The sequence below is a fragment of the Patella vulgata genome, chromosome 6 (assembly GCF_932274485.2).
Source record: "Patella vulgata chromosome 6, xgPatVulg1.2, whole genome shotgun sequence".
In the NCBI taxonomy this organism is placed as follows: domain Eukaryota; kingdom Metazoa; phylum Mollusca; class Gastropoda; family Patellidae; genus Patella; species Patella vulgata.
This window is the reverse complement of record NC_065884.2, coordinates 72,212,281-72,284,369: the sequence shown is the minus strand read 5'-3', so window position 1 is coordinate 72,284,369 and position 72,089 is coordinate 72,212,281. Positions and strand designations below refer to the sequence as shown.

The following is a 72,089-nucleotide window of genomic DNA, read 5'->3' as shown; positions in this document are numbered from 1 at the left end:
ATACACGGGTCCTCGGTTTTTCGTCCCATCCGAACGACTAGACAGGCACTCCGTCCTGCTCCACAGACAAGGAGAAACCACGCCGGAAAATCCCGATGAACTTTCTCGGCCAAAGCAGCGATCGAACGCGCAACCCCTAGGCTAGCGAGCCGGCGTCTTACCCACTTAGTCACCGTGGCTCTGGCAAGAGACAAACATATTTACTGATAGCTGTTTACCCGATTTTGGCCTATTATTACCCTGTGGAACAACTTATAGGGGTTTCGTGGTCCGAAATTAGCATCGATCTGAAACCGGAAGTCGGAAGTAGTAATGAATATCACTCCCCGTTTTGAGCTGGATTTTCAGCATCGAGGCAGTCGAAATGTGGCCGCCAACCCCAAAAAGGCATACAAACACAGACGACAGTCACAAATAAATATTTTTTAAAAAGATATTGAATACAAAATTTGTAATTCTTTTGTATATAAGTTTCTCAGGTAGAACGCGCTTGCCTATTTCAACTGATTAATAATCGGAATGACAAATTAATGTAAATATAACTGAAATGAAATGAAATGGGGGTTTAATGGCCTACTGTTCAGATCCGCCTGTGCTAATGAAGATGGGCACACCCCATACAGTGTGATATTAGGGAAATTATATCGAATTCCAACTGCCAAGGGATTTTTTACGACAATGTGTACACGGGACCTCGGTTTTTCGTCCGATCCGAACGACAAGGCAGCTGTCCTTATCAGGCATAGCTGATAAGGAGAAACCACACCTCTTATCGTTTCGGTTCTAAACAGGACCTATGAAATTTCAATGATGTATTATTTGTTTAACAGTGTATAAATATTGGTTGAATAATTTAATGTACAGTTGGTATATTCTGTTGTTATGCTTTTTTAAGATGTCGAGAGCAGCTATAACTTTACTTTGATTCGGTCATCATCAGGACTATTGACATCTGGCACTGTTGGTGTATCACTGTCTGGTGTTGAAGGACGTGTCTGTTCTGAATCTTGGGATGACAATGATGCTACTGTTTTCTGTCGAACTCAGGGATACTTAAATGGATTATCGTATTCAACGCCTCCAATACAAGGTGACCAACGACCGTATCTGATTGGTGGAATGAACTGTTCTGGGATAGAGCTATCACTGTCGCTTTGCTCCTTTAAATCCCGCCTTTCTCTTGGTGACTGTACGTCACACAAACAGGCAGCAGTTATATGTTATAGCGGGTCTTTAGGTAATATATTCTTTCTTTATTAAATACATCCTGTGAGAGAGGGGAGCGGGGGCAGCATTTTGGGACTCCATAGTGAAGTACTTTTACTTTTGGTATTTTAAGCAGTGGGAACAAATAGGAAAGCCCTTAAGCAATTACGTAAAAACCGGAGATAAACGTCAACCCACTTGACACAACGACAGACCTTGTGATCTAGACTGCACGTGTTAGCCACTCGGACACGCCCACTCCAGACATTCTACAATAGAACATTAAATCACCACAACAATTCATTTATTACTTTTCTTGAAGTGCATACATCAATCTGATAAAAATACACATCTATATTTCGTTTCGTTGGTTTACACTTTTGATGGCCTCTACTCAATGAAGATCTGACCAATTGTACTTTGAGGTCACGTCAGGGGCCATATGAGCGGATTTTGACCCTATGACATCAGACATTGATTAACCAATCAGCGTTGACGTTACCCACAGTTCCATGCAGAGAACGCCAAGAACTCGCCGTAACTGACTGTTTAATTAGCTAATTCCTCACATCAACTAGAATGCTGTTATATAACAACTCTTCCAGATCCTAGTGCTGTGAAGACAAGTAAAACGAAATTTTGAACTATAAAAAATCAGATTGTGCACACATTTGAATTTCAAAACTATGTAATTAGAATTGATTTGCTTTTTTAGATATTAATTACGAGTTTGAATCCGAATATCGATATAATAATAACAAAGCTGTGACGGGTTTAGTTCAAGTGAATGTCAATGGTACCACTGCTGATATTTGTTATAAAACATGGGGTCGAAAAGAAGCTGAAGTATTTTGTCGGTAATGTAACCCATATTTCATTAGTTGTGAGCTGAAGTATTTTGTCGGTAATGTATGCCATATTTCATTAGTTCTGTGAGTTAAAAATGCATTATGCAAGAGCTAAATCTGCCTATCGCAGGTCTTTCTTTATGGCTTGAAATGTTATCTAAATTATCAATTAGACATTTATTATTCATCTCTCGATGCCATCTTATGTGTCGGATTTTTACTGGATTTGAATCCCATCTGCTGATCAACGCTCATTGATGATTGAATCCAAAAACGGATAATTAAGAGACTATGTTTTTTTTATCGTACCTACTTTAGTAATGATGAACGAGGCTAGGATTAAAATTCGATCACTAATATCTCGGTTCAGACTGTAGCAATTTGACTGAAATTTTCAGCATATTCCCTCTACATTATCTAGTTTTTAACTATTAAAGTGAGAACTGCCAGCTCTTTATCTATACTTCTATAATGCTTCTTTAAAGGGACACGCTATAATACACTCGAAATAACATTACAGAACAATAATATGATGTTTTTCGAAGGCCCTGGAACAGCCGTCGTGTATCGGGGAGGGGGGGGGGGGAATGGCTGAATGGTTAGCGTGCGCGCGCTGTATCATAAAGTCTGTCATTGAGTCGACTGGCGTGGTTTCGAATCCCCGGTTGTAAGTGGCAAGGAGTAGGGTCGCCTGTCCAACCTCGTAGGTTTTCTCTGGGTCCTCCGGTTTCCTCCCACTGCTAAAGACCCCTACGCGGAAGCGAATTATGTAAATAAAATTAAACCATATGTTAGTCCCGAAATGACCTAGTTTGTGTCGAGTGGACGTTAAACCCCATTTCTCTCTCTATCTCCGTCGTGTATCACCGAGGCTGTAATTGTGTGATTACCATATAACGTGCTTTAAAAACAATGATACACATTTATTCTTTATCAATTACATTCTCTAAATGTCAAAACCAAATTTATACCGATTCGAAACAAGCGTAAAATGTTGACGAATCATTTGAAAAGCGTGAAAGTATCTTGGTTGTCTGAGATCCGAAATTATTTCATAACACAAAATGTTTTACAGCTCATTTGATTTCTAACTTCTATCCATGTATTTCTTTTAAATAAGGACAATGCATAATCCAATTTCTTTATTTGTTCTTGTAAATGTATTCTATTTCATCATATTTATATTATTTAGACGAAAAACGTCTTCTTCATTGATGTTTTACACGTTTAGCATGAACATCGAACAAATATAGATAGAATTCTTAAATTTCGGCCTAGCAACCATCATTATGAAGTCGTTTGGTGTCGCAACTGCGTACTTAATTGGTGATTGAACACCTGGCCAGGGACTGTACGGTGTCTTATTTTAGCAATAACATGAATAGAATTTTGAAATTACATGATTGGAAGTTATTAGCCGATATATATTATCTAATATATATCGCCATATTATTGGAATATTACATGCTTTACGTGGCTATTGTCTATAAACAATTAATAATGTTGGTCAATTTCAGAAGCCGGAGCAAAATGCATAGATGTAATTAGGTTCGTGTGGTAATTTAGTGAGTTTAATTCTATTTGGTATGATTTGTAATATTAAAACTCTTTTATTAATGTTGACTATTTATCTTTACACATTTCTTTCATTAAACTGTGAAAATAGGCAAAAAGGTTTTGATGGTGGTGATGTGAACGCTCCATATTTTAGAAGCGGTACTATATGGATTAGTCAGTTAACATGTACAGGTACAGAGGATAACTTAAAACGGTGTGCCTACGGTAGCTTTGCTGTAAACACAGAGGAGAGTAGATCGTGTCAGAAGGACAATCAGGCTGTAAAAACTATTTGTTACAATACATGTAAGTTTACGTTATTAAAGTCCCGACAAGAACAGCTGTCCAGTCGTTCGGATGGGACAAAAGATCGAGGTTCCGTGTATAGATCCCTTGTAAGTTTACGTTATTAAAATCCCTAGCCTGGAGGCCTGGTTTTCGATCCCTACATTGGCCGAGAAAGTTAATCGGGATTTTCCGAAGTGGCTTCCCCTTGTCAGTTGTGCATGGAGGGAGGCCCTGACAAGAATAGCTGCCTAGTCGATCAAATGGTACGAAAAATCGAGGTCCCGTGTATACACTGGCATACACGTAAAAGATCCCTTGGCAGTTGGAATTCGATATAAGAGTAAGTTATTTTCAGACGTGGCTTCCCCTTGTCTGTGGTGCAAGACGGAGGGCCTGGCAAGGACAGCTGTCTAGTCATTCGGACGGGACAAAAGATCGAGGACCCGTGTATACATTGACATGCACGTAAAAGATCCCTTGGCAGATGGAATTCGATATAAGAGTAGGACATAGTGCCGGTGCCCGGGCAAAATGTCCTTCATAGCACACTGAATGGCGTATGCACGTCTTCATGAGCCCAGTCGCAGCAGAACAGTAGGACGTTAAACCGATTGAATTTCCCCATAAAATATCAAATTTCTCCCGGCGTCATCCACGTTAACCTGTACTCAGATTGACTTTTTTAACAATTAATTAAAGACAAAAAAAATTAAAATACCAACGCTAGATAATATCTCGGCTCGGGTTCCATTGGATTTCCCTCATAGCACACTGTATGGTGTATGCCCGTCTTCATTAGTTCTGCCAGACGTTAAAACCCATTTTATTTCATTTTCTAAATATTGGTTATTAAACGTATTTATACTGTAATAGCTCTCAATATTGTTTAAAATACAATTGTAATAGCTCACAATGTTGATTAAAACACATTTGTAATTGTTCGCAGTATTGTTTGAAACAAGTAAATACGCTAATAGCTCTTATTTAATAATAATAATAATGTGAAGATTTATATAGCGCTATTCCACACCGACTGTATGCTCGTAGCGCATGCAAAGAGTTCAGTTTTCCACAATTCTAGCACATTTCTAAACATAGCGTTGGAACAGATAAGTCTTCAATTTACTTGTATTAAGAATATCAGACGACTATCTTAGCTATCCGGGTGCAGTAGAGGTTTATAATAATATAACATGTTTATATTTGTTGCTTGTAGTAAGAATATCAGATAGCTATCTTAGCTATCAGGGTCCAGTAGAGGTTTATAATAATATAACGAAGAAATGGGTGCTAGTCTGTGATGAGGTGTTCGGTATTACAGAAGCTACTGTGATCTGTAAGGAGATGGGATACCAATATGGTAGACCAGTTATTGGATCACGATACGGGGATTTGAACTACCAGATTGGTATAGTGAGTCTATATTGTGGTACAGTCAACGATTCCTTGAGTGATTGTAATCAAATTATCGGTACCGGTTGTCCATCACGAACTTATGCTTCAGTTCAGTGCTCTTATACAGAACCATCGTCAGGTATTACATAGTTCTTATTGTATCTCAACATATATACGATGTTGAATAACTTTCAGCAATTGCCACATTATCTCAATATTATGTTATATCTTTTGAATATCTTTCCAATCCGATTAAAACACAGATCCTATTTCGTTTCGTTTTTTATGGTTCAAAATATCTTTTCATTTGTCTTTACTACACTAGGAACTGGAAGCGTTGTTATATAACCCGCGTTCTGGATGATGGGGGGGGGGGTGGCCAATGAAACGGTCTGTTACGGCGAGTTTTTGGCGTGAGGTGCACGGAACTGTGGGAAACCCACTAGAAACATCAACGCTTATTAGTTAATTAAATATCCGACGTCATAGGTTCAAAAACAACTCGTATGACCCCTGACGCGACATTTCACAACAACCGGTCAGATCTTCATATCTTCATGTAGTAGAGGCCATCAAAAGTATAAAACACAAAACGAAATATAGATCTGTATTGAATCAGATTGGATCGAATCAGGATCACCCTGACTGTGTACCAAAGTCTAATTCACTGCCATCGAAAATATAAAAATAACGAAACGAAATATAGATCTGTGTTTTAATCAAACTGATAGATTTCAGAAATTGTCAAATAGACTCGTGTTTGTGTCACAAATCATCTAAGTAAAGTAAATATTGGTTTCCGTACAATCCCAATTTTCTAGTCGCCTTTCCTAACCAGTCGCCATGATAAGGGGATGGGGGATTTTGAGCATTACAAAAGTGTCCTTGTGGCCGGAAATACTGCTCACAATCACACTTGTTTTAGGATCAAATGAAATTAAAAGCGAATAAATAAGCTCTATTACGTTATTATTGTTATTATTAATAATACCCGCCTCTAGGAGCATAAATTTCAGCATGCAATATTCTGGTAACATTAACCTAGAAAAAAAAGAAAAGCAACACTAAATTCGCACGTTCTCGCTTTAAGTTTCAGATTTTGGGCGCTCTTGGATTAAGCTAAATTTTCAAAATTTAAATATTTATAAAATAAAAGAAAATCTAGAATTGACTCGGTTGCTTCCGTTTTACATTTCAGATTTTGTAGTATCTATCTATAAAGATACGACTGAATTCAGCGGATCTCTGGAGGTGAAATTAAATGGGGTGAATGGCGGGGTTTGTGCTGCAGGGTTTGGAAAGACGGAGGCCAGGGTAGCATGTGTGGAGCTTGGTTATGGTGGAGGTGTGCTATATAGGCCTTATAACGTACGATCGGATGTGACGTCGTATCCAGTGGTGTTGTCCGACGTGAAATGTATCGGAAATGAAAGTAGTTTAAATCAGTGTGTATATCATCAAGGACGTTCTATTAACAATACGTCATGTGGTATATACTCAAAACGTGTTGGTCTCCTCTGTTATAAGTCAGGTATGATGTGTCTATATTGTACTTTAAACTGTTCATACAATGTTAATGTTTAACAGATGTATCAAACACTCACCACATATCAGTTGACGATACATACACCTCAATTAAAGGACAATATTGGTGTCGGCCATTATCACATATATGAAATAAAGGACAATATTGGTGTCGGCCATTATCACATATATGATATAAAGGACAATATTGGTGTCGGTCATTATCACATATGGGATTGTGTTAAAGGACAATATTGGTGCCGGCCAGTATTACATATGTGATAGAACTGGTTTAACACGTTCCAAATATAATTTTAACACAGATCATTGCTACGATAGATGCGTAAAGAAGATTTGAAAAAAAAATGAAAGTCCGTCGCTCCTTCAGTCAGTTTATATATAAGGATAACTCGTGTTTTCTGTTTTTTTTACGTCACTTCCCTTTTCTTCAAATCTTCGTTACGCATCTACCGTAGCAATGCTCAATATGTTGAAATTATATTTGGAATGTTTTTAACCAGTTCTGTCACATATGTGAAAATAACTGACACTAATATTATCCTTTAAAAATATTGAAAAAAGAGTGCAACATCCCACTTGGCACCTGGTTTAATAAAGACCGGAATACAGCTTGTCCAACACATTGTGCCCCGACACTGGTGTTTCTACCCTCGTCGAAATCCAACTGCCAAATTGTGTTACGTGCACGCCAACGTGTACTATGGATCTCGATTTTTTGTCCCATCCGAATGACTATAACGTTGTTTTTTGCACCACTTACAGCATAATCGAACCCATTCTCATTACAACACAGATCCTATTTCGTTTCATTTTTTATAGTTCAAAATTTCGTTTTACTTCTCTGTACTACACTAAGATCTGGAAGAGTTGTTATGTAACCCGCGTTCTGGATGATGTGAGGGATTAGCCAATGAGGTTTTGGCAGGGAGTAACCCACTAGAAACATCAACGCTGATTGGTTAATCAAATATCTGACGTCATAGGCCAAACGTTGCTCGTATGCCCTATGACGCGACCTTCCACTACAACCGGTCAGATCGCCATGTAGTAGAGGCCATCTGTATTTTAATCAGATTGGATCGAACCAGGGATCGCCAGGACAGTGTACCACAGTCTAATTCACTGCGTTGCCATGGTTATTTTTAATGTTATTTGTTTAATATTTTGTATTTTTGTTTATTAAAATAGGAGTAACATATCGTTTGTATGGAGAAGATACAACCGGTATAGGTAGATTTGAAATGAATTATGATGGTAACTGGTCTGATACCTGTGTTTATCACAATACACGTTCTTCCAATAAAGTTGCCGGTATGATGTGTCGTGAAGTTGGATACCAAGATGGTATTTTGCTTGGAAGTCAGATACTTAGGTAAACTTTAAATAGAGTGATTCTCCCTTTAATACTACTAGTCACTAACACTTTGAATATGAAATAATACTAGTCACTAACCTATTAAAGATGCAACACTACAAGTCATTAACCCTTTAAATACTACTGGTCATTAATCCTTTAAAGATGAAATAATACTAGTCATAAGCCCTTTAAATACTACTGGTCATTAATCTTTTAAAGATGAAATACTACTAGTCATTAACCCTTTAAAGATGAAATAATACTAGTCATTAGCCCTTTAAAGATAAAATAATACTAGTCATTAACCCTTTAAAGATGAAATAACACTAGTCATTAACCCTTTAAATACTACTAGTCATTAACCCTTTAAAGATGAAATAATACTAGCCATTAACCCTTTAAAGATGAACTACTACTAGTCATTAACCCTTCTAATATGAAATAATACTAGTCATTAATTAATCCGTTTAAGATGAATAATACTAGTCATTACCCCCCACCCCCCCACCCCCACTAATAAAAATTATTCCTTTTCATTTATGTTTTGTAGTATCGATGGTAATGACAATCTTCCATTTTGGTATAAATACATCATTTGTTATGGATACGAAACAACCTTTACAGAATGTTTCTCTGCTGGTTTTAATGTTACAAGATTTACAGGATGCACAACACCAACCAATGTTCAGTGTTTTAATCAAAGCTTGGGTGAGTCGGATATTCAGCTATTTATTTGTAAATTATTTATTTTGAAATCAACCGTAAATGGCTAGACTCCTTAAATCTGTGTTAAAAAGGGTCATTATGGGAGATTAGATAATACACAGATAACGTAAATAGAATATGCTGAAAATTTCAATCCAATTGCTCCACTCTGACCCGAGATATTAGCGTTTGATTTGTGCAAAAGAGTTTTAGCGTTGTTTTGGGGGTGTGGATGGCCGAATGGTCTGTCATTGAATCAACTGCCGTGGTTTCGAATACCCGGTTGTACGTGACAAGGAGTAGGGTCGCCTGTCAAACCTCGTGGGTTTTCTCCAGGTTCTCCGGTTTCCGCCCACTGGTAAAGACCCCTACACGCAAGTGATTTAGTGAAATAAAATTGAACCATGTGTTAGACCCGAAATGACCTAGTTTGTGTCGTGTGGACGTTTAACCCCACCCATCTCTCTCTCTCTCTCTCTCTCTCTCTCTCTCGTGTCATTGTTACAAATAAACGTATTTTTACACCCGGGCCCTGATTCACGAAATCTTAACTAAAGATAAAATCCAAATTTTAGAAGATACTTCAATTTTGATTGGCTAAGCACTAAAATCAATCTAATATTATCCAATCAAATTACTAAAATTTGGATTTTATCTTAGTTAAGTTTTCGTGAATAAGGGCCCTGATTTTTTGTTTAAAGTGAAAAGAAAATGTGTTGGATGTTTTAAAACATCTTCTTGTATTTACTTTTTAATTTGAATTAAACAATGTACGTACAGACACCCAATAAACCCAATATTGACGGAGTTTAAGCATATTCAGCTGCTTATCTCACATAGAGACATTTTTAATCCCATTTCATTTTATTTTATTTCAGCAATAACACAGGTTCGCCTTGCTGATCATAATTTACAAAACTTTGGAAGAGTGGAGGTTTTCCTTCAAGGACCCAACGAATGGGGCACGGTGTGCGATCAATACTTCGATGATAGAGAAGCGAATGTAGTGTGTCGTCAACTGGGATATTATTCGGGAACTGCTGTTAGACATGGTGGTCTTGGTGTGGGACAAGGGCCAATCTGGCTGTCATCAATGACCTGTCAGGGTAGTGAGAATAATGTAACAGAATGTGTTGATGTGGAGTATTCTTATACTGGTTGTACACATGCTAATGATGCTGGTGTTGTATGTTCTACTTCACCTACGACCACACCCACTACCACACTTACAACTACGCCAACTACTACACCTACAACCACACCAACTACCACACCCACCACCACACTTACAACTACGCCAACTACTACACCTACAACCACACCAACTACCACACCTACTACCACACCAACTACTACACCTACAACCACGTCAACTACCACACTTACGACCACATCAACTACCACACCTACGACCACACCAACTACCACACCTACGACCACACCTACAACCACACCAACTACCACACCTACGACCACACCTGCGACCACACCTACTACTACACCTACGACCACATCAATTACCACACCAACCACCACACATACGACCACACCTACGACCACACCTTCGACCACATCAACTACCACACCTAAGACCACGCCAACGACCACACCTACGACTACACTAACGACTAAACCCACTACCACACCTACGACCACACCTACTACCAAACCCACAAACACACCTACTACCACACCCACTACCACAACTACGACCACGCCAACTACTACACCTACGACCACACCAACTACCACACCTACTACTACGCCTGTGACCACACCTACTAGCACACCTACGACCACACCCTCTACCACACCTACAACCACACCTACTACCACACCCACTACCACACCTACAACCGCGCCAACTACTACACCAACATCGACACCCACATCAACGACAACACCAAAACCCATGACTACACCCACGACTACACTCACGGCTACACCAAGTACTACTATAATATCCACACCTGCGACTACAACCACGCCCATTACAATTCCATTATCCACGTCAACACCCACCACGAACCCCACAACATCACCCACAGTCGTAACATCAACTGATCAAAGGGAAACAACTCCACTTATAGAAGGGAAAAATGACAAACAGGATGGTTTAACACAGCAAGAAGTTACAATAACAGTTGGAAGTATATTAGGAACTATAATAATAATTGTATCAGTTATAGCCATTGTTCTATATAAAATGAGAACTTCAGGAAGTGTGGATCTTCTATCCAATGATACTGAGTATATTCCATTCGGTTCATCGAACATAGCAGCGACGTCTGATGAAACTAATTTATCGTTTACCAATGCTACATACACTACAATGGAATAAAAAACTAAAAACAAGCGTTATTATAATAGGGTATAAACATAGTTTATTGAGTGTAAAAACAAGCCCATCAAACAACTCTGGATTTATATTTTAATTTAAATAATTCCGAATCTAGAGATACGGGGGCTAAACATCTTACTAATATATATACTCATGTCCAAAAGAAAGTATACACTGTGCATTTCGTCCTTCTTAAACAAAGTCGTTTTTCCGTTGTATGCGGGTATTTGGGTACAATGTCCATTTGTTTTTCCATTTATTTGCTTAGAAATATTGAGTTTGGACGCACAAGACATGTTCAATGTAGTTTTATCACATTTTGTTGATTCAAACAAAACTTAGTCCTATTTTTAGTGTGTATACTTTCTTTTGGACATGAGTATACATCAAGTTGGTTCGTGCAATAATAAATTGAAGAGATTTAACTATTTATTTGTGTATAATAATTTGTATGGTCATGTAATTCATGTACATTAAATCTGTATTTATTTATTATATAAGCTTATGTTGTGAAGTATTTAATTTGTGTTAATAAACCAGTAATTGTTATTCCATAAATAGTGTTAGTGTGTTACTGTTCAATTACTAAATGCTCAACCAATGTCTTTATTTGTTTGTTAATAAATCAGTAATTGTTATTCCATAAATAGTGTGTTATTGATTGAGCAATATAACTATGAGGTAATGAAGATCAGGATGGGCCTATAGCTTTAAAAACCAGGATTTTATTCTATTACTCGAAGTGGAAGTGGGCGTTAAGAAGAATCACGTGTCTTAACCTCATTTACATCTCAAGTCAAGTCGTTCTCGCCATATCTCCTTGTAATTGTTCTCAATTTTGTTCTGAAAAGAAAGAAAGTCATGCTTCATATCATAGTTTATTTTAAGGACAAATTACCCACTGAAAGTTAATATCAATGTATCTTTACAGGACATAGGTTGGTTCGTCTAGAGGTATTAGCATAAGAGGTGTATTCGGCAAGTTTAGAACTATATTATTATAGAAAAATGACTGGGGATTGTCAGACAATTTATACGCCAAAGATAGTGTATTCTATTCCAGCCTCGAAGTGTGTTAGAAATCAACACCACGGGGGAGTTTTTTTAAACACTTCAATGGAAGTGTCTTTGGAAGTAGTTCTAAAGTGAACACTTCGTTTGAAATGTTCCTAGTAGTGTGTCAGAAAGGAACACTTCAGAGGAAGTACACACTTCAGTTGCGTACGGGTTGGAAGTGTCTTTCAAAGTGGTTACAAAGTGAACACTTCCTATAAGTGTGTCCGATATGAACAGTTCAGAGGAAGTACACATTTCAGTTGCGTAGGGGCTTTATCCTGAATTTTAACAATATTCAACATTTAATGATGTACACAATGAACGAATTTTTAGTTGCTAGGTATATGATGATATATAGGTGATACGATAATTGTGAGTTTCAATGGGGTTCTTGTGTAATACACAATGTGTATATTGCAAGGATACGGTCTTCGTGTGCCCAGTCGATCCAGAACAATAGGTCGTTAAACCCCATTTTATTTAACTTCATTATTTCAAGGAAACATCCACATACGTATTATTTTAAAAATATTCTTGAACTAATCAAACTTTGTGTTTTGGAATAATATCTTCGGTCTACAGGTCAAACAATCAAACAATGCTTTCGACTAAATATCGTCAATGTAGAAATCAAGCAATGTCGAACATCATTCCTCAATCGCAGATAATTATGGACACACAGACAAGGTTCACTTGATGATTGCATTTGGGGTTTTACTGGAAATCATTGCAAATCTAGTCTGAACAGGCCTGTCAATGACCATGGTAGACTTTTTCCAAATCAAGTTGGTAACTTGAGGGTGGTTTTACATAGGCTAAGCCTGTTCCCCAATCCCATTCAGACAACCTTAATACTAAATAAAAAATTGTTTATCAACAATAAAAGATAGTAACTCAAGAAAATCTAACAAGAAATCTTTCAACTTCGTTGGGAATTTTCTCTGAAGAAGTTATTTGAAGTTGAGATCCATCCTGTTCCTATTCCATAAATATGACGCTTATTAAACTTTTGGGAAAAACAAGACAGTATTCAGCTACAAATGACCCCCCAAAAATATTTGATCATAAAAAACTCACTTTCTAATTTTCTTTTAATATTTGCTAACAACTTCCGTGCTGGAACAATCTTCAAAATACCGACAAAATCCCCGGCTTCGAGACTAAGTAAATCATCCTTAGTTGTAACACCCAGCACAGTAAGCTTTGAGTACATCTGAGATTTTGACACTGTTTTCATTCCATCCGGCATCATTTCCATCACGAAGGTAACTATTCTATTCATTTCTAAAAAACAAAGATGAAAACGTCAAGCCAATTATCATAATAATAGAGGAATGGCACAAGCGGAAAAACTTATATAACTATTTAGCGGACGAGGGATTCATAATTTTCCGAAATTGATCAGGGTAAAATTACTATCAGAAACATTATTACCAGGGAGCCACGGAGGCTAGGTGGTTAAGACGCTGGCTCGCTAGCTTGGATGTCGGGTGTTCGATCCCTGCATTGGCCAAGGAAGTTCATCCTGATTTTCTGAATGAGACGGAAAACCGAGGTCCCGTGTATACATTGGAATGCACGTAAAAGATCCCTTGGCAGTTGGAATTCGATATAAGAGTAGGCGATAGTGCCGCTGCCCGAGCAAAATTTCCCTCATAGCACACTGTATGGCGTGTGCCCGTCTTCATTAGACCAGTATAGGAGCAGAACAGTAGGACGTTAAACCCCATTTTATTTCATTTCGTTTCATTTCATTATTACCAGGTTAGATGGTTAAAGGTCGTAGAGGTCTATTTTTTATTTTGGAAACTTAAATTCAACGCAAGCGGATTTAAAAGCATATATCAATGTGATATGAGCGTGTAAAAAGTGAATAAATTTTTTCGGCCTGGAACAGAAGTCGTGTGAGTCTGCTTAGTGCATTGATTTAATATATAGAAAGCGGATTATATTTTGCCATTGTATCCAATTTGTCATGATACAATGTGAAACTAGGCTAAGAACTGTATCAAAAAAAATGTATGTGATGAAATTTATGCTCGAAGAGTATGTAGATACCCAAAAATGCTCGAATACCAAAATGTGTGCGATCAAAAAAAAAAAAAATTGCTATTTTACCCTGTTTGTCATGATACATTTAAATATTGAAAGTTTTAAAATATAAATTAAATCCTTGCCTGTTTTAAACCGTTCTGTCGTTTGTTCACTTTCCTCTTCTTCGGAATCCTCCTCTGAAATTATTTAAACAACTTCCAATTCAACACGTTTCAAATCCAACATATGAGAAGACTCAATCAACGAGAGAGAGAGAGAGAGAGAGAGAGAGAGAGCTGTTTATATCTAGTCGAGATACCACTAGGCCCACCCCACCTTCGACCATTGTCTTACTGTGAGCGAAATGTCTATTAAAATATATTTCATTGACTGTCCATGAATCAAGGTAAGTATTGTTAACAAATGTCAGACTAAACATTCATTCAAATAATGGGATTTAGTACTCAACATTATAAAAACTTAATCGAACAATTTGTGTTCAGATTACAATGGAATTATAGTGAAGATAATAATGACAATACTGACAAAGGGATTACCTTCTAGACGTTCAGCCAAAGAATAATATTGGGCATCTTTCAAGCACTGTACAAAATCCGGGAAAGCCCCTTTGCAATCACACATTAAAATATCCAGTAACTTCCTTGTTTTGTCTATCGGTAACTTCTCTAACTCTATCTTCTGTTTATCTTCTGGTAAAAGTAGGCCTTTACCGTCCAAACAATCCACAAGTGATTTTGGGTCATTAATTCCACTTATAAGCTCCACCTTTGCGTGTCTCATTCGACGCAGATCCCTGTCAGTCATAGGACCTCGTTCAGTCTTAGGACCTCGTTCAGTCTTAGTCTCTTTTCTTTTTCTTTTAGCTTGTTTGGTCCTTTTGAAATTTCAAAATAAATGAATTGTAAAACAAAACTGATTCCCTTGAATATTGGTATTTACAGAAGTGGGTTTAGAAGAGGGTAATTGTTAATTTTCGGTTTATGCCAACCAGCACGAATCTCGAGACAATAGCTCAATGAATTGATGATACTTAACAGTACATAGGACGATTTCTGGTACTTTCAATCGTCACATCATAGACATATGTGTACAATAGGATGTGATCAATACAAATAACTAAACCAAGCGAATTGTTAGTGTTACAAACCTTATGATACAGCGCGCACGGGAAATTTTGTCAGATACTTACGGATCGTTTACTGCAGCTTTAGTTTGATACCTTGTTGTTGGTTCTCTCTGGCTTTGTGGTTTTAATGATACTGCATAAATAATTAAAAAAAAAGATCGGTAGAAACCTTTTTTTTAAAAAAAATAAACTATAATATTATTATCTGAAAACTGAAATGAACTTCCTGAATAGTGGAATATTTCTAATTATTTTGTTAAATTTAAGAACCCAAGTATAAGAATAAATAAGTTTTCAACATGAAATATCAATTATGTAATAAATACTGTCTAGCATTTAATTATAATTTAATTTCTAATATTTATTAGCCGCTGTGTGGGCCGGAAAAGTTCCTCCGGATTATCTGACGTGCTTTCTCCTTGTCAGTGGAGTTTCCAATTTACACCTTGACGTGGACTTAATAGAACGCTTGATAGATGGAATTCAATAGCTGTCCGGGGCATATTATCCCTCATAGCCCATTGCATACCGTATGTCCGTCTCCATAACCCGGGTTGGAGTAGACAAGTAGGACATTTTACCTGGACAACACTGGTACGGCGTGCTATTATTTCGAATTCCAGTTTTCGAGTGATATTTTAGTATATATGTTTCGAACAACTATACATTGTCCATTGCCAGACCCTCCGTCTTGACAAGGGGGATCCAAGCCGGAAAAGAAATCTATATGAACTCTCCAGGACAACACCGGGATCGAATTCTGGACCGCGGCACACCACCATTCAGTATAACATCCAAATAATAGTAAAGTTATGAACTGCATAAAATCATAAATTCTTATAAGTTATGGCTGGAATAATTCTGTCAACTGGACAAGACAAGTGATGCATCGTTGTTAGAGACGCAATGTCATTTCACCCTTTTCAGTCTAACATTATTACCTCTAAAATTGACACAAAAAAATTCGGCAAATTTTGATACATACCTTCTAACTTGTTGGCCAAACCTACATAACCGAGCTCTTTCAAACATCCCAAAAAATTACTAAAATTTTCAGAGTTACATGATTTAAGTATTTTGATTAATTCAGTTACCCCGTCTGGAGGTGATTTATTTGCTTTCTTCAATATGTCGTTGGTCTCGTAATCTTTCAGATAAAATTTTTGGTTTAATCTTCGTACCACAGTCTCGATTTGATCTGAAAGCATGGCTCGAAGGAGTTCACTATTTTCAGTTAAGACTCTTTGATAAGGTGGTATCAGATCTAAGATAAAAAGAGAAGGAATGTAGTACAGCCTGGGTTCTCGTAGTAAAAAACAACAATAATAAATTATAACAAAGTCCATGTCATTGTTATTAGCATTACCCTTATCAACCTTGATCTCTTTCATAATTACCTTACCTTCAAGGTAATTAGAATGGTGTCTTTGGTTGGTCAACATTAACCAAGTATTGTTGTGTACATGTATATATTTTCTTGTTATATACCCTTCAAAAATAGGGGATATTGAATTGTAAATACCTATGCAGGTTGTGATATGATAAATAGTCATGGACACTTGACATGCTTTGAGAGTATGTTCACATATGAAGACCTTATCGCCCCAACATGTGTTCATGTGTAGGCAATTGGCCTATTATTAACATAGACTGGTTACCTCTAATAAAACAGCAGTCCATTTCCGCAGTTTTGTATTGTTTCTGAATATCCGCTACGTTTTTTGAAGAATATATTTCATATGTTATCATTGCTTGACAATGACTAGAGAATCCTAGTGGAAACCTCACTCGATGTAGGCCATCGAAAGTATAAAAAACGAAACGAAATATAGATCTATATTTTAATTAAATTGTAGAAATGTGACCCCTGTATATTCCAGTTCAATACAAAATGTCATTGAAACAATCGGTGTAATTTAGCGCTTATTCAACTGGTTCCACGTTTTGTTACCGCATAACTGTAGTCATCTTCTAGTTTGACATCATCAAAGGGGTAATATACAATTAGCTGCAGTGGCGGACTGGGTCCAATTCTTAAAATGAATAAATTAAATTTTCAAAAAATATGTTAGTGGAAACAAAAAGATGTAATTAGATTTTCATGCTAATAATTTTTTTTCTAATATTTATATATTTTTTGATAATGTATATTTTAAATATATTGTCTAATGTCTAAGTGGGTCCAATTCCTCGGGGGCCCACAGGCCATTGGTTAAGATGACAACCTGGCCAGCCTGCCACTGATTATCTGTACCATGTTATTATTCAGTGAGTGAATGTATAGCCTTATGGATCGTAAGCACATTAATATATAAATTTAGTTGATTGTACATGTGTATGTGTGCTAATAATATTTGTAATAATATAGTTCACACCGCTGACAGTGTTGTGTTACGTGGTGTAACATATTAGATTGTAGACTTGTTGGTTATCGTAAAGCGTTGGACCATAAGATATGTCACTGAGTCAAGAAGCGTGGTTTCGATTTCCGCGTGTGCCTGACAAGAAGTAGTGTCGTTTGTTCAACCCTACACGTTAGTGAATTATTGACATAAAATTGAACCTAGCTTGTTTCGAAAGGACTCTGCCCCCACCCACTCTCTTGCCCTCTCTCTCCCTCTTTCTCATTTATATTCATATGATTTAAGACACGTTGATGTAGGCCAATTTCTACATATTCATCAATTACGAGGAAATCACAATACTTATGGTTTCGATTTCCTTGTTAATTTTAGTTTCAATTTCGGATTAAACATCTCTCTCTCTCTCTCTCTCTCTCTCTCACCCACCCACACACACACACACACACACACAGAGAGATTAAACTTATTGTTTGATTTACCTGGATTCATCATTTTAGCCACTGTATTGCCTCGTCTGTAAGGGAAGAAACATAAATATTATTTGATTTAAAATGATATAAATTCAGAGTTTACAAGACGGATTTATGCACTAGTCAAAAATGGTAAAATAGACATTGTTTTATCAACTTGAAACAATCATACGATAGTATGTTGTAATAGATTTATCAACTTGAAACAGTCATAGCTGTATGCTAGATTTACTGGATTATTGATCTACGTCCCGTCAGGTAAATTAACTACTCGTATGCTAATAAATAATATCAAAGAATAGAAAAATACGACGACTCGTTGAAAATATGTGAAACTGATTAAAAACAAAATTCTCACTTTATTGGAAGGAATATTTGAATAATAAGATCAAATGTGTACATACGTGTATTGTAAACCAAAATGACATCTACCTTCAAGCTGAGCTCGTCCTAGTATAGTCATGTAGTTTCATGCAGTGTGTAGCTATTCAATTACAAGTTATTTAGTACAAATACTTCCTTAGGACTTTATATTGCACATCGAGTTGCGTATAGTATAGTTATGTGCCTTAATGTAGTGTATAGCTATTCAATTACATGTAATCTAGTAGAAATACTTCCTTGTGATTAGTATTTTATATTGACTTATTTGTACACAAAGAAAGAAGTTGCACCAAGCTGTGGTTGTTCTAATCCAATGGTTCTTAACCTTTTTTTGCCAACGGCACACCTTCGAACACATGAAAAAAACAGTGGCACACCTGGCTAAATATATATGAAAAATATTTGAATTTTGCAAAATAAAAACATGGTAATGGTAAGTCAGACGGAATACAACCGTAGACAGAGACTAGTCATGAATGACTAAAACTAAATAAAGACAAACCCAGCTTATCAGTAGACACCAGTGAATACTCAATTGGGATTACGTGTTTTTTTTCACATTTTCTTAGTGTTCCGTTCAAATTTTCGCGACACACCAGGAAGATCTCATGGCACACAGGTGTGCCACGGCACACTGGTTGAGAATCACTGTTCTAATCTATATCTTTATAAATGACTGATTCTTCTACAGTAATTACATATATTATAACTTTATAATGTTTGGTTAATTAGAACACTACTTGACGTCCAGTTATGTATACGACACATGTATGTATTTTATGTTAAAGGGGCAGAACGGAAACTGGGTAGTCACGTGATTAGTATTGAGTTCTCGTGATAACACTGTGATTGATTTCATGATATAATTTATCAGGAATTTACCAATCCCTGCAATACCACCGTAAATAACATTATATTCAAAGCCATTTTTTATGCATCCACAATGTTACAGTTTATAGCAATATTGATAAAGTCATGGAACATGGAAATTTTATGAAGATGTTTTGACAAAGGTTCCACAGTATCGCCTACTGGTAAAGCTGTCGTGTTTTGGTATCTCAAGCAACATTGCAAACGTGATATTTTAGAATGGCATTCCGCAAGGAAGTGTTCTTGGACCAACATTATTATTTATATACATCAATGATCTACCGGACAACATACAGGCAGTATGTTACATGTTGGCCGATGTTCAAATTCTTCAAAGACAAATATGAAACAAAGGATATGGAAATTCTACAGCAGGAATTAGAACATTCGTCGTAATGAATTCCACCATGGCACATAGTATCATACCATGGATTATTATGACAGACTGGTGACAAAAGTTCTCAGCTGACAACATGCCCTTTCTCAAAACTCCTGTTGTGTTTCTTAGTGCTTAGCGTCCTCTTCCACCGAAGGTGATGTCGCAGACAAGTTGTCTAATTTTCATTTTCTTACCGCACGCACAGGAGTCTTACTTGTGGGAGGAAACCAGAGTACCCGGAGTACCCACGAGGTTGAGAAGACGCCCCTATCTCCCAGTCACGTACACTCACACCAGGGATCGAAACCACAAGCGCAAGCCAGAGGTAACTTGCCAGCTAGAGGTCGAAGCGCGGCACTCTAGACCACTAGGCCATCCCAACCCTCTCTCAGGAGTCCTGGAAACACCCCAATTTATATCAGTAAAAGTTAGACGAAATTAACAGATACAAAGTGGTAATGGGGTTTAAATTATTTTTAATGTACTTTAGAATGGCTATTAGCCATTACCATTACATAAACAAAGAAGGATTCATGTCCACACGAGTTTTGATTAAATCTCGGACATTTCATATTGTTTACAATGTTTTAACATATGCACGCTACAAACAACACAGGGCATAGTTTTCTCAACTTTTACACTTTAGGCATGTTAAGGTTATTTGTTAAAATATGTATTGAGGCATGTTGTTTGATTAGTGGTGTGTATTTATGCATGTCGGTGTGTTGCTAAGGGCAACATATAATTTTAATAGGATACGTGCAGAAACATAACAACTTCAAACAGACAAATACATTGAAATCGGTAAACACGCGGAAATTATAAAAGTAGAAACCATACGAATGAGTCCAATAGCATTCACATTTATTTAATGACACTTTTCAGTTAATTTGTAATTCAAAAATAACTAACGAAAAAACTGTACCATAATCAAGTGTTTTAAGGGGTGGGGGATACTATAATGTCAAATCTGTCAGTGATTCACATTACCTCTGTGCAAGTGAATTATTTAAAGATAATGAACCATATGCTAGTCCGGAAATGACCTAGTTTATGTTGAGTGGACGTTACCCCCACCCATCTCTCTCTCTCTCTCTCTATCTCTCTCTCTCTCTCTTAACCCCTCCCTTTTGCTCAATATTTAGGCCAATATACTGAATTTAATTAGGTCGACATACTCTTCAATAACGAGAAAATCACGATAATTATAGTTTCGATTTCCTTGCAAAGATTAGTTTCAATTTCGGATTACCTTATCGCTGATACACGATAAAGGTGCGTTCTCGGTATATAAATATGATGTAGAGATCTGAACGGTAACTCGTAAGTTATTCGTTCCTCACATTCGTTATGAACACGAACAGTTATTTTATCGAATGTTTACTTTGTGCGACAACAGTATAATTATTAATGATAATTAGCATATATTGTATCAATTATACCCAACAGTTTTATTCGTGAGTATCTAATTTATACATTACTATATAAAACAAAATATATTTGTATTGTCTAAAACATTTAATCAGCATACTATTTAGTTTGCCGTATTATAAAATGAAATAATAATAAAGAGTGAGTTTTATTAGTAATTAAAATTAAAATATACTATTCAAAAAAAGTAGGGGATATTTGATTTTTAAGTGTTATTAAAGTCACCTAATGAAACTGACGAAGAAACAAATGACAAAATGAAATGAAGTTCACATTCTTCGATTTATTCCAAATGATCGTTAGACTAAGTAAGGCACAGACTGACCATTATAAGGGTAAAATGATACCCGGGGTCAAACAGCAAAGTTACCACAGCATCACAACCAAGTCAGTAACGGGTAAATCCTCCTCTGTTTGCCAAACAAGCATTGATCCGACGTGGCATACTCCTAATGAGACGTCTAAGGTCATTTTGGTCCAGATTGTCCCATTCCTGTTGCAACGCAGCAGCAAGTTCTTGGACATTGGCAGGACGTTGTTGACGTTGACGTAACCTCTGTCCAAGCATGTCCCAGACATGCTGGATGGGGGAGAGGTCGGGACTCAGTGCTGGCCAAGGTAATGTGGTGATGTTCTGTTGTTGGAGGTAACCTGTAACGATCCTGGCCCTGTGACATCTTGCGTTGTCATCCTGGAAGATGAAACGGCGGCCATGACGTCGTGCGAACGGCACAACATGGACTGCCAAGATGTTGTCCCGGTAGTACTGGCCTGTAACACGCCCTGCAACAACATGTAAAGCCGTTCTTCCAGCAACAGTGATGCCTCCCCACACCATAACAGAACCACCCCCAAATCGATCATGTCTGATGACGTTCACGTCTTGGAAGCGCTCGTTTCGACGACGCCACCTCCTCCTACGTCTGTCCAAAAAATCAACAGTGAACCTTGACTCATCTGAAAACATCACATTGCTCCAGCGTCGATTATCCCAGTGTTGACGATCCCTACACCAACGACGTCTTGCCTGAATGTGATGATCTCTCAAACAAGGGATCACGCGAGGACGTCGGGCGCGAAGGTGACCCCTATGCAGTCGATTCCGAATCGTCTGGCCACTCACTCTCACACCAGTGTCTGTTTGAAGACGAGCGCTGATCTGATTTGCTGTGATGACACGATTTCTCAAGGCCAAGGTACGGATAAATCGATCCTGGGCTTGAGTTGTCGCCCTTGGTCGACCTGAGCGTGGTCTGTCCTGTACAGATTGTGTATCACGGTATCTGGACCATAGCCTGCTTATGACAGACTGAGAAACATTCATCGTCCGCGCCACAACCGCCTGTGTTGTGCCGATCTATAGCATGCCAAGGGCACGTAACCTTTCATTTTGGGTAAGCCGACGCACATCAAAATTTGTTTTCTGGTCACTAAAGCAATTAAACTGATGTTTCCACCCTGGAATTCAATGCCACAATGACTGTAACATTCAAAGTCAGAGTCGTGCAAATCTTGGGTTGGACCCCCATGATGATCCCAAGCATCACCTGCATTCCATGCGGTAGCTTTTGGTGCGTTTGGGCGTCACATGTAACTGGAAATGTTTCTTCTGTTAGGTTCTATAGTGACTTTTTTCGTAGTCATTTGCATATTTTAGTATTATGCCCCCAAAATCAAATATCCCCTACTTTTTTTGAATAGTATATAATAAAATTACAAAACATAGATAACAACAAGCGGTTGTCATGCAAGATGCCCTCATATTTTGCAAGAGGTGGACAGAGAACAATCTAAAAAAAGGCAATTTTTCGTACAATCAGGCACTATAATCAAGAAAGTTAGGGTTCGATATGCGCAAGTATTGACAGGAACCCAGGCCTTTTGGATATAAACATCTATTTTAAGCTTCATTAAAATCGGATAAAAATTGAGACCTCTAGAGGGTTCCAATGCTAAAAAAATCGATTTTTCGTACAATCAGAGAAAATAATCCAGGAAGTTATAGTTCGATATGCCCGAATATTGTAAAGAAACGAGATCTTTGTGATATAGACATATATTTTAAGTTTCCTCAAAATCGAATACAAATTAGGACCACTAGAGAGTCAACAACCTTGGTATTATTTACTTATAAACTATTTGCGTACATTGAGCGGTCATTTTAGCTGGCAGTGTCCCTCCGGTTTGCACGAATTCACACTCCACTGCAACTATAATTTAACGATGATATATTTGAACGTTTTTTCAAATTGTCAGGGACCATAATCCGGGAAAAGAACCTATTTCGTTTCGTTTTTTATAGTTCAAAATTTCATTTTACTTGTCTTCCCAACACTTGGATCTGGAAGAGTTGTTATATAAAAGACGTTCTAGTTGATGTGCGGAATTAGCCATTGCTCTGCACGGAACTGTGGGTAAACCACTAGAAACGTCAACGCCGATTGATTAATCAATGCCTGACATCACAGGATCAAAAGCTGCTTGTATGACCCCTGACACGACCTCCCACTATAACTTGTCAGATCTTCATGTAGTAGAGGCCATCGAAAGTATAAAAAAAGAAACGAAATATCGATCTGTATGTCAATCAGATTGGTAGGAAGACAATAACAAGACTACAGTTGCAGTTCTTATGTTTATGATTCATTCAATGATTGTACTTATTGGTGGCAAATATTTGTTTCAACCCCAATGATCTGTCCTTTTTAGGCTTAGAACTTTTAAGCCAACCCCCGTAATTTAGTTCAACGAAAAACAATGATATGAAATTAATTACTGTCTGTTCCAGGCGACACTACGACTCGAAAATTGCTTACTATTTCTTCAATTTTTAATTAAAATGGTTAAAACTTAACGACCTAACTGGAATTGTCGCCCCGTTACTTTCTTCGTCGAGCCTTAACGCCTATAAGTTCGATAAAATCTTTTATTCTCTTGTAAATGTAGTAGGGTGGTATATTCTCTTTAAGTATTTGGTGTGATATTCTCTTTAAGTATTTTATCCAGTTCTATTGTCCTGTATATCCAGTAAGTTTTGTTTTTCCAGTTGGTATAATTAGTTTAGTTTATAGTTTAAACATGTTATTTTAACATGGTGAGTAGTATTCTGTTACTTAGATACTGTCCTAACATCATGTTTCACCTTTAGTCACTTTTTCTTAGATCTCCATCTTGAAGGCAACAATTTCTTTCTACAGCACTGCATTTACTAATTCGGGTAGGTTTATATTTGTTTAACTTGACTTGACAATATAATACAAGACAATCCCTTTCTAATTTAAATACTGTTTTATTCTCATATAAGTTATAAATAAAATAATACATGTATAATCAATCTAAGGAAGTAAACACTTATATTTTAAAATGTATGTCTAATTTGGTGTTTGTTTTATCTTTTAGTGTTTCTCTCTTTTGTACCTGTATATGGTTTCCTTATACATTATTAGTTCTAATTCTTCATTTCTTAAGAGCACCTTTATCAGGGTATGTTTCTATGCTCCATTATTATTACCTGTAATAGGCAATGTATCTCTATATATTATATGATTAGTTATTAGAAGCTATTTCTAAGCTACATCCTTTTTTATATATATTTATTCTTATTTGCTAATTTAGTTATTTTGTCATTTCAGTGCTCTTCTTCTTGTCTTCTACTTGTTCTTCTTTCTGTAAATAATTGGCTGTTTTGTTCCTGTGTATTGTAAATAAACTGTATAGCTGTGTTCCTGTCTTTGTCTCTTTTCGTTCAACCCGCGACCTGGAAAGGGGATAGTCCGTTGTCCATCGATCCTGCTACATAAATTTCACATTTTTCGACACTAATCAATTTCTCAAAACATAAACATTATCACTGCGCTTGCGTAAGTTGGGTCACTCGTATATCATGTAGGGGTATAAGGTATTCCACAAATCGGGTGCATTCGGTTAATAATGCTTAGCGCGGGAGGATTCGCAGGTTTGTTTTGCGGCAGTGCGAGTGTATGTGTGTGTGCGTGTGATTGTGTGCGTATTTGTGTGTGTTTAGGTTTATCGGTATTTAATATTCCTTAGAGATATTCATAGTTCTGCATGTCTCCTAAAATATTCCTCACAGAACACTTATTTTCAGCATTAGATGGCATGGTAAGTAGTAAAATAGGGCACTTGGAGGGGGTATTTCCGGTAGGGTTATCTTCCCCTGTTTTGTTTACCTTAGCAACGTCAGAAGAGTTATCCCCCTTTTATTATGGGCGTGGTTGTTGACCCTAGTTACGATAGAATCACGTGACAACGACGTAATATGAACACCATGTCCGTTTAAATTTGAATTGTTGGGTGTGTTTGTGTTTGTAATGTTGTCCGCCTTTTTTTTAAAAGAGTGGGCTTAACGGTTAATTGTAGTGATGATGGAAACCCGTGGCAACTAGGTAATATGAAGTTGTGAGTTTAAATTTGAATTGTGGATATGGGGGGGGGGGGGGGTGTCACCGTAATGAGCGTGCGAAGTTCACCTCGAACCCGCGCACCGTCCGCCCAGCCCAGCCCGCCCGCGCGCCGCGAACGCTCTGGTCATCGTTTTCGTCAATGTATTATTTGTGGTGTGAAACAAAATGTTTTATTTGTACCGCGCATGGGCCCCGCCTCGCCACGCCCCAACGTCTTTTTCGTCGTCGCTTCAACCCAAAGACCAAAACATGTCCTAAAAGACATTCCCGTCAATTGTATAGTTAATTGTATTTGTTAATTGTATTTGTTAATTGTATTTGTTAATTGTATTTGTTAATTGTATTTGTTAATTGTATTTGTTCATTTAGTCTTGTTATTTCCTCATTTAGTTGATTATTTATAATCTAATTATTCATAATCTAATTACTTTTTTTTTTCATGAATTCTTTTTCATGAATTCTTTTTCATGAATTTCTTTTCATGAATTATTCATAATTCAGTTATTTTTTTCATTATTTTGTTTTATTAATTAATTTCTTTTCATTAATTTTTTTTTTCATTAATTCTTTTTTTTTTCATTTATTCTTTTTTTCATTAATTCTTTTTTTTTTCATTAATTCATTTTTTTTTTTTAAATTTATTTTTATTTATTTAAATTTGGTGAAATTATATACTGGTCTGGCGGTAGTTCTCAATTTGATCTTTTGAATTTCACGACCAAAATTTGGTTTTAAATAAGAGAAATGAAACGAGTTTTAACGTCCATACTGACTAATAGGGACTAGATTAATATTTTGGAACTTGAATATTCTCAGATGTCACCAATCAAATAATTGTAGTCATTTGTAGTATTAAGTAATATATTAATTAGTATATTAATTGTTTATATTAATTGAGGTTAATCAAACTCGTGTACATCGTTAAGATATGAGAAATGTTTTAAAATGATAATTGTAGTCATTATCGCATTAATTAATATGTTAATTAGTATATTAATTGTTTTATATTAATTTAGGTTAGTCTAACCCTAACGTACTTAAATGGTTTTTTTAGCATTTGAAATATATTTAAGAAAAATAAAAGTGGTTAGTTCTTTAAAAACCAGGTTAATAATATTAATATTACATTATGTATTTAACAGATGTTTTTCGGGGTAGTAGGTGAACTTTTGACCGATATTCTAAAAAATGCCATGAACCTTTTTAAATCAACCAATAACCTATATTCCTTCTATGCCAGTTTTTTTGGGGTTTTTTTTGCCGAGTTGTTAAAAAAAACTACAATAGGGTTATTATACCTGCACGCCAATCTTTAACAAATTGGTACAAAATCACAAATCGAATTTAAGACACCTCAGCCAGTTGTCTAGAATTTAACTCAGGTACGACAATTTCTGACTGTTCTTTACCAGTCGGGTAGATCCCAGAGAGAGAGAGAGAGAGAGAGAGAGAGACCAATCCTTGATCTGTGTTAGTCAAACCATGTATAATGCGACGGTTACAGGGGCGAATCCAGGAATTTTTGCAGGAGGGGGTTTGCCAGGTTCCTGAGAAAATGTATCCCCCCCCTCGGCTTGAAATTTTTTGAGAAATACATGGTCTCTATCGTAATTTTGGAGTATATACATACACATTGAACTTTTTAAACAGAGAAATCCAACATCCTGTTTGACGTCAATTTTTATTATGAATTTTACGATGACATTGTGATTCCATTTTATTGATGCAAAGCATTAATAGTGATATGTCTATATTATTATCTCGCGATTTGAGTGTACATTGATAATAATATCCTACACGAATACACCTGCAGTGTAGAAATACTTCCTTACTTGAGTGTACGACTCTTTCTAGTTCAGACTTGAGCAGGGAATAAAAACATTAACTAGACCTATTTTATCTTTAAGAAGACCATGGTGTACCTGAACGTTTAACTCCACGAATTAAAAACAATTGAGTAGTTACTCACTTACCCGTGTCTCAGGTATGATGCTGGACTATGTCTAACCGTGCAGCTGATATTAGAAGGTTTGTGTGTACTTGGCGTTTCTATTTAAAAACTTCCGTGTATTTCGTCATTGTTGAATAGCCATGAATAGTCAATATTAATATATCCGGTTTCATATTATTGAGAAACTGCAAGTAGCTCTACTTTCATTTAATTATAAAGACAGTTTAGAAATAAACGGTGTAAAGAAAGAAATAATTTTAAGCCCCCCCCCCCCTCCATGCCACCACACAGTAGCAAATAACTAAATACATATTCTTCTAACAGAGCCAGATTGTTCTAAACTCGACCAATCGTCATCCCTCGATTGTGCCTGACAGGGAGTGGGGTAGCCTGTCCAACCTCGTGAGTTTTCTCCGGGTCCTCCGGTTTCCTCCCGCTGTTAAAGACCCCTACATGTACGTGCCAGCGAATTATTGAAATAAAATTGAACTGTATGTTAGTCCCGAAATCCCATTTCTCTCTCTCCCCCTCTATAAACTTTAATTGGTCTAAGAGATGAATTACATAGGCAAAGGCCTATATAAGGTCTCTCCAAACATATAAAATAGTTAAATCTTATGTTTACAATACAGTGGTGACATATGTACAGGCAGTGAGTTACAAACATATATACATTTTGAAGTGTAATTTTAAGTTTTAAATGTTAAAGTTTTAAAATCTCTTGCTGTCTTTTATGTATTTTTGCACTATTTCAAATATGTTGGAATTGGCATTATCTGAAAGAGAGGGGTTGCCATATAGGATCAGGTCGATTGTAACATTTTGATTAAGGTGGTGTAGATTATTTTTTAGAATTTTTCTTGGGGCAGAGTAGGCTGGACATATGAAAAAATAATGGTAATTATCTATGTCTGCAGAATTACACCTAAGGCACACTTTTGTGTCACTAATAAAATGGTAGAATAAGTGATTATTTAAGTTACTAGCTTTATTTCTTAATTGGCAATGAATAAAATTCTCTTTTCTATTTCCAGTATTATAATATAAGGGTGGTCTAATTAAAGGATACACGCGTGAAAGGCCCAATTTGAATGTATTTAACGTTTGTGAAGTTTTAATATTTTCAGGTAAGTTGTTCCAAAGTTTAATTGTGCAGGGAAAGAAACTATTAGAATATGAACTCGTTTTACAAAATGGTAGATTGAATTTCAGATTTTCATTTCGAAGGTTATAATTTGATACAGACGGTTAAAAATTTTTAATGGCTTCAGATAGATAAGTGGGACTTAGGTTATTCTTTTTTTTTGTATAAGTAAATTAATTTGTGTTTTATTCTGCGATTAGACAATGATTCCCAACCAAGCTCTTTGTATAAATTGTTTTTAGATGAATTTCTTCTAAGGCCAGTTATTATTCTACCTGCTTCAGTTTGAACACTTTCTAATAGATCAGAATCCTTCTTTGAACAGTTATCCCATACAATATCGGCATATTCGAAAATCGGACGAATAAAAGCAAGATATATTTTGTTAAGTGAAATTCTGTTAATTTTGTATTTCAGTATACGCAAAATATTTAGTCGACCACAAGCTTTCTGGTATATATTTGAAATGTGTTTTGACCATAATGCATTAGACTGAAATGTTATTCCCAAATGACAATGAGTAGTTACGTTTTCAACTTTTGTATTTTCAAAAATAACGTCTGGATGGATTGTATTTTTCCTAGTAAAAATAATATCTTTAGTTTTATTGGGGTTAAAAGTTACACACCATTGTTTAGCCCACGATGAGATAATATTCAGATCTTCAGTCATAGAGTTCGCACTACTTAGAGGATCATTATGAATAATGGTAAAAAGTGAAGTATCATCGGCGAATAGCCTTATGTTGTTAGTAATATTATCGGAGATATCATTTAAATAAATTAAAAATAGGAAAGGACCAAGCACACTTCCCTGGGGGACTCCAGAATCAGTATACAAATAGTTTGATTTGAAACCTTCTAAAACTACGCATTGTTGTCTATTACTTAAATAGTGTTCAATCCATTTACATAATATTTCATTAACTCCATATTGTTCTAATTTAGACAATAAGCCTATATGCCAAACTTTGTCAAACGCTTTTGATACATCACAAAATATAAATCGAATTTGCTTTCCTTTACCAAGATTACTAATTATAACATCATAAATTTCTAAAAGTTGGTTTATTGTAGAATCGTTAGGTTGAAAACCAGACTGATACTTATATAACAGGTTAATTTCTTTTATAAAATTATAAAGATTTTTGAATAAGATTTTCTCTAGTATTTTACACAATGAGCATGTTAATGAAATTGGTCTATTGTTGTCAGGGAACTGCGGATCACCCTTTCCTTTATACGCTGCAATGATATGTGAAGTCCTCCAGATATCAGGTAATAATTGGAGTTCTAATGAAAGATTAAAAAGTTTAGTGAGAGGGCTTGTGATTGATGGAGTTATCTTTTTCAATACAGCTGGACTGATATTATCGGGACCAGAAGGTTTTGAACAGTTAAGAATTAGTAACTGGTCTTTCACTTTTTGCTCACTTACAATAAAATTTTGTAGTTCGTTGTTACTGCGAGAAGCAAAGTATGGAAGGTCAGGTACATCATTTAATTTTGAAATCGAAGCAAAATAAGAGTTTAGGATGTTTGCCTTTTCAAGTGGGTGTGTGTAAACACAGTTTTCAAATAATAATGGGGAGGTTTGTACCTTTACATTATCATAATTTGTAATAGATTTAGCTATTTTCCACCATTTATTTGGTTGCAAGTTTTTATTATTTATTTGTTGTTCTAATTTCTCTTTAAAACTATTTTTAGCTTCCCTAATTAATGTTATTACTTCATTTCTTATTTTTCTAAATAATAGCCAATGATTAGGACTATTTGTTTTTTTGGGCGGGTCTGTGTGCTCTATTTCGTTTTCGAATTTTTATACTTATGGCGTGATTCATAAATGGCTTATCATTTGGTCTTATAGTTACTACTTTTGTTGGGATATATTGTACTAATGCTTTATTTAAAACATCTAAAAAGCTTTGATAAATTTTATTAATATCAGCATTTTTAAAAACATTTTTTGACCAATCGACAGTTAATAATTCGTTATTTAAACCTTCATAATCTGCAAGTTTATAATTTCTAATAGTTCTTTTGTATGTTAATTGTTTGTATGTTTTTATATTTAAAGATAAGGTTATTGGTGAATGTGTACTGCATATAGGAGCATTAACATTAGTATCTGATATAAGGGATTTCCTATTGGTAATAAAAAGATCAATGCATGAACCTGGGAGCGTTGTGAAATTAGTCGGTTCTTTTATCAGATTTTCAAGATTTAATCTTTGTAATAGTTTTTTAAATTTAGCACAATTACTTGAATTACTTAAAATTTTGATATTAAAATCCCCCGTTAGGATAAAAGAGGAACAACTATCTAATGCATTAGATAACGTATCGTAAAATATGTCCCAAAAGGCAACCTTTGTATTTGGGGGTCTATATATTACCCCGAGTAGGAATTTGGTGTAATCAGTAAATATGTCTATAAAAATTAATTCAATATCAGAGTTTATGAGATCATGCCTAATCTGAAAGTGTAGATTATTTTTTATATAAACAACAACACCACCCCCATGCCCGTTTCTCTCTAATCTAACTGGACTTCTATAACCGGGCAGTAAAATCATTGAATCATTAATAGTGTTGTCTAAATGAGATTCAGTAATACTTATTATATCATAGTTGGAGAATTCAGCTTCAATTATATCTAGTTTTGGCAATAAACTACATACATTATTGTGGACAATGGAAATGTTTCCTGTATTTAATGTATTAAACGGACCAGGGTTTTGTTCTATGCAACCGACAATTAACAAAGTTTTAATTACCAGCAATAGATGCATATTTATACCATAACACGAGATAGGATGTAAGATCACATATAAGGCATGTTGATCGTTCCGTTTGAGAGGCCAAATAGTATTAGTTTTAATCGTGGCTGGCATTAAGTAATATTTTACAATCACATGTAAGATCGGAACAATCAGACATATATTTATATATATTTAGGTACGTATGCATAATGAGATATGGCTTCATATTAGAGATTTCTTTAAATATGTAGTTAATACATTTTACACTCCTAGAAGTTAGATACAAGGAATAACGAAAATGAGACAAACAAATATACAATATACTACATGACAATAAAGAAAACATCAGAACAGTATTAACAATCACAATTACAAACAAATTCATACTTATATCGAGGTATGAGTTTACATCTCCAACAGTTAAATCACTTACATTGTACTTAAATTGTATTTCAAGTTTTGGAGTCGAGTAATATTAGTGTATGGGGGGGGGGCTAATCATATATGCAAGATGCAAGTAGGTAAAGTTCGTTGATAGTGATCTAAATGATCTTTAATATTACATCTACAGTAACAAGGACATTTGGATGAAAGTGTGCTATTCGATCAATATCTCAAAATATTTTCAATGTCAGAGTACTTTTCTATGTAGAATACTGTTGAGTACAAGATTTCTGTATAATTTAATTGATTCTAGTTCGTAAAAAGATATTCAATATACCTATAATAGGTTGTGTCAATAACTACAATATTATCTTTGTATTAGTACAAATAAGGTTGTTGGGGGGTTTTTTTTGTGTTTAACTTCAATAATTTAAGTTAGTGAACTTTCATCAGGATATAGTATTATTTGATATATCATCTTTCATTCACCACTACTTTCATTTTGTTAGTGCTGGGTAATTATTAACTCTTTGTATAATGCTATGTCATTTTGGTAAATCAATCAATATTTTTATATATAGTAATCAAGTTAGAAACGACTAAAGTTAGGGGTAAGCAGCATGCATTTTTGTTATTTGAAATACATTTGGAAGTTCGGTGGAGCACATAACATGTTAACATGTTAGTGTTAGTATTTACTTGTATGATCCATTATAATCAACCTTATTTAACATTTTCATTCAGTTTTGGATTGGGTGTAGAAGTAAATAAACCTAAATCTAACAAGGACTGTTGTCGTAACAAGGGGCTTGTTTGATTTAATTCAGCTATATTAACGGGTTGAGCTGTGGATACAGATGAAGTTGATCTAGCTGTTTGTTGGTTTAACATGGCTGATGCACTATTCAATGTCAGTTGATCGGGCTGATCAGTGTTCATTTGCTGTTCAACAATTGGCGTATCATAAAACTGATTGATGTCATCTTCACAATTGATTAATATATTTTTGTCATCATTTAGATTTCTGACAAATATTCGACCGTCATATGTCCAGCAGTTTTTGATTTTATTCAGTTTGAAGAGTTCGCGTGTCTTTTTATACAGCTGAGATTTTCTATGTGTCAAGGCTTCATTAATAAAGATTTTTGTTTTATTTGCTATGTTGAATTGTTTTAGTCTCTTTTTATTGCCATATACTGCAGCACGATCCCTGTAGCTGATAAATCTAACAATTATATCTCTGTGGTAATCTTTATTGCGAGATCCAACTCTATGAGTACGACCTATTTGATTAATTGTTAGACGGGCATCTCGATCATTTAAAACATGGTTATTTATAATATCAAGTATGAGATTATCAGTATTTTCACCAGCCCTCTCACTAATACCACTGAATTTAAGACATGTTCTTCATTTAATTGGTGATAAGATAACTGTCAATCCAGGTAATGTACACGGAACAGCGGTTTATCGTACTATCTGAACGACTGACATGAGGGTGGGGGGGCACGCCGGAAAATCTAGATAGAAATGGGGTTTAACGTCCATTCGACACAAACTAGGTCATTTCGATAATTTGTTTGCGCGCAGAGGTCTTGAACAGTGGGGATGGGGGACCGGTGAACCCAGAGAAAACCCACGAGGTTGGACTGTGAGGGGATCCCAATGGTTTTCTATGGAATCACGGGATCTTTATCCTCCGTCGCATTCGAACGACTATGCACTTTCCTTGCTAAATTTCAAAACAGCAAAGATTGGTGGAAGAATGTATATACTCAAACTTTTATATTTACTACTGACATGAAACTAAATTTGTTTCAGTTCCGGATGAATAGGTATTGTATTATGTGGTGATAAATGAACCGAAACTAGATTTTATTACATACTTCGAGAAGGTATTTGTTGAGTAATAAAACCTTCTAGTAGTTTATCGAGGGCTGGCCGTCCTTACCGCACGGTAAGGTGTGTTTAATCTTTTACACTAAACAAACATTTTCACATTTCCGATTTTATCAAATGAGACTAGAACAAGCAATTCACAAAAATGCAGAGTAAACATAATGTTTTCGATTAAAATCGTCGATTAATGTCGGTCAGTTAGCTTTGCGACTTTTCTCAAATGAAGCTAAGGGACAGTCAGCGTATCTTGGGTGGTATGGATTATTAAATACATAAAATTAGTATCCGTTATTGATATAAGTATTACTATATTTAAAACTAGTCACGTAAAAATTGCATTTCGAACTATAATAGGGTGGGGGAGGGGGAGATCATATACAATGTCAATTATTAGACTTCATTACATGCTTCATTGAACTTTTAAAAAACTAACGCCATTTGGGGCTGGGGGGGGGGGGGGACTTGTTCATTGTTCTTAGTCCTGAAACCCGCAATATAACAACTTTAAAGATACATCATATAAGATTTAGATAAAGAACTAGCCATTCTTGCTATAATAGTTCGCAAATAGATAATGTAAAATGAAAATTTCATTCATATTACTCTACTGGGAGCGAAGATATTAGCCTTTGAATGTTTGACAAAACGTGTGCAATAATTTCAACCACCGTACTAGTTGTTCGAAGCTAAGTCTCGCTCCTCCATTTTTAGCTTAAATAAAAATATTGCTAAACTGTTCTAATCTATTTAATATCTGAGAAATCCGATGCTATCGTGGGTTGATTATGGCCTGGATAAGTTAATTAATGTCTAATTAATAACGTAGAAAACATTTCAGGCCTAAAAAATGACCTGTCATAGGCAGATTTAGCTCTTGCATAATGTATGTTTAAATATGACCTATTGCATCATACCGATATATTCATATCTCCGCTATTTACTGTAGCTTTGGTTCTTGTTGTAAATTACGAATTAAAGAACACTAAACCAGATACCTACCTACTTTGTCTCAGGAATATGTTGGACTATCTACAACCGCGGATCGGATATTAAAACATTACAGTGCAATTATTTAAAAATATATACACTGTAATGTTCTAATAAAATACTTCCATGTTGTCGTCACAATCGATAAATAGTAGGCGGGTTGGATCCAACTGGGGGTGTCTCTATTTATCAGTCATAAGGAAAGAATTTGTAATGAACAAAGAAAAACACATCATACAAGGCAATGAGGAAGTAATAAGTAATGGCTAAAAATAAGAATTTCAAAACAACGCAGAGTGATCAAAACAACGTAGAGTGATCTAGGAAGTCGTAAACGACTGCCTTTCAATTTGACTGTTCGCGTATTTCATTAAACATATTTGATTAGACTTTACAATTATTTATTTAATTTTTTAAAGTTTATATACATTCATATTACATTTATCTGTGCTTTTAGACCTATTTTATGGTTGTAAAGAATAGGGTCATACGCCCTTTAATATATAGGAAGACCAACCTCTGCTATATGTATGTACACATATTCATATAATATTAGGGAAGTTAAGTCCTTAGCATGCGCGCGCTGTATCATACAGTTTGTCATTGAGTCGACTGGCGTGGTTTCGAATCCCCGGTTGTACATGACAAGGAGTAGGGTCGCCTGTCCAACCTCGTGGGTTTTCTCCGGGTTGTCCGGTTTCCTCCCACTGCTAAAAGACCCCTACGCGCAAGCGAATTATTGTAATAAAATTAAACCATATGTTAGTCCCGAAATGACCTAGTTTGTGTCGAGTGGACGTTAAACCCCATTTCTCTCTCTCTCCCTTACAAGGGTTATCGAGTGATTGACTAGATATATACGCTACATTACGGTATAGCATTATAACAGTACCAGTGGGGAAGATGTTAACGTAAAAGAACCCTTTACAGTTGCAATTCGAAATAAGAGTAGGCCATACCGACGCCTGTCTTCTTTATCCCAGGCGATGCATATCAATAGAACGTTAACCCCCATTTCATATCACCATGACCCTATCTATATTACTGCACGCCTTAATGTAATGTATTTATGGTTGCATTGCAGAGATTGATAAATGCCGTGTAATCAGAAGATGGAACCGATCGCAGATTAATCACGAATAACAGGTCTACTAATCACATGACCAGGAATACTATAATCAGCCTACTAATCACATGACCACTAGGTCTACTAATCACATGACCACTAGGTCTACTAATTACATGACCACGAATACTATAATCAGCCTACTAATCACATGCCCACTACACATCGGGGGCTTTTAAATAAAGTATTGTAAAGTTATATATACACACGGGGACGGACATTTTTAGCAAAAATGACAACATAATTTTCTCCCTATTCCTTATATAAAATATTGTAAATAATATACCGACTAGTCAAATAATTCTACTGAAAAAAAAACCTGGACGTAATTGTATAGGTATTTAAAATAACAAGAGTGTTTCTTTTTCTTGTTCGTGTTCAAATATGTCAATATGTATGAATAAGAGGGAAGTATGTACATCACATGACGTTTAATTAAAGCCGTACAATACATTATGGTACATCACTGTACTAAAACCAACCATGCGTGCAGGTAGCTCGACACGCTGTGGCAAGAGGTCGCGTGTTCGATCCCTGCATTGACCGAGAAAGTTCATCGGAATTTTCCGGCGTGGTTTCCTCTTGTCACTGGTGCAGGACGGATGGTACGATAAACCGAAGTCCCGTGTATACAAAGGCGTGCACATTGTATACATTGGCAGTTGAAGTCGATATAAGAGTAGGTCATAGTGCGGCTCCCCGGGCAAAATGTCCCTCGTAGTACACTGTATGGTGTATGCCCGTCTTCATTAGCCCAGTCGGAGCTGAACAGTAGGACGTTTAACCCCATTTCATTTCATTGCAGGTAGAAATAAAATCTTCATATAATATTATGGAAGGTATTTCCACCAAATAACCTGTGATGCAATAGATAGATATACGCTGTATTACGGTATATCAATGGGCCCTATATCAGAATCAGCTCAGTTTGCAAGTCGACTACAAGCAGGCAATGATCTTCAATAGAAGGATTGACCTTCACGTAATAACCTGCATATTTCGGCACTCGAGCTTTCCAACTAAAATGTCTTCCTGTGATAATCGAGTTGTATAGTTTAAGGTTCGTTCAATGTCAAGGTTTCCGTGGAGGTCGTCATTTATGATTTGCGTGTGTTCGTGTCACAACCTCTGAGTGAACGCTAACGTAGCTATAAGTCCATCCTCGGTATCCCCAGTGGTCCCATTCCGTTCTACTCCACTAACCCCCGGAGGCAGACCACCATTAAATTTCATCATCTCGGTACCCAATTCTCTCTCTCTCTCGCTCTTTTCTCCCCTTTTGCATGCCCATTTTTGTTGATTTTTTGGTCTCGAATGGACGAAGAGGGTTTGAATTAACATTTTCTGCCAGGTTTTGGTAAATATTCATGATTTTGAGGCGGAAGGATCAGAGGGTTATCAGGTTAGCTACGGCGATATGTACGGCAACTAGTTACATGTTTTTAGTATGCTTCTTCAAGTTTGTGTATCTGAAAATTTTGGTGGTCAACCTCATACAAATTTTAGTGCAAAGACATGACCATTTGTTCCTCTGTCTGTAGTGAAAAGCATTCAGCCCAACGAAAATTTGGGGAAAAGTTGGAGGTGGGCAAAGAGGCCAGAATTAACATTGAAGTCAATGGGGAAATTAATGGTGGTCTGCCTCCATCTATGGGGGAAGACACGTTTCCAAGTTATCCGCCCTTGGTGATTGTGCTATTTTTATCGACCAATCCCATAAATCGTTACTTATAATGGAAGTTGGCAAAGGGAAGTAACTATAACATCGGGTAAAGTAAGCTAGAGACAAGATTAGGAATTAGCCAGAAGGTAGCCTAAATTACGGAAGACCATCACTAATCTACAAAATGTGTAAGGATAATAGGATTTAATGGAAATTATTAAATTTCGATAAGTTTCTTCGGTCCAAAAATCTGGACAGTGCATAACAAATTTAACAGAAATTAAATGTCCGAAAAATAAAATGCCATTTGAATATGCGAAGCGCAGCGGCGGGGGCAATGGTGGAAGTGTGTGTGTGTGTGGGGGGGGGGGGGTCCAGCATAAAATTTTGAAATTCAGACGATGGTAATATAGCCTTATTTTATGTGACTTTGCAACCAAAATTCCTGATTGTGTTTGGGGAGAGAGAGGAGGGGAGGGGGTGATATGACCGATCACCAGCGCGGTTTTCCTGCCACTCTGGTACGTGAGTTCAGCAACTGGAAAGGTTTTTCTTTCGAGGTTTTTTTTCTGAAGTCTTTCTTCCCAAGCATAACCGAAATCTAGGACTTTATCTTGCTTATAAACTATTTATGTTTGCAGGTACGTAAAATGAGAATATCCCAGAATTCCAGTAAGAAAAAACTTTTCTTATAGAAAAAAAAACCTACCTGAAAGAATAATCCGTAACATGGTTAAAGAAAAGCTTTCAGAAGAATAACCCTAAATTCCCCTGTTATTCTGGGCATAGAATATATCCCAAAGATCAAAGAGATTTACCGTTATAAGTTTATAAGTTGTAATAAAGATTGAAATTTGATCCATTGTGTATTACCTGAACTTATATATAACTACACACAGTGAACATTGATACCTTTAGTTAATTAATCAAACCCTAATATAATATCCTACACGTATACACCTACAGTGTAGAAATACTTTCTTACTTTTTTGATGTACAGCTTAAACATACATTATGCAAGAGCTAAATCTGTCTATTGCATGCCTTTCTTTACGCCTGAAATGTTATCTAAATTATTAATTAGACATTAGTTAACCTATCCAGACCATAATCAACTCAAGATGGCATCGCTAGCCTGAGATCTTTAGTGGATTATGAGCCGATTTACTGCACAACTTTCCTTCACGATTTAACGATTAAATGGATAATCGAGACTATGCTGTTTATCGTACTGACTTTAGTAATGATGATCAAGACTAGGCGGAAATTTCAATCGCTGAGTTCTCGGTTCATAGTGGATCAATTTGAATGAAATTTTCAGCGAATTTCCTTTACATTATTTCGTTTTTAACTATTATAGTGAGAAGTGCCAACTCGTTATCGAATCTCCCATAATGTATCTTTAATTCAGAATGAGGGGCGGAATTAAACCATGAACTAGACATATTGTATCTTTACGAAGACTACGGTGTACCTGGAATAGTTTGGAATAGTTGCATAGTTACCTGTGTCTAACATGTAGGCGTAGCTGATATTGTCATTTATATTTAAATATTTCCATGTATTTCGTCATGGTAGTCTATCTATTAATAGTCAATATCAATATCCGGTTTCATATTATTGAGAAACTGCAAGTAGCCCTACTTTCATTTTAACTATAAAACATTTTAGAAATGAACTGTATAATATTTTGAATTACATCCCCCTCACCAATTCTTCATACCACCACACAGCAACACATAACTAAATACAAATTATTTTTAACAGAAACATATTGTTCCAAAACTAGATGATTAATCGTTGTTGATATTGTCGTTTCTATTTAAAGACTTCCTTGCATTCGTCATAATAAAATATCTATTAATAGTCAATATCAATATATTCCTTTTCATATTATTAAGAAAATGTGAGTAGCTCTACTTTCACTTCATTATAAAAACATTTTAGAAATGAACGTTGTAAAACTTGGACTATACTGAGCGCCATGGAAAACGCATCACTTTTTTTCCCAAATATTTTATTACTAGGTGGTTTTGTATGTATAATATTATGCAATTATTGCAATTTCTCAATAATATGAAACTGGGTATGGATATTAACTATTAATAGATATTATATTATGACGACATACAGGGAAGTTTTTAAATAGAAACGCCAAGTACACACAAACCTTCTAATATCAGCTACACGGTTAGACATAGTCCAGCATCATACCTGAGATACAGGTAAGTGACTAACTGCTCAATTGTTTTTAGTTCGTGGAGTTAAACGTTCAGGTACACCACGGTCTTCTTAAAGATAAAATATGTCTAGTCCATGTTTTTATTCCCTGCTCAAGTCTCAACTAGAATGAGCTGTACATCAGGTAAGGAAGTATTTCTACACTGCAGGTATTTACGTGTAGGATATTATATTAGGGTTTGATTAATTAACCAAAAGTATGGATGTACACTCATATTCCCACACGGCAATAAAACTGTATCATATGTTAGTCCCGGAATGCCATGATATTAAATTTTTATAGTTCAACCAGTATAATTTTCCACAATAAGTGACTACGCCGAACAGATCACTCCATTTGTGAAAAAAAGGGACCAACCCCCAAAACACTGAAATGAAAAGGTTTTTTTTGGCAGGTTATTCTAGTGTTAGATATATTGAATGAAGAAAATCCACGAATAATTTAGTTTAGTAGAAAAAGTTGATATCCAGTTTGTTGAGATTCAATACGTAACATGACAGTCGGTCGCTTTGATTGGTGTCTTCCCCTAAACTTCGGAGATTTGATTAAATGTATTAAAAGATGGTGAAAATAGTGTTCGTTTGCTATGTGGTCCAATCTGATTAAAACACAGATCCTATTTCGTTTCGTTTTTATAGTTCAAAATTTCGATTTTACTTGTCTTTACTACACTTGGATCTGGAAACGTTGTTATTTAACTCGTGTTCTGCTTGAAATGAGGGGTCAGCCAATCAAATGGTCTGTCGAATCGAGCGTTTGACCTTTTTGGCGCGGAACTGTCAGTAGACATTATCGGCAATAGAAATCAAAACAAAGCAAAAGTAGATAAAAAAAAATACATGGCGGTCGCTAATTGGTTAATCGAATGACTGACGTAATCGGGTCAAATGTCGCTTGCTTGGTACCTGACGTCATAGAACGTGAACTCCCACTATAACTTGTTAGATCTACATGTAGTGTAGGCCATCGAAAGTATAAAAAAACGAAACGAAATATAGATCTATATTTTAATTAGATTGTATGTGGTCCAACAGATGACAACAAGATTTCACATTGGCGTTGTAGCTATTTTGGATAGCCCCGTTTGTCACACAATTCATTTTTCTGCATTGCACTGGTTAATTGAGCATAATGCATTACGCGCATTATGACGTAAAGCAGTCTCAATTGACATTATATACTTTTTTGTTAACATATTTAGAGCTCTGGTTAATCCTGATTGATTTTGGTACGCTGTAATGTATTAGTGGTTGACCCGACTGTTGACCAGTCATAATTTAGGACAGACATTTGCAGTGATTCTGGCAGTGTTTTCGTACCTATTCGACTTATAAAATCCACGTTTGTGGACAGTTTTCTAACTTCTCGACATACTGAGAATATATATCGCAAATGCTTTTCCGCTATTAAACCATCGATATAATCAGTAAATTCCCATGTTGGGAAATTCTAATTGTAAATACATCCATAACCGCCCCCACCCCACCCCCAAAAGCTAAGCTAGATCAGCGCATTTACTAACTGCATGAAATCTGTTGTATAATGTTCATGTCATGAAGTACTCTTTAGATAAAGTGTCTTCTATAATACTTTACTTGTTTCTATTGAGTTGTTTAGCAGAACAGTAGGACGCTATGCCTCATTTCATTTCATTTCATTTGTTTAGAAGAAGTAACCATTGAACAACATGTTGAGACGACTACATAGCAGTATAGGACGATTCAATGTTTAATATCATAATGACAATTTCCATTTTAATGCTGACCCTTTCACAATATTTGAATGAAATATCCTGCAGGGGGTGTTAATCTGTTTTCAGTTTCTATTCCAATTCAATAAAACATACATGTCTTGGCTTTATTCATTAGTTACAATATATTATGTTATTCGTGTATATTAAATAATACAATTCAAGAGATCAAAACATTTCGATTTTATACATCCAACAATACACATAGACCTAAATGTATTTCCCCACAAACGTGTATAAGCATATGTAACACTACCCTGGTCACGGATGATCAAATCCAATATGTAACACTATGCCTTATATTGCTGCGCTATGCGTCGCTAGTTTTTTAGATGTGAAAAGACACGCTAACAAAAACTCTCCACACCCAACACAATATCCATAATATAAAGGTTATATACAGGAAAGTACACACACAGGTATGAGATTAAATATAAGCTAAATATAAGTTTTCTATCCCCTAGGTTGTGTTTTGTGGCGGAGTTTCCTAGCCTCTCAGTCGAGGAGGATGTGGGAACGTCCTTCTGAGAATACGAGATGATGTCCTTACCCTAGCCTCTTAGCCGAGGAGGCTCTGGGTATGATGTTCCCCTGGGAACTCCGAATGATGTCGAAAGAAACCTAAACCCCGCACGTTCTTTATAAAGCGTTTCGTGCATGAGTCATGTATTGAGCTACCGGGAAAGTGGGCCAGGTACTCATTTATCTGGCTGGTCAGCTGCTCAGAGGCTACCCTGGATTTCAACACAGTGTACTTATATGGGCACCAAGGAGGGTGGCTGTCCACGTTCTAACGCGTGGGTGTTGTCATATTTGGAGTATCAGACTATGGCGTCATTGCCCGATTTTTATCTACCGGGCATATCCTTGTTAGCCTAGTTCTTTTTGTCACTGGTACTAGCTAACGACTTCAATACATTAACAAGAGCACCTTTTACAGAACTCAGATAACCTCTACAGTATATAGGTCTTATAGTATTATGCATATAGGCGTTTTGGTTTTCGTACCCGTTCGACTTATGAAATCCACCTTTGCGGAAATTTTTCAAACTTTTCGTCAACAATAGACTTTTTACTACGGCTGTAATAGTTGATAGATGTGTAGAGAATTTCACGTGCGATGGCTATTTATAGACTCATAGACTCTTGTGCTGACTGTTATCGCACCGCGTGATTAACCAGAAATCACTTCCAGACAAGCCGTATCGAGTTCAGCTTTCAGTTGGGAAATTTTTCCCGTGTGCAATGTATGTTATTCAACATGAGTTCAGGTAATACACTGTGGGTCAAATTAGAATCTTTATTATAACATATTAATGTCACTAAATCTTCAAAATGGCGACACCTATAGAAATAACCATTAGTCATCACATTTAGATAACTATAACCCAGGCGCGGATCCAGAGGGGGTGGGGTGGGGTGGACCCCCCCCCCCTCTGCTCAGCTACATAAAAAAATTGTAAAACAACCTTTTTTATGAGAAAAGTGTCATAATTGTGCTTTATCCTTTATCGTCAGATTGTGCGACAGGATGGACACTCAAATCGCGAGATAATAATATAGACATATCACTATTAATGCTTTGCATCAATAAAATTGAATCACAATGTCATCGTAAAATTCATAATAAAAATTGACGTCAAACAGGATGTTGGATTTCTCTGTTTAAAAAGTTCAATGTGTATGTATATACTCCAAAATTACGAGAGAGACCATGTATTTCTCAAAAAATTTCAAGCCGGGGGGGGGGGACATTTTCTTAGAAACCTGGCAAACCCCCTTCTGCAAAAATTCCTGGATTCGCCCCTGTAACCGTCGCATTATAGATGGTTTGACTAACACAGATCAAGGATTGGTCTCTCTCTCTCTCTCTCTCTCTCTCTCTCTCTCTCTCTGGGATCTACCCGACTGGTAAAAAACAGTCAGAAATTGTCGTACCTGAGTTAAATTCTAGACAACTGGCTGAGGTGTCTTAAATTCGATTTGTGATTTTGTACCAATTTGTTAAAGATTGGCGTGCAGGTATAAGAACCCTTGACTATGGTGGCTGATAGTGGCCACGTAAAATCTCACCCTGTTCATAACCTTAATAACACGACATCACGATAGTATAAACATAAACCTGCGACTCTTTATTCTGCCGTAACATCATGTTATTATTGTCGTTATTTCGTATCCTCGATGTATCGCATTTACTCTCATTCTACAAGACACAAAAAACATAATTTTGCAATCACTACGACAGTTGGAATCATCTAAGAAGCAAAATGCAAAATAGATAAATATGAATAAGACTAATATTAAAGAAACATTATGGGAGATTCGATAACGAGTTGGCAGTTCTCACTATAATAGTTAAAAACTAGATAATGTAAAGGCAATTTGCTGAAAATTTTATTCAAATTGTTACACTATGAACCGAGAACAAAGTGACTGAATTTCCACCTAGCCGTGATCATCATTACTAAAGTTGCAAAGTCACAAAATCTTTTTGATGAAGACCCGCCTACCCCCATGTCCACCGTCGCAGTGATTTGTCATTTTTACATGTTTTATATTTTCCTTTATAGGTGTAGACTAGAACGAAGAAAACGAAAAGATCAAACAAAATATTATAAAGTGAAGTTAACATTGATGTTGAAAGAATAGTTATACTGTATTAGAAAAACTCTAGCAAAATGCCATGTGTAAAGGGGAAACTTCCTGATGACCAATATGACACGATAATGGCGGATTTTGTTAATCTAATACCGGACATTAAAGATGACCATGTTGGTCTTGCTAGTTCATTGTTTGAAAAAGGTGTCTTCAATGATAATGATTTAGAGGCAATAGCGAGAGAAGAGCAACATGCATTCGGTTGTAAAAGCAACGCTGCTGCTAAACTGTTGGACATCCTTTTATACTCTGGTGACCACGCTTATGGAAAATTTATCGCTGTATTAAATGAAAATGGTTATTCCGAAACTGTTGGACGATTAGAATCGGGTTAGTTATGATTTTATTATTATCGTATTAGTTCATATAATTTCAGTTAAAGTTTGTCATCTACAACCAATTTAAAGATACATAGATGGCATATGACGACTTGTTGCTATTGTTATACAAATTACAAATTTTATCATACTTTAAATATGACGAAATGGTAATAACATTATTACTACACCGATCACAGTGACAGTAATCATTGTAAAGGTAAAACAAATATTTATGTTCAATTACAGACAATGAAACAAAGGATGGGAAACACACAGTGGGAAAAGGGAGACTACCCGATGACATGTACAACACGATCCGTGGCAATAAAACCTTCCTCACGAACGAAATTAAAAACAGTTATAGTGATGTGATGAATAGTTTGTATAGTTATAAAGCCATCAGTGATGATGATGTGAAACAAATCAAGAGAGCAGAGATGGGTCTAGTCGGTAGTAAAAAATCAGCCACCAGGAAAATGTTGAAAATTCTTTTAAACAGTGGTGAAAGAGGGTATTCGAAATTCCTTAAAGTACTGTATACAAGCAAATGTTCCAATGCTCTGTCCAGATTGGAACCAGGTTAGTTATGATTTTAAATTAGTTAAGATTATGTAATTAATGGTATATGTACAATATATTTCTATAAGGAAATGAAAGTTTCCAGTATGTTTGGAGTATAATTATATGACGATAGTCATCATCATATGTTTGTAAATTTATATACAAACGAAGACAAGAACATGTTGCAATCAATAATATTGCCAATCCGCAGCTAATTTGAAATATGTATATGGTAATGAACAATGAATTGTAAAAAAATAAATCGTGCCTTGCATTACGCGGCAGTTTAAATATTTGCCGAAAGGGTAAATGGAATGTCAAATTTTAGAAATGAATTTAATGCATCAAACTTTATTATATGATGATCGTTGAAAACATGATTAAGCTATACGAACATGATAAATGATCGGGAAAAACTTGACCATCTCGGTCGTAGTAACCTTATACACTATTATGGCACTACAACATCAAAATTTCAAGATGACATAAAAAGTTTGAGGACAGCTATGCTCGGCGACCTTGTTTTTATTTCAGTCTCAATATGCTACTACTAATATAGAAATCTGGTGGCATTTTAAATGAATGTAATAACATAGCGTATAGGAAGGGTACTGGTCATCATCTCTTTATTGTATAAAACCAGTTCTCGTTTGCGATATTACCTTTGGTGCGAGTGGACATTAATCCTTACTCAAGTCAAGTCCGTGTTCTTAGACATGTAACTGTTTTAATTCTTCATTTTGTCTAGTTACATTCTGGTAGGTATAATATACTGGCATTTTTAGTCAGCAAACCAAACAAGTTTTACTTATAGTAGAATACCAACTACATAGACTTAGCATTACATAGGTTATTGTCACCCCCAACCTCTAACTGTTTGCATTTCCACCAGGACCCTTATTTTACACACGTGTCACACACACACACCCCCACACACACATATATATATATATATATTATGGATTGTCCTAACATTGCTGGCATAATGATATAGGCATCGCGTTTTGCTGGAGTGAACTGAACTATAACCAATTATATCGTTTTAGGTTACGCAGATGAGTATGAAGAAATAGATCCAGACGGTAAGTATGTTTAATAACATTATAGCGATAGAGGCGACATTTTGTAACGAATAGTTTTAAAATTTGGTTGCAAGCATTGTGGTCATGAGAGGACGAACCCTATCCATATTCAGCGTGTTGCAATCTTTCATTTCTGAAATTATCCCCCCTTTGCCGAAAATCTCGCGAACGTGATTTGGTGTGATTTTTTTTCCAAATTTGGAGTGAAGCATTATGGTTAGGAGAAGACAAATCCTATCGATATTCAACACGGTGTCACCTTTCCGTTCCGAAAACTTTGTGAACGCGATAGAGGCTACAGTTTGTGACGGATTCTTTTTCAAGTTTAGTGAAAGTTTAGTGATAATCATTGGGGTCATGAGAGGATGAACCCTATCGACAATAAGCGTTCTGTGTCTTTCTGTTCCGGATTTATCCCGCCTTGTGAACACGATAGAGGCTGTAGTTTTTAAGAGATATTTTCGAAATTTGGTGAGAAGCATTCCGGTCATAAAATGATGAACCCTATCCATAATAAGCTTTCAGTGCCTTTCCGTTCCGGATTCATGTGCATGTCCACTCTGAGACTGGCTATCTTTGTTTTATTTTTTTTTCAAGATTTTTTACCGTGTGACGTGGATGGTGTGACAGGATGTGATATTGAATTTGTAAAAGACAAAATGGTAAGTAGAAATAGCCTACATTAAAATTTTGTTAAAACTATCAGTTCAAGTGTTCGATGAAAATCAATTAACCAATCGATACACAAAGATGATGCATTTATAGAATAAATGTTGATTATAGTTTATCAGCGTTCCAGTTATAAGCAACGTGTCTAAACAAACTGACATTCTATATTTCGCGTAGTTTGTAACCTTCAAATGAAATGAAATAAAACAATGTCTATTGACCTGCCAGCCCCAACCGGACAATATTGCGCACCACAATACTTACTAGGCGATATTGGGTCAAATTCGTACCCTGATATTACAGGGTTACATCTTGTAGAGATTGCACCAAATTCATACCCTGAAGCTACAGGGTTATATCTTGTAGAGATTTGCTGTGAAACACTTACTGTTTCGCTGTATTCTGAAATGAAATTAAATGCTGTTTAACGTCCTACTGTTCTGCTCCGACTGGGCTAAGGAAGACGAGCACGCAGTGTGTTATGAGGGAAATTTTTCCCGGACAGCGGCTCTACGGATTACTCATATACCAAATTCCAACGGCCAGGGGATCTTTTACGTGCATGCCAATGTGTACACAGGACCTCGGTTTTTTTTACATCATCCTAACGACTAGACCGTTGTATGGATACTTTGGTTTACTGTCTAGGTCCATGATATTGTGACGCTGGCTTGCCGTGGATCTTTTCTCTCACGTCATCGTGCTGGTCTTAGTTATTTATCAGTCTGTAATGGCGTCATGCAATTACTAGTAGATAGAGGCTCATCGTTATTTCCACAGAGATTGCGAATTTATTATTTCAGAGAACTGGAGATGTGTATCCCATGAAGAAAGAAAAACGGGGAATATGTTTGATCATAAACAACCATTTTTACCCCGACACTTCAAGCAACTATCGTAAGGGCACGGATATAGATGCCGAGGCGGTATCTGCCCTATTCAAGGACCTGAAGTTTGATGTCAGAGAAGGAAAAAAAGAGGACCTGAAAGCTTCGGTAAGTTTCCAGTGAGTAGTTAGGAACTTGTGTCCTGCGGGTTCATACAGACATTAGTGTGTCTATTGTAGGGCTAGAAATGAAATGAATGGGGTTTAACGTCCTACTGTTCTGCTCCTAAACCGGGCTAATGAAGACGGGCATACGCCATACAGTGTGCAATGGGGGGAATTTTGCCCAGGCAGCGGCACTACGACCTGCTCTTATATCGAATTCCAACTGCCAAGAGATCTTTTACGTGTACGCCAATGTGTACACGGGACATCGGTTTTTCGTCCCATCCACACGACTAGACAGCTGTCCTTGTCAGGCCCTCCGTCCTACATCACTGACAAGAGGAAACCTACTTAGCCACCGTGATCCCCTGTCGGGCTAGAGGATTGGTACATACAGTTTCATCAGGTATATATAAATGGGGTTTCTCGCCACTAGTTATTCCTCAGAATATATATATATATTGCGGGTATTTGTTATGGTTTAAAATTACGAACTAGACATTTACTCTCTAATATATCCGATGGCCACGATTTTGAATGGATTAAAACACGATCGCCATGAATAATTTGTAACACAACACAGTTCTATGGATAACAACCACCACTATTTTATGTACACACTACGTTTCAACATTTCACTGGTTGTTATCAAGCATACAAATACAAATGAGTACAAAGCAAATTTGTGACAGTGTTATACATAGGTACATTGAACAATAATAAGAGAAACCATAAGTTAACAATCATGAAACCCTAGGTTCAACTGGTGATTTGATAATTAAACCTTTAGGTATCACATGGTTTTCCCTACACCACATTAAGAAGGTTGAATGAACATACATACTTCATCTCACCTTCAATATACCTATATATAACACTGTCACAATTTTTTTCCCTCATTTGTATGCTTGATAACGACCAGTGAATTCTTGTCGAAACATCGTGTATATATAATATAGTAGTTGTTATCCATAGAACTGGGTTGTGTTATATTATGTTCAATCGCTAAATGCCATTCAAAGATTATGAATAATTTATTTTAATGATGGATAATCAAGACTTTGTTTATCATCGTAACAATGGTAAACTGTTATATCGAGAACCATCAGCGATTTATCTAAGTATTTAGTAACTTGCGCACTAAGAGTGGTACGTGGGATTGTAATCTGGTGTTAGGTTATATCTCGCACAAATGTATGGTTTACATAGAAATGACCTTTAATCAGCAGTAGTATATTCGATGCGTTGTGTATTTCAACACCAATTACAACAGCGAATAGAGAATATTGTACAATATATATATATTTATTGAAGTACTTCACATATACTATTTAGGGAATCCGCAAAATGACTTGAGACAAAGCGACGGATGGAGATGGAGATTATGTAAACGTTAATGAAATGACTAAGCATAGTCGTTCGGACAAAATCTATCCCTTAACACACAGTACAGTGGATGTCCGTCTTCTTTAGCCAAGTCGGAGCAGAACAGCAGGAAGTAAACCCAAGTTCCGATTATTACGTTAATTAAAAGACAGGGAAAGTGGATGACTCTACTGGAAGCCGTCAAATGGAAAAACAATTCTGTTCCTGAAAACATATTGTGCTATGTTTCATGTTTTATTGTGTATTTTGTAAATTTCAGGAAATACACGAAAAGCTTAAATCATACAGCCAAGAAATTAATAATTCAGATGAAACGCACGATTGTTTTATTCTGTTTATTTTGAGTCATGGTAAAGAAGGCAGTGTAAAAGGAAGGGATGGAGAGTTTGTGGACATAACTGATATCATAGACTATTTTGGTTCTGACAAATGCCCGAAGTTAAAAGACAAACCAAAATTGTTCTTCATACAAGCGTGCCAGGGAAGTAAGTTACTTCTTTTGTTTAATTTTTCATAATGATAATAATTATAGTCCTGTAATAAGGCATAAAACAGACAAGAGAGAAGAAGAGGATTGACTGCCGTAACCCCCCACCCCCACCCCCAACCAGGGGCGGATCTAAGAATGAATGCAGGAGGAAGTTTGCTAGACTCCTGTGTATAGAATCTGATAGTTGACAATGCGTGATGCCATCATCGTCTCTAAAATTACGTAGGCATTACATAGAGGGCAATCCAACACCTCGTTTGACGTCATTATTGAATCATATTGTGATTTAATTTCATCGATGCAAGGCATTCAATTTACTTTTTTTATGTAGCTGGGCAGGGTGGTGTTTGGACCCCCGCCCCTTTAGTCGCAACCCCCCCTCCTCCTCTGGAACCGCCCCTGCCAACCCTGATGATGTTATCAGTCTTCCATTGATACATTTCAACAATGTACCAATACGTACATGTTGAATGTATACTAAAATCCTTTACATGTCAAGTAACCTAATTCAAGTTATAGATGGGCAACTGTCTGTGATTATCCACCAGTAGTTTTACCAATGTAAAGGATGCGGTACAAAGACTTGACATGTTACAGTATGGATTTCTTTATGAAACTTGCCACATATTGATTTGTAATACGCTTGAACACTATCGAAATTAAGCGTGTTGGCCCTCGTCATCAAAAGCGTGAGGGTTTTTGGAGATTTCGTTTTTAGAACTTGACGGGGTTGTTAAACTCGTCAACTATTTCTTGCAGAGTTATCTACCGCGGCATGCACTTCTATGCGAGGGTTGGTTACATTGTCGCCATCGAATTAGGAATGACAAACGTTTCTGCAAAATGGATGCCAAAGCTCTTGACCTTGGATCAGAAACGTGTCAGATTTGTAACCATGGAATATGAGCCATGTTTGCAAAATGAAAAAAGAACTAGTCGGTCCTCATTTTCCTAGTCAGCTGTAACGACTTTGTTTTGGGTGGCTGAACAAACATTCTTCCTGAACGGCATTCAGGTCTTGCAACATCATTGGCAAAAATGTATACACCTCGGAGGCGACTAGAAAAATAAATGGAAACCATCGACTTTGTACAGATCTTTTACAGATAGGCTGAGAACTTTTCAGCCAGCGATCGTATAACTCTGTTGAATTCTATCCGTCGAGAATTGTTTTTCAAATCCCAAAATGTCAAACAAATGGTAACAATTATAAGCGGTGCGGGCGACTTAACTGCCTTGGTTTAAAATTTTGATATTTGTGTGTCTTTTCATACACATAGCTCGTAGAGAATACTTGCAAGTAGATGGTGGTGTAGACGAAGAAGTGCAGACTGCTACTGTGGAATCTAATGAAGACTACTATCTGGCAATAGCCACATCTCCAGGTATTTATGAATTATAAACTGAATGAATCCTTCGAACGGATCATATATATATATGAGAATGGGAATGTAAAGCCATTCTAATTTGCACTCACTCATCAAAGATTGAATGTTGCTTGTATGCATTGAATCTTTTCCAGGTTTTGTTTCGTATCGACACACGATCCGTGGTTCCTGGTTTGTGCAAGCAATTGTAGCTGTATTTAACACATGTGCATGTAAAGAATCTTTCCAGAAGATGATGGAGCAGGTAAAGTTAAATCATTGTCAGTGTTTTTAGACAGATTACAGTAAACTAGTCATTTAATGGTTAATCGGCACACACATGAAACTGTGTAGTACGTGCTATACAAGAAATTTTAGCTACATCAATTGGTTTCCTGTTTATTATTTGTATAAGCCCATATTTTCATACGTACGTATTATGCTGTCGCCTGTCCGTCCGTCCCTCCGTCCACACTCTACAGGTCACGATTTTTGTCCAATTTTGACGAAACTTGAAATATAGGTTTATCCCCCAAAGATCTCAGTTCCTGTATCGGACCATAACTTCATGGATTATGGCCCCTGGTTGTACAACAAATCACGTTTTAAGCTTGTGTTGTGGACAATCTAGAGGTCCCCATTTTCATCTGATTTTGATGAAATGTATGTTTATAACACAAAGATCTTGGTTCCTGTCGATATTCGCGCCTATCGGATTGTAACGAAAAATCGCTTTTTTAGCTTGTCGTTAAAAAAGCTCCTTTACAACGCAATGTCGGTTGAGTTCGAATTTCGTGAAAATCGGATCAAATCGGCCGGACAAAATGGCCGCCCTTCGTATGCAAATAGTGTTAAAATATGGTATCAAGGTTGTGGACCCTCTAGATGCCACAGGGATCTTAGTTCCTGTCGATAATCGGGAATATCCGAACAAAACGTCCGGGATTATGGCCCCTGATTGTTCGAAAAATCGCATATTAAGCTTGTGGACTAGCTAGAGGTCACAATTTGATTTCATTTTTTAAAAAAAAAACCTTTACATATATCACTGTTACACATCAATGAAGGTTGAGTTCGAATTTCCTAAATATCTGAACAAAATGACCGATCCTTATACCCAAATAATGTAAAAGTATGTAATACCAAGTGTACAGTGTTGTGGGCACTCTAGAAATCACACTGTTTATCCGATTTTGATGAAACTTGAAACGTATGATTATAATCCAAAGATCTGTTTTGTCCTGTTCATATTTGCGCATATTGGACCGTAACGTCCTTGATTATGACCTCTGGTTGTATGCAAAATTTCGTGTTTAGCTTGTGGCCCCTCTAGAGGTCACAATTTTTATCCGATTTTTAAAATACCCTAATGACGGTGGGTTCGAATTTTGTGAAAATCGGACCGACATTGCCTGACAAAATGTTCTCCTGCAATTGTTTTTGAATTTTTACTACACATTTGACTTTGTTTTTGGTATATAATAATTGTTGTGCAAACCTCGCCCAGTTACTGTTATCAGAGTATGAATCTTCTGACTAGTCCCATTGATGATATTCCAAGAAGTTGGTTTTCCTTATGCCTTCCAAACATGTGCGAGGGCACGGGATGGTGATGACTAAATCATCTGTGTTTGGGATGACTCACTGTTGGTTTGATTAACATTAAAATCTTTTTCAGATTGCAAAAAAAATGATAGAAGTTGGGAGCAAGAAAGAAGTATATGAAATGAAACTGGTAAGCATATTGTGTAAACAATATCTTGAGGTAGCCTGCAATGAGATTGAAAGAAAATGTCATCACTGTATTTAAGCCAGTGATACCCCAGCTTTGCTGAACTATCGGCTTAATCGTTCTCTTCCGACTGCGTTATTAAAAATAGAAACTCTTGTTTGGAAAGTTTGGGACAAAAACAGTCCTTCATAAAAATGTTTTATGTTTTAACGTCCAACTTTTGGAGGATTTGGATGTCGAATGGCTAGCACGTGCGCGCTGTATCATAAAGTGTGTTATTGAGTCAACTGGCGTGGTTTCGATTCCCCGCTTGTACGTGACAATGAGTAGGGTTGCCTGTCCAACGTTGTTCGTTTTCTCCGGTTTCCTCCCACTGCTAAAGACACCTACACACAAGAGAATTATTGAAATGAAAATGAACCGTGTGTTAGTCCCGAAATGACCTATTCTGTGTCGAGTGGACGTTAAAGCTGAGCTTTAAATGTATTTAAAGGTCACCGGTAAAGTTTATTTATTTATTTATTTATTCTTCAAGTAAAGGTTACAACATGACAATAAATTAATGTATTATAATAAGAACTAGTGTCGTATTGCACGACTGGGAAAGTGATAACAATAAATACAGATATGTATATGAAAATAAGAACTATGTGCTACATTGTAAAGTGGGATGCCAAATGAGACAAGCATAGAGAAATATGATAGGTATGGTGTCATGAAGAGACCTTTACTTAGGATAGCCCATAAAGCCTGACGTATAGAGAGAGAGAGAGAGTGAGAGAAATGGGTTTAACGTCCACTCGACACAAACTAGGTCATTTCGGGACTAACACATGGTTCAATTTTATTTCAATCATTCGCTTACGCGTAGGGGTCTTTAGCTGTGGGAGGTAACCGGAGGATCCGGAGAAAACCCACGAGGTTGGACAGGCGACCCTACTCCTTGTCACGTACAACCGGGGAATCGAAACCCCTGACGTATATAACATGGGTTTTTTTTGTCTGTAGATTTTTATGGAGTGATCAGCTCTTTGATATACTTTGGTCATTGTTCATGTAATGCCTTGAAGGTTAAAAGTAATATTGTGAACTTGATCCTCTGTTGAATTGGAGCCAGTGATCATTGTTCAGTATCGGGGTGATGTGATCTGGGTGACTTCTTTGTCTTTGTGCTTGTTAAATCCCTGGCTGCAGCATTTTCTATTCGTTAATGGTGTTGAAGTTGATAATTCTGAAGGCCAAACGATAAGGCATTAGGATAATCTAGTTTATTTATAAGGAATGAATCTGTGAATGACGAGCTCTGTTCTCTCGGTAATCAGATACTTCTTGATTTATCTAACTTTGCGAAGCTGGAAAGCGGAAGATCAACAAACCGTTTTGATATTGGATTTGAAAGACATTGGGATATGAAATGAAATAAAATGGGGTTTACCGTCCTACTGTTCTGCTACGACTCGTCTATTGAAGACAGGCATACGCCATACAGTGGAAAATTTTGACTTGACAGCGGCGCTACAGCCTACTCTTATTTCGAATCCCAACTGCCAAGGAATCTTTTTCGTGCAAGCCAATGTGTAAACGGGACCCCAGTTTTTCGTCCCATCAGAACCACTAGACAGCTGACCTTGTCATGTCCTCCTGCACCAATGACAGGAGAAAACCACGCCGGAAAACAAAACCCCGTTGCACTTTCTCGGCCATCACTGGGAGTTAGGGACATTGTGGAATCTAGAACCTCCAGTATCCCTCTAATAACAGTAATCATGTTTATATTACAGGTAAAAGAGAGAAAGGGACGTAAAACACTAAAACAAATGGTAAGTCATCCAAATATAAAATAAAGCTGGTCCATATAATTATTTCTATAAGCAAACCAGACTTACGGAAGCGTATTGGGGTCATGCAAAATTTTGTAGAAGACCTCGAGATCCTGCGTTCCTGTGATACTTTCTCGAGATCCCAACTTAATGTTCTCGAGATGTTCTCCCCTAAAAAGTTTCTCGAGATTCTCCCATCCTGTGTTAACATTCTCAAGAATTTAAGTTAATATTCTCGGGATCTTGACATCCTGTGTAAATTTTCCCTTAGATCTTGAGTATTTTTATACTCTCGACTTTCATCGCCCGCATCGTTCTGGAGTTACGCCCCTTTTTCCCAAAACCCTGTAAACGCAATAGAGGCTACAGTTTTTAACGGATTTTGTTTTTCGATTTTCAGTACTCCGCAAACTTCTGTTCCAGAGTTACCCTCTTTGTCTGTATTTTTTTTTTCAAATATGGGACGATGAGAGGACGGAACCTATGGATATTCAGCATTCTGTGACCTTCTGTTCCTAGATATAACCCACCCTTGTACCAGAAAGCCTTGTTAACATCACAGAGGCTTCACTTTTTAAATTTTGTGTGGAGCATTTGGGTCATGAACTCTGTTGATATTCAGCGCTTAGCAATCTCCCGTTCCGGAGTTACAGTTACACTCCATTCTTTGAAAACCTTGTTAACGCGGTAGAGACTTACGTTTTTAACGAATTTCGATATTCAGTGTTGAATTTCAAAAATATAAGTTTTGCTGTCACAGAGACAGATTAAGATTAGATTTCTTGAAGGATACTAGATCCTTATTCAATTTATTCAACATCCAGGTTTGCCTTTCCGTTAATCTGCTGTTGAGGCATAGATGCTGCGTGAGCGTCTTTCCACACATTGCGTGGCTATCTTTCCAATTTGTTTTGAAGCATTGGTGTCATTAGTAGACGGACCCTATATATTTTCGGTATTCCGTGGGATTTATCCTTGTGAACTGATATAGGCTGGATATTCGGAGGGATTGCTGCAACTAGAGAATAAACCTTATTGATTTGCAGCGCTCCCCGAATTTTTGTAATGGCGTTATTCATACTTTTCCGTCTGGTGAACTCGATAAATTATCACAGGTTCACAGGATCTCGAGACCTTCTACAAAATTTTGCATGGCCCCTATACGCTTCCGTACAGACTGGATCACTGAGCTTTTCGTTGTTAAAGCGTGGCTATAATATTAATTTACAAACTTGCAGTCAGACTGAATCATTGCATATTTCGTTGGTGAAGAGTATTATTACTTTACAGTCTTGCAGTCGAAGTGGGGGCAACTATAATATAATTTACATCAACTAAATCATTGGAAATCAAGCCATTTGACTCAATGACAGATCTTACAAAGTGAAACAATACAGATAGTAATTTGGACTGCTGCTGCTCAGTCCAGACTAATATTACTTGCTGTCGAGACTAGAGTAATGCTGATTTCAAATTAATCGGGGGGTTGGATGGCCGAATGGTTAGCACGTGCGCGCTGTATCATAAGGCCTGTCATTGAGTCAACTGGCGTGGTTTCGAATCTCCGGTTGTACGTGACAAGGAGTAGGATCACCTGTCCAACCTCGTGGGTTTTCCCCGGGTCCTCCGGTTTCCTCCCACTGCTCAAGACCCCTACGCGCTAACGAATTATTGAAATAAAATTAAACCATACGTTAGTCCCGAAATGACCAAGTTTGTGTCGAGTGGACGTTAAACTCTCTCTCTCTCTCTCTCTCTCTCTCTCTCTCTCTCTATCTCTCTCTCTCATTCAAATTAATCATATTTTTTTTAACAACTAGTTTGTGCATGTTGATGAAATTTGCTAATGTTCAGGTCGGAAACTTGTAGTTAAGGTACATACGACATGAGTAGGATGCAACGCAGATTCCGTTTCGTTTCGTATTCTTATAGTTCAACATTTTGTTTTACCTATCTTTACTACATTAGGATCTGTAAGAGTTGGTATATAACCTACGTTCTGGTTGATGTGGGGGATTAACCAATGCAACGGTCTGCTTTAGCGAGGGTTTGACAAGGATTTATGGGTATCCCACTAGAAACATCAACGCTGATTGGTAAATCAAATGCCTGACGTCATAGGGTCAAAAGTCGGTCGTATGACCCAGTGACGCGCCCCCCTACTACAACCGATCAGATCTTTATGTAGTGGGGGCCATCGAAAGCAATAAAAAAACGAAATAAAATATAGATCTGTAATAGAAATGAAATGAAATGAAATGGGGTTTAACGTCCTACTGTTCTGCTCAGAACTGGGCAAATGAAGACGGGCATACGCCATACAGTGTGCTATAAGGGCAATTTTGTCCGGACAGCGGCAATACGGCCTATTCATAACGAATTCCAACTGTCAAGGAATCTTTTACGTGTACGTCAATGTGTACACAGGGTCTCGGTTTTTCGTCCCATCCGAACGACTAGACAGATATTCTTGTTAGGCCCTCCGCCCTGCATCACCGACATGGAGGAACCACGCCGGAAAATCTGGATGAACTTTCTCGGCCAAAGCAGGGATCAAACACCCGACCTCCAGGCTAGCGAGCCAGCGTCTTACCTACTTAGCCACCGTGCCCCCCCCCCCCCAGGATCTGTAATCCATCTGTTGGCTATATAAATGTGGAAATAGCAAGATGGAGAACACGGGATCCCACTTTCAGTTGTTTTGGACTGTGTATTATATTTGACAAATAAATTGGTAATTAACCATAGTTTTGCTCTCAATTTCAGGTAAATATAGCCACCCCATGGCACGATAACAAACTGAAGAAGGATTTATACTTTTTTCCAAAAAGTGGAACTGACTGTGTTCCTGAGTGAATTTCCGTAAAAAAAATCGGAATTTTATATTCCATTAAATGCATGTAATTTTATTTGATACAGCAGACGACATAATAATAATAATAATAATAATAATCATTTTGTATAGCGCTGAGTGCTCCAGCTAACAGCTGCTCCGCGGCGCTTTTCACAATTAAAATATTACATATAATATAAAACAAATAGTTCTAAAACATTAAAATGTCGACATGTTCATAGTTTAAAAGCACGTTTAAAAAGTTCGGTTTTAAGATTTTTTTTAAAAACAGCAACGTTAGTAGAGTCTTTTACATGTCTAGGTAATTCATTCACCAGTTTTAGTTTTTACTGTAGGAACATGAAGTAAGTTTTTATCAGCAGAGCGTAGGTTCCTGCTTGGTTTATACGGGGTTAAAAGTTCATTAAGATATTGTGGGGAACAGTTATTATTTAGACAATTAAAAGTTAAAAGACCGATCTTTAAAATTAATTCGTTGATAAACAAAGAATAGCGTTGATCTCACTACTGTAACAGCCTCGGGTATCAATCAAAAACTTATTAATAAATTACAGCTAGTACAAAACACTGCAGCTAGGATTGTTTATCAGTCTATTAGAAACCATCATTTTTGTTAATTTATTTTTCATTTTGTAGAATAATGTTTAATTTTGTAGAATTATTTTTTTTACTTTTGTAGAATGATTTTTTAATTTTGTAGAATTATTTTTTAATTTTGTAGAATGATTTTTTACTTTTGTAGAAAGATTTTTTAATTTTGTAAGTTTGTTTTCAATTTTGTAAATTTATTTTCAATTTTGTAAATTTTGTTTTCAATTTTGTAAATTTTGTTTTCAATTTTGTAAATTTTGTTTTCAATTTTGTAAATTTGTTTTCAATTTTGTAAATTTGTTGGGTTTTTTTTCAATTTTGAAAACAACTTTGAAAATTTGTTATCAATTTTGTAAATTCATTTTTATACGTTCACATTTACACGCACCTGTCAGTGTGGGTGGGTGTGTGTGTGTGTATATAGTATGTATGTGTGTGGGGGGGGTATTCAATGCTAAAATACGGGTCTTAATACGAAATTCCAAATATGTTGAAAGAAAAGCACATTCATTCCCGGAACATCTGAAAAAAATTGGAATAATTATTGAAATAGGACGTTTGAGGACAGTAGAGCACCAAGGGACCAAGGTTGGGGCTTTGAACTACGGGTTCTACTTCGTGGGATCGTTCTGGGCCCCGGCCCCAAATTTCAGGCCTTTCACACTTCCGGTTTCGGTTGAATTTGGTCAAATTTCAGGAAAGGGGGAAGGGCCCCAGAAAGGGGGCTCCCCCCCCCCCATAAATCGACCCCTGCGAATCAAGATCTGCCCAGAGGCCTTTGGGTGAAATAGAGCTCAATTTCACCCACTTCCTGTGGTCGATATACTTCAAGAATACAGAAATTCGGACCCCCGGGGATGCATTACAGATGAAAATCGGGTGTTTTTTTGGTCAAAAGTCCAGCCATGTTTGCGGCCCTACACGCTAGGTCTCCAAATTACAGCTTCCTGGCATTAATATACTTCAATACAGAGCTTTACATACATGACACTTTGACGCCTCAGAAATGGTTTTTGGTCAAATTTTCCATATTTATACATGTATTGAGTTCATATCTCCATTTTGACTGAATCTAGCAAGTTGAAATTTTCACAGCTTCCTAGCTTGAACATTAAGCACACAGATCAGGGGTCTCGGGTTCATCTCATTCAATAACCATGTCATTGTTCTTCTTAGTGCGAAAAACCAAGGTCTCGTGTATACATTGGAATGCACGTAAAAGATCCCATGACAGTTGGAATTCGATATAAGAGTAGGCCGTAGCGCCGCTGCCCGGGCAAAATTTCCCTCATAGCTCACTGTATGGGCGTATGCCCGTCTTCATTAGCCCAGGTAAGGAGCAGAACAGTAGGACGTTAAACCCCATTTCATTTCATTTCATTTATTAGAAGTGGGGGGGGGGGGCAACGGTGGACCCGGAAACAACCCACGAGCTGGAACTTCTTGATAAAGATACCTATTTCATTTCATTTCATTTCGTCGTTGTGTTTAATGAGATGCGGCAGAGCGCAAAAGTAAAATGTTGACACGTCGAAAAAACAACATTTTCCAATAAAACATTTATCATTTGACACATTACTTTTGACGTTTTACATTCCATTTTGGCCTTAGAGGGTATTCTGTCTTTATCATTACCGGTATTAAGGACTTTGTGCATTGTACTTTTTTACATATAATCACTCGAAAAGACATTTTTGCAGAGCATGTAATATTGGCAGTGATACCCTTCCATATTATATGTACAGAGTGTTCTAAATAGAGAGAGGGGGAGAGAGAGGGAGAGGGAGAGAGAGAGAAAGGGGGGAGTTAACGTCCACTCGACACTAACTAGGTCATTTCGGGCCAAACATGTGCTTCAATTTTATTTCAATAATTTGCTTGCGCATGGGTTTTTTTAGCAGTTGGAGGAAATCGAGAGACCCGGAAAAAACCCAAGAGGTTGGACAGGCTACCCTACAACCGGGGATTCGAAACCACGCCAGTTGACCCAATGACAGCACGCACGTGCTAGCCACTCGCCCCCACCTCGCCATTTGGGGGTGGGGCGCCTCAGATATAACGACACTAGCAAGGCGCCCATAAAACTAAGAGGCATTGGTTGGACGCACTGTTGGGCACCTTCGTATTGCGTCCAATGGAAAGGGCGCTATCGACGCCCATCGGGTCGCCGATTTTTTCCAGGGGGACAGGTGCCCTGCATCCCCGCCCCACACACAAACACACCGCCCCCGCTAGCTATGGGCCTGTGTTCATAGATGTTCTGAAATGCAAAACAATTTAAATAGTTTGGTTGTGTTGTACAAGGGTTAATGATGATATCTAGATGAACGGTCTATACAAAAACAATAAGGCATGTCTGATGATAATTAAATACGTCGAGCTAAAGGGGTGAAATCGGGGATATTGCACTTTTACCACATCCCACAGACTACCGATTTACAGACCTTTCCATAGGTTGTAAGCATTTCTCCGAACTCGGTTTTCCCAATCTTCTCTACATCAGAACAAAGAGACATGAAATATTCCAACTAATCTTTGACTGTGAGAATGGAATTTCAATAGGGTTTCCTTATGATAATCCAAGGACAATCGCGGCAATTTGTCAAACCTAAAAATCTGTTCTGTACTGCGTTCACGAACTCTAGAAAACCCCGCTCAACGCAATCGGTTTTCGACAGCGTTTTCTTGTTTCCCTGTAGATGGACACGTGTACGTAGCGCTAGTATACTTCCAGTTAAAATGTGGGAATGTAAAATTCATTTATAGCTTCTAAAAGTAGTATTAGAAGATCAAACACTTCCTGCTTCGCATTTAGAGGGGTGTTATTGTCCATTAGGCATGTCGTGAGATCATTATGACCCAAGACGCGTTAGTATTTTAGTATTTTACTAAACCATAAGCACAACAACACATCAACTAGTGTTTAAACCATTAATCCCCTAATACATCCAATAGTCACTATCATATAAGATTAAAATAAATAGAATTATCAACATATCTAACAGTAAAAGTCTTGTAAGCACTAATAGAACATGAAAGTCTACCCTAATAACTTTACACGTGGAATACCGTACATAATATACGGTTTACCAGGCAGTGATGTCTTCCGTTCATTTTCAACTTTAGCTTGGTCAAATACCGATTTCATGGTGGACTTTGGTAATGGCTTTCTGTCGACTTCTGACGGAGCGACGTGAACCAACTTGCCTTGTTTTAATAAGATCATTGATGCCATGTGACGATTGACTTGTTTTCTCCATGTCATCCATTGGTTAAAATCATCAGTATTTTTTGGAGGAGGATTATTGAAATCCATGGGATAGTCATATTCGGGAATATAGATGTCAGGAGTTGGAGGATCAACTTGGTATGGTTTTTTAGGGTTGTTATGAATCAAATCCTCATTCCACTCGTCACTTACATTTATCCCTTTGTCATTTAGCACTTTATACTCTTTAACATCGATATTAATGTTTCCATTCGAGGAATTTAATTCATTAACAGCTGTATTATCAATAACACTTTCTACAATATTTAGTCGTGGTTGTCCGGCATTTAACCGTGGATAAATATTATTTATAGGTAAATCGTCCGTGTAGGGATAATCAGCGGTAGGTTCCGGTGGTGAATAGTCCAAGTTTTCACGTCTGTAACAAGAAGAGAGTGTTGGATACAGCCCACTATTACCGTTGCCTCTTGGTACACTTTCATTAACAGCTCCATGGGCTATTTTGGTGTTAGATTCAGGTCGTCTAGATAAGTGTTTTCGTGGTGGAGAAGCCATCCTGCTTTGAGGAGGGCGGTAATTTCTTCTCCTATTTACTCGGAATCGCTGACACTCTGAAAATGAAAACAACAAATTAATTAAAGATACATTATGTAAGATTTAGATAAGAGCTAACCATTCTTGCTATAGTTCGAATATAGATTATGTAAAATGAATAATTTGAAAATTCCATTCAAATTACTCTATTGCGAGCGAAGATATTAGCCTTTGATGAAGGTGTGCAATAATTTCAACCACCGTTCTGGTTGTTCGAAGCTAAGTCTCGCTCTTCCATTTTTAGCTTAAATCAAAATATGGCCGAACTGTTCTAATCTATTTAATATTGGAGAAATCCGATGTCATGGGGAATTGATTATGGACTGGATATGTTAATTAATGTCTAATTAATAATTTAGAATACATTTCAGGCCTAAAGACCTGCAATAGACAGATTTAGCTCTTGCATAATGTATGTTTAATGATTGTGATATTTAAAGTCATAAACAGATATTTCAAAAGTTATACCCCATGGTACCAAGTTTCTAAAATAAATTAAACATACACTATACAAGAGCTAAATCTACCTATTTCAGGTCTTTCTTTAGGTCCGAAATGTCTGAAATGTATCGTTCGGTTGGCCTTGAACTTGCATTCGATTTCGTGACCTTGGTATTTGATTTACTCGCAGGCTTCAATGGAAATAATGTGTATCGATATACTAAATTTCGTAGTTTTATGGTATTTTGGATAACAGAAACTATTGAGAATTGTCACAAACATGTGATATTTTTGACTCAAACGATTAATCTAGACTGTAAATTATTGTCGAATTTTAAAAGTATTTAATAACTTTTAAACTAATGCACGAAATAGCCAATGTTCCTATGCCTACATTTGAAATGTCAGTCCCATGGGCCCTTTCAGCAATACTTTGAAAATACCAAATACACACACTCCTTATTGGATAATGCTTATCTATCTTACTAAATTATAATGATTTTCTATTAAAATTGCATTTTAAGTTACAATCGATCTTCGTGAAACACATAAAATTTTAAATTTCCATTTGATTTTCGTTAAAATCTTTGTTTAGTGATTTTAGTTTAAGGTTTTGTGAAACAGGGCCCTGGCCTACAGAGATGAAACAAATTAAACAAACATACCAGTAGAATTACTAGAATGTACTTACGATTTCCCGTAAAGGATAAGTATGGCATAGCAGGGGCGTAGCGAGAGGGGTCGGGGGAAGGGGGTAGTGATCAAGACCTTCTTCGAAAATGGCACAATATCAAAACATTTAAGGATCCACGTGTCCTCTTCTATATCTTCTTATAGTTCTAGATTAGTAAAGAAATACAGACCCAATATACCACACCTTAAAATACAGACCCAATATACCACACCTTAAAATACAGACCCAATATACCACACCTTAAAATACAGATGTGACGTCATCCTTTGATGTTGGTGTATCATTATTTCAATGGCACGGGCAATGTGCCAAGCGTATATTATTTATACTAGTTGAAATATTGGAACCTCGTGACGTATTTCATTGAAATGCATGTGCTGGATAGTGTCTATATTTTAAGTTGTTTAATAATGGTCTTGTTTAAGACATACGTAATATAAAAAAAGCACTTGCGCTAACTCACTCGTGTAATATCAATATATTACTGAATGTCTCGCACTCACATACGCTTTGTTTGTATAACAAATGTCTCGGCATTGTTCAGTAAGGGTGGATCACTTACATCACTCGCCAATACAATACAATACAGCAGAATTTGATGTAAATATTTAAACAGTAGGCTTCGACTGAGTTTAAGGTTTAGTTCAACCCGATTTCTAATAACCAGCATACGTTTAAAAAAAATAATAGACAGGGATTGGATACGATAGCTCACAAGTTGTACAACAATAACGGTCCTAATTCATTGAGTCATGCTATAGAAATGCATTAAATTTCCGTTTTTACAAAAGGAAAATAGTTGAAATGACGCCACCTGACTATTTTTGTAAACAATAACAGTTTTGGTCCATGGTCTACCTTACATTACAATTTATCATCTAGATGTTTAAAAATTTACAAAAAGCTAGCAGACAAGTGAACTCCTCAAATATGAGAAGTGATTCGTGCACGACACCCTTCTCCACAATAGCACCGGAAGCCGTGGATCAGTGGATAAGACCCCAGGGCCCTGTTTTAACGAAATTTTAAGTAAGATAAAATCCAAATTTTAGGAATTTGATTGGATAATATTAGATTGATTTTAGTGCTTACTCAATCAAAATGAGAGTATCTACTAAAATTTGGATTTTATCTTTAGTTAAGATTTCGAGAAACAAGGCTCTGTTTACTAACCTGGAGGGCAGGAGATTTTCCGGTGTGATTGCCCCTTGTCAGTCTGGCAAGAAAAATGAAATGAAATGGGGTTTAACGTACTACTGTTCTGCTCCGAACTGGGCTAATGAAGACGGGCATACGCCATACAGTGTTCTATGGGGGAAATTGTGCCCGGACAGCGGCACAACGGCCTACTCTTATATCGAATTCCAACTGTCAAGGGATCTTTTACGTGCACGCCAATGTGTACACCGGACCTCGGTTTTTCGTCCCATCCGAACGACTAGACAGCTGTCCTTGTCAGGCCCTACGTCCTGCATCACTGACAACGGGAGTCTGGCAAAGAGGAGAATTTATGAGTCCAATTTTTTTATTCTATTTGCTTAGATTTCTATTTTGGGTGGTGATCAGATTTTTGTGGGTGCTTTTCCGGAGATACGAGATTGGCGATTGGGGTGGGGTGGGTTCAATGTCTTAAATTGGGTGGAAATGTGATAAATGGTCTGTATAATAAAGTGGCTCTTGGAGGGGGGGGGGGTGTGAAGGGATCGGATCGCAACCAGAGAAGAGAATTTATGAGACCATGGCTTTCTACAGAAGTTTTTTGCTTAAATTTCGATTCTGGGTGGTGATCAGATATTAGAGGGGGGCATTTCCGAGATACGGGGGCGGGGGGATTATGGTGGAGTGGTTCCAATGTCTTAAATCGGATGGAAATTGATTATCATTTTACCCTCTTCTAACTGTTTAAATGACGGGAAATGTGATACGGTAATAATTATATAATTTAATGATATCATCTTATAGATTAGTAAAACACCAATTTATATCACCATACATCTCCATGGGGCGGCGGGGGGCAAAATAAACTTTTGGGAACAAAAACCATGTGGTTCGAAATTGGTCTTGATGGTCAACTTATAGATTAGTAAAACATTAATATCGAGCCATTTTGATCAATAACATAGTCTATAGGATGCCCTTGGAAAACTGGATTGCTTTGTGCGTGTGGCGTTCGTAGGGGGGGGGGGGCAACGTCTATAATTGGCGGGAAATGTGATCAATGATTTTGGACAACTATATAGGCTTGCAGGTTAAGGAGAATTCTTAAAATGGACGAGATACGTGATAATATTGATACACGCGATGAACATCTTATAGATTCGTAAAGCATAGAATTTATAGCACTGTACAACTCTAAATCAGTGTAAAATACACTTTGAGTGAAATACAGCCCCAAGTGACTCCGTTTAGAATAAAATAATTGGACTGATTTTTTCTTTTTTTCTCATCTTTTATTTTTAATTATTATAGCAAGAATGGTCAACTCTTTAAAACTCTTAACTAATGTATCTTTCATAAAAATTAATGATCAACTCTTTACTAAACTATTAACTAATGTATCTTTCATAAAAATTAATGATCAACTCTTTATTAAACTCTTAACTAATGTGTCTTTAATAAAAAATTAATTGCCAACTCTTTACTAAACTATTAACTAATGTATCTTTCATAAAAATTAATGATCAACTCTTTATTAAACTCTTAACTAATTTGCCTTTAATAAAATTAATGACCAAATCTTTATTAAACTAATGTGTCTTTAATAAAAATTAATGGCCAACTCTTTATTAAACTCTTAACTAATTTATCTTTAATAAAAATAAATGATCATTGTTTTGTTAATTTGTATCTTTTATTATTGACGTCCGTCCGTCTGTCCGTCCGTCCGCAATTTGTTTGTGGACACACTACAGGTCACAATTCTTATCCGATTTTGACGAGACTTGAAATATAGGTTTAGCTCCACACGATCTCGTTTTCGTTCGATATTGGCATACATCGGATCAAAATTTCATCGATTATGGCCCCTGATATTACGAAAAATCACGTTTTTAGCTTGTGGGCACTCTAGAGGTCACGATTTTCATCTCATTTTGATGAAACTTGACATGCATGTTTATAACCCAAAGATCTTGTTTTCTTACGATATTTACACATATCGGACGGTAACTGCCTGAATTATGGCCCCTGATTGTACGGAAAGTTGCGTTTTTAGCTTGTGGTCCCTCTAGAGGTCACATTTATTATCCAATTTAAAAAAACGTTCGAATATATCACCGTTACACCCTACTGATGGTTGAGTTCGAACTTCGTGAAAATCGGAACAAAACTGCCGGACAAAATGGCCGCCCCTCGTACGCTAATAGTGTATATAAAAATATGGTATATCAAGGTTGTGGACCCTCTAGGTCACAATTTTAATCCGATTTTAATGAAACTTGAAATTCATGTTTATAACACACAGGTCTTGGTTCCTTTCTATATTCGCGCATATCGGATCGTCACTTCCTGAATTATGGCCCCTTATTGTACGAAAAATCGCGTTTTTAGCTTGTGGTCCCTCTAGAGGTAACAATTTTTGTCCAATTTAAAAAAAACGTTTGAATATATCACCGTCACACCCTAATTATGGTTGAGTTCGAACTTCGTGAAAATCGGACCAAAACTGCCGGACAATTAATTAAGGTATATATGGGTTGTAAACATGTTTATAACACACAGGTCTTGGTCCCTTTCTATATTGGCGCATATCGAATCGGAACTTCCTGAATTATGTACAAAATTTAGATGTCACAATTTTTATCCGATTTAAAAACAAAACGTGTGAATATATCACAGTTACACACTAAGATCTTGGTTCCTTTTGATGATCGCGCATATCCGAACGTAACTTCCTGGATTATGGCCCCTGATTGTTCGAAAATCGCATTTTTAGCTTGCGGATTCTCTAGGTCACAATTTTTTTCCGATTTTAAAAACCGTTTAAATACATCACCATTCCACCATAATGAAGGTTGAATTCGAATTTCGGGAAAAATTGAAATGAAACTGCCCAACAAATTGTGTAAAAGTATGTAATATTAAGGTTGTGGACCCTCTAGAGATCATAATTTTTATCCGATTTTGATGAAACTTGACATGTATCTTCATAACCTAACGAACTCGGTTCCTTTTGATATTCGCGCATATCGAACCATATCTTCCTGAATTATACCCCCTAAATGTACATAAAAAAACATATTATTTTTTTATTTCGTTCTCTATCCATCTCTTGCAAAATGTTTTAAATGTCATTATAAATCATTAATCTTCAGATCATTTATTATTCCCATTTGTAATTCATATTATGATTTTATTGAAAAAAAAATCTATATTTATATGGATGAGTTACCTGTCAACGACTAAACGCGACTTAATAAACTACTAATAAGCCTAATTTACTTTACTTACAAAGTAACTATTATGAGCGTAATGTAGACGTTAGGGGCTATGACTTATACATTTATTATTTGTATAAGAATATTCAAATTAGACGGTAGTCTTCCTATATCAAAGCTTCGCGTATAAAATCTACTTTATCTTGATTTCACGGGAAGAAAATTAATAGAATGCTTTTATTTTTTAAGCGACAACGCAGACAGTTTTAGTCATTTCGAAATAGAAGAAACTATTCGTCACAGCAAATATAATCAAACTAGCTAAGTCTATAACTCAGTATCATCCACAGTCTTCGACATTGAAAACACAAATTATTTGTCAATTTAAATCAACATTGATGACATGATCTTACCGGGAAAAGATGGGCTTTTAAGACAAAATAAACATTTTACCATTGGTACATGAATCGTGTACCATAATGCGTTTCAGCGCCATTTGTAACAAGGGACTTGAAGAACGGGGCTAGACATATTCCACAAGTCATGTCAAACTGTGAGATCATATTTTTATCTGGAGATCAGAGCAGGCGCAATAAAAACTATCGGTGTAAACCTGAATAACCCGACGCTAGAGATTGCCATTCGACTAAATATTCTGGCGTATTTCGATGAACATAACTGATTTGAAATTAAGAGTATAAACGGAAACGATTGAATGTAAATTAGTTTATATACATTCATATTACCTTATTTTATGCGTTTCGACCCATTTGTGTTAATTTCTAGGTCCAAAATATTAGCGATTTAGCTCCTTTAATAAAACTAGATGATAATATCGACACTTACCCATTATATATTATAAATATCTGACTAGATGGTTCACACGATAACTGGTCCACACAATAAATTATATCCTCCCGTCTCCAATTCTCTATACAACAGTGGTCGTGATTTTATATATACCATCCCCTATATAAATACTACATAATCATGACCTCTTAATACACGCTTATCCTTTATATAACCAATACTCATCTAATACCGTATTCTATACCATAACAACTCCTTTAATCAAACCAAATAAACGGATGTTTTGTCAAAAATTAACATAACCTGAGAGGCCGACCCTAGATTATCCCCGCCTTAACTGACTTGATTGAACATCATACAGCTCCACAGTAAACTAGCACAGACTATATTTACTTAAATCTTCTAATATCAACAAGGATATATAAGATAGGTAAATACACACGCGGGTGTTTTTGACAAGCCTATCATGTGACTTCTCTTGCAAGCTTCTCAGGAAACGCTTGCCTGCGAGGGGTGGGGTGGCTGAATAGTTAGCAGGTGCGCGCTGTGTCATTGAGTCAACTTGCGTGGTTTCGAATCCCGGGTTGTACGTGACAAGGAGTAGGTCGCCTGTCCAACCTCTGTTTTCTCCGGGTCCTCCGGTTTCCTCTCACTGCTAAAGATCACTACGCGCAAGCGTATCATTGAAATAAAATTGAACCATATGCTAGTCCCGAAATGATTTAGTTTGTGTCGAGTGGACGTTAAACCCCATCTCTCTTATCTTATATACCCTTGTTGATATTAGAAGATTTAAGTAAATATAGTTTGTGCTAGTTTACTGTGGATCTTTAGCAGTGGAAGGAAACCGGAGGACCCGGAGAAAAAACCCACGAGGTTGGAGAGGCGACCATACTCCTTGTCACGTACAACCGAGGAATCGAAACCCCCACCAGTTGACTCAATGACAGACCTTATGATACAGCGCGTATGTGCTAACCATTCGGCCATAGACCCCCTCCCACCCCCCTTCAAGTTATAGAATATGTTTAATTTAATTAATGTTCAATAATAAATGTTCAAGTTATAGAATATGTTTTAAAATCATACAGCAAAATGTTTGAACGTTTTAATCAGGATTTCAACTATTTCAGTAATATAACTCGTCAAATCATCTCTAGTATCCAGTACTCCAATTCTATAGCTGCCCCGTACATCTTTACTGATAATATAAAATAAAGCAATCGAGACCCCTTCCTTGTACCATTGACCGTATTAAGATCATCTATACAAACAAATACAATGACATATTACTAATACTAGTCATGCTAAAACTAATCCTCTTTAATCTTTGATCCCCTTTGTTAGCCCTTCCGTTACTCATTAATCCTTACAATGTTTAGATTAACCAGGTTAGTAGTGTAACATCTGATTGACCCAGGTCTGTTTTTGACACGTGTTGTTTTTTTTAAAGTGTAAATAACCACATGATGTAATAATCTTGTTTTCAATTTTCATCCATGGTTGATGAAGCAGAAGATGTGATCACTATCACTATATATGCGATAGAGAAATATTGGGTTGGGATGGCCTTTTTATCTAGAGTGCCGCGCTTCGACCTCTGGCTTGCGGCTGTGAGCGTATGTGAACTGGAGATAGGGGCGCCTTCTCAACCTCATGGGTTTACTATCGGTATTTCAGTTTCCTCATACAAAAAGACCCCTGCGCGTGCAGACTTGTCTGCGATACTACCTTCGATGGAAGCGGGCGTTAAACACTAAGAACAACAACATTAAATGGTAATGTTGGCAGCTTATCGTCTATGTCGCTTAATTGATTGTTACTAACAAAGGCACTATTAAAAATATTTGCCTTTTCAATCGTATCGTGTTATTAAAATGGAGAGGAGGTATTTTCTTTAATTGAGTTACCTTGTTTAGTGTAAATTGATTGGACAAGATAATTGCCATCAATTTTTCTCATTGAAAATGTTCTCGGAAATTTTTTGGTCAAGTTTTGGTCGATTTCCGAATTTCAGAAATAACAAAGTTGCAATACGAAAAGAAATTTTCCCGAGATTCGTAAGTGTTATGACGTTTCGACTGGCGGTGTATTCGGTTTCTTTTACGTATGATTTGTCTCACGTGACCATTCAGCCATAGCGTGTAATCACACTTTTGTGTGGAGTGTAAATCCTTAATGGCTTTAATCAATACATCAGAAAAGGCGTTGGCCAAATTATTAGGGGATTCGTCTATCTCAAAAATACTTTGCCAATTGAATGCTTCAAAGTGCCTATTCTTTTCTTCAAAATCGATTTTAGAATATGACCATATAGTTCTAGCGTAGCTTTTCGGTTGCGGGTTATCAAATGTAAAAAGCACTCTATCCGGGGCAGTGGTCACTCAAACTAGATTCAAGAACATTTGTTGAGGGAACGAAATTGGGACAGCTAACTAAAACGAGATCTAGTAAGGTGGAACCTTATCATGATCGATTGAAAAGGTCAATTGAAATATTCTGGGGAAACTGACCCAGTGATAACAATAATTCATACCTCTTTTCAGAGATATTTTATTTTTAATTTTTTTTTTATTTTCCACATCTTTATCAACTAAATATTGTACTGTTCTTGTTGAAAAAATAACCGTGGCAGATCAACTCTTCCTGACGAAACATGACACTCTCTAACATGTCCTAATTGTCTTGTTTGCAATTTATTACATATGTTTTACTGGCTTACAACTTTATCATTTAGATTTCATTTGCTAATGAAATCTAAATCATAGGTTGTAAGCCAGTAAAATATACGTCCATCAAAAGCTGGGAGGTTGGATGGCTGAATGGTTAGCGTGCGCGCGCTGTATCATAAAGTCTGTCATTGAGTCGACTGGCGTGGTTTCGAATCCCCGGTTGTACGTGACAAGGAGTAGGGTCGCCTGTCCAACCTCGTGGGTTTTCTCCGGGTCCTCCGGTTTCCTCCCACTGCTAAAGACCCCTACGCGCAAGCGAATTATTGAAATAAAATTAAACCATATGTTAGTCCTGAAATGACCTAGTTTGTGTCGAGTGGACGTTAAACCCCATTCTCTCTCTCTCTCTCCATCAAAAGCTTTTTAGCTGATGCATGGTGTGTTATTACAAAATATATGTTATAAAATATAATATGTATAAAATATATTATTATCTAGATGTTATAAAATATAATATCATCAATGTATATAAATGTACATTTTATCCACTTTTATGTAATTTTCATCCACTTTTTCTTTATTTTTCATCCATTTTTTTTATGTATTTTCATCCACTTTTATAATGTATTTATGATACTGACTGTAATGTGTAATTTACATGCTGCCCGAAAAGGGTGCTTTATGTAATAAATCAATCTATCTATCTATCTCGATGTTATAAAATATAATATGTATCAAATATAATATTATCTAGATGTTGCCGAGGTTTGCCGAGTGTTCAGCGGATAGGCTGGAGACGTTAATTCATGTACAAACCCAGAACGATGACTTACATACAGCAAGTCACTGGACCACTAAACGACCACTAAACAGCAAGTCACTGACCGCTAAACAGCAAGTCACTGACCTTGCAACTCTTTAGATGGTTTGTTTTAACAAGACACCTGCTCAAATAGACATCAACCTTTTAATGTTTGATCGGTTTATTGTCGTGTTGTGGACAATGATTGACAGTATGGTTGGCACACTAATATAGTAACCA

The 72,089-nt window shown here is 36.6% G+C and overlaps 3 protein-coding genes and 1 long non-coding RNA gene across 7 annotated transcripts; 3 read left to right on the top strand and 1 right to left on the bottom strand.

Moving 5' to 3' along the window:
• The first annotated feature begins 9,972 nt into the window (after positions 1–9,972).
• LOC126825224 (mucin-2) lies at positions 9,973–11,280 on the top strand. Its single transcript, XM_050554790.2, has one exon. It carries the CDS (start codon positions 9,995–9,997, stop codon positions 11,240–11,242), a length of 1,248 nt encoding a protein of 415 aa, XP_050410747.2. The 5' UTR covers positions 9,973–9,994; the 3' UTR covers positions 11,243–11,280.
• Positions 11,281–11,348: 68 nt separating this feature from the next.
• On the bottom strand, positions 11,349–27,876 carry LOC126825570 (uncharacterized). Of its 4 annotated transcripts, XM_050555229.2 has the most exons (9): positions 18,717–18,827; positions 18,322–18,356; positions 16,465–16,743; positions 15,543–15,612; positions 15,196–15,227; positions 14,890–15,159; positions 14,476–14,529; positions 13,376–13,582; positions 11,349–12,085 (listed from the first exon to the last, which is right to left on the bottom strand). In XM_050555229.2, the coding sequence occupies exons 1-9, from the start codon at positions 18,773–18,775 to the stop codon at positions 12,075–12,077; spliced, it is 1,017 nt and encodes a 338-aa protein (XP_050411186.1). In that variant the 5' UTR covers positions 18,776–18,827; the 3' UTR covers positions 11,349–12,074. The 4 variants fall into 4 exon arrangements, with proteins under 4 accessions (XP_050411186.1, XP_050411187.1, XP_050411188.1 ...); XM_050555230.2 differs by lacking the exon at positions 18,717–18,827 and adding an exon at positions 27,774–27,876 and having other exon boundaries at positions 14,890–15,227; XM_050555231.2 differs by lacking the exon at positions 18,717–18,827 and adding an exon at positions 27,770–27,812 and having other exon boundaries at positions 14,890–15,227.
• Positions 24,323–25,397, top strand: LOC126825583 (uncharacterized). Its single transcript, XR_007682068.2, has 3 exons — positions 24,323–24,593; positions 24,776–24,859; positions 25,009–25,397. It is a non-coding gene; the product is annotated as an uncharacterized LOC126825583 (long non-coding RNA).
• Positions 27,877–39,803: 11,927 nt separating the features above from the next.
• LOC126825563 (caspase-2) lies at positions 39,804–58,402 on the top strand. Its single transcript, XM_050555218.2, has 12 exons — positions 39,804–39,943; positions 44,281–44,698; positions 44,935–45,267; positions 46,296–46,331; positions 46,929–46,993; positions 47,804–47,995; positions 49,637–49,862; positions 51,148–51,252; positions 51,390–51,499; positions 52,913–52,969; positions 54,748–54,786; positions 57,553–58,402. The coding sequence occupies exons 2-12, from the start codon at positions 44,389–44,391 to the stop codon at positions 57,640–57,642; spliced, it is 1,563 nt and encodes a 520-aa protein (XP_050411175.1). The 5' UTR covers positions 39,804–39,943; positions 44,281–44,388; the 3' UTR covers positions 57,643–58,402.
• Positions 58,403–72,089: the final 13,687 nt, after the last annotated feature.

Coding starts and splice junctions, on each gene's coding strand:
- LOC126825224 (XM_050554790.2), top strand. CDS start 9,995: ATGACCTGTCAGGGTAGTGAGAATAATGTAACAGAATGTGTTGATGTG.
- LOC126825563 (XM_050555218.2), top strand. CDS start 44,389: ATGCCATGTGTAAAGGGGAAACTTCCTGATGACCAATATGACACGATA. Junction 44,699..44,934: donor TGTTGGACGATTAGAATCGG/GTTAGTTATGAT, acceptor GTTCAATTACAG/ACAATGAAACAAAGGATGGG. Junction 49,863..51,147: donor CATACAAGCGTGCCAGGGAA/GTAAGTTACTTC, acceptor TCATACACATAG/CTCGTAGAGAATACTTGCAA.
- LOC126825570 (XM_050555228.2), bottom strand. CDS start 18,775: ATGACTATACTAGGACGAGCTCAGCTTGAAGGTAGATGTCATTTTGGT. Junction 18,357..18,716: donor CATTTTGGTTTACAATACAC/GTATGTACACAT, acceptor CTTCCCTTACAG/ACGAGGCAATACAGTGGCTA. Junction 14,530..14,889: donor TTTGGCTGAACGTCTAGAAG/GTAATCCCTTTG, acceptor AAATAATTTCAG/AGGAGGATTCCGAAGAAGAG.